This window comes from Nelumbo lutea, chromosome 2 (assembly GCF_056320005.1).
Source record: "Nelumbo lutea isolate HS-2025 chromosome 2, American lotus-T2T, whole genome shotgun sequence".
Taxonomy (NCBI): Eukaryota; Viridiplantae; Streptophyta; class Magnoliopsida; order Proteales; family Nelumbonaceae; genus Nelumbo; species Nelumbo lutea.
Window position 1 is genome coordinate 95,415,354 of NC_142685.1, and position 72,089 is coordinate 95,487,442.

A 72,089-nucleotide genomic window follows, 5' to 3' on the forward strand; every position below is an offset into this window, starting at 1 on the left:
GTACCTCTTTTGGTTTTTCAAAAATCAAAAGCACCTATTCGATGAATCAAAGGAATCAGACCATTAAGAAGCCAATGAATCACAGGTTGCTAAACTAAACATATCAATGATCCGCCAGAAGCCAACTTGTTTATTTGTTGGTGAATCTATCAAGTGTAGCGAATCCTCTTATTTGTTGTTGTTTGGTAATTGGGATGTCTAGGCCATATGTAAAGCATATCCTGATTGATTCATGATTCATGATTCAACCCAAACCTGTCTGCAGAATCCTCATTCACTACTCATCACAAAAAATGACGAACCCAAACCCTCTAGATCTATCGATCTCACGACCCTGTTTTATTTAAGAAAGTAGGTCTCTAAATCGAGTTCAACAACCCTGTTTTGGCTGCAACCCCTTTTCGACATTGAGAATCCAAGCAATAGTGAAGAGGAAACAAAGGAGAGAGGGAGATAAAACAAAAGGGAAGGAGAGAAGTGTATGTGAGAGAGGAGCTGGAGGTGGAGGAGGCTAATGTAGCAGCAGGTTAAGGACCGAACCAGTTCTGTTTTCTGTTGAAAGGAAAAAGATGATACGAGTAAAATTGGGTTTTAAAAAGAATATATACATCACCTGTATATGAATTTAACGGAATATTAATAGATACAAATGGTAAAAGTAGAGCTAGTCAATTGTCAAAAACAATAAGGGAAGGATTAATCAATTTTTAAATAGTAGAGGTACACTAAAAAAATGAAGGGAAAGGTAGAAAAACCTTTACATAGCGTGTATAAATTTCCTTTATCTTTTCCTTCTTTTCCCTCCTTTTTCCTTCAAACCAAACACAGCCATAGTAAAATGTTATTGGCGGAAGGTTTTCTACATCAGATTTTCTTTTTCATCCCTAAATTCACTCAGGTGGAAGGTCGGCCATCTAAAAATTTTATTAACCATTATCAAATGAGGGATAAATCAAAACCCAACAACAAAACACAACCTTACCCTCTCATCCCAACCCAATACAAGGCTCAAGAAACAAACAAACAAGCTTTACGGTTTGATAATTATCTTCTTGTTATCGCTTTAGCTTGAGCTTCTAAGCCTGGTCAAGACCAAAAAATTTCAAAACACCAAAAGAAAAAGGCAAACCTCATTCACACCGTAACTACGTGATCGTCTCCGGCCTGTCAAAGTCATCAACGACATTAGGTTTAAACTTTAAACTATAATTAAATATGTGAAGGACGATCCTTCCATGAAGGATTCAAATTGGAGTCCAGGTCGTTGAGTTGAAATCAAAGGAAGAAGCCCGGCCGACTTATATTCTACTCATATATAGTAATTAACTTAACATAAACAATACACATATGGAAACTCATTCTCACAACTTAACAATGGCTTTGCAGGTTGTGCTTCTCCTTTCCCTGTGCCTAACAACTGCGACAACATCATCATCGTCAGTCATGTCAGAGCCGGCAAAGCCCGGCTGCCCAGATAAATGTGGGAACATCACCGTTCCCTACCCATTCGGCATGGGAGACGACCGCGCTGTTACAGAGAAGAATTTGGCTTCCAACTAATCTGCAACCACACTTTCATCCCTCCTAAATTGTATGCACCAGGTATTTCCATTCGTGAAGACAGAAAAGGGGAGGAAATCGATTATTGGTCTACTGATAAGGTAGTGGAAGTTGAAGAAGTATCATTGCAAGGCCAACTGCGCGTCTATTCATTTATGGGCTACAGTTGCTACAACAATTCCTCAATCGTTAGCCCTAACACGACCTCATTGCCTCATGAATATGAGCGATACGCCCTACACTTATTCCGACACCCGCAATATATTCACAGCCATCGGTTGCGACGCTCGAGCCTACATTGTTTCCGGCATTGCTAGTACCGTCTGGTATCGAGGCCGCCGGTTTCAACCAATCCAGGGATGGGTTATTGCCGGACCACCATCCCCAATACCAGGGGACTAAAGTATTTTGCTTGTACTCTGGAGGCCGTAAACAAGAATTTCTCTTCCTCCGATTTCAATCCATGCTTATACTCGTTCATGGCTGACAAGGAGTGGTACAACTTTTCGGTAGCTGATCTTTTTGGCTTTGATTTCTATACCAAGAACAGAGGAAGGGTTCCAACAGTAATGGACTGGTCAATAGAAAATGAATCTTGCGAAAATGTTACAATGAGAAACGCGACTACTTACGCGTGTGGCAACAACAGCGGATGTCATAAGTCTCCTAACGATCTTGGATATCTATGCAAATGTTTGGATGGATACCAAGGCAACCCTTATCTCCAACATGGATGCCAAGGTACTTGATTTTTAATATTTAATTTCACCTTCCTGAACTCTGACAGAAAAAAAGAGTCTCTCTAAAAATTTGATCTCCATTAGTCCAATTTTTCATAAATTGTTTGCAGATATAAATGAATGCTCGGATCCTACCTTGAATGACTGCTTACCATCAACGATTTGCACAAATACGGCTGGGAGACCATGAGGGCGACGGAAGACGAAATGGGAGTGGTTGCATCCCTATTCCTCCTCCACCACCTTCACAGACAAAATTTCGAGTGATTCAAGTCTGCATAGGTAATAAAATTTTCATTCCCGATAGCACGAAAGTGTTATTTCAATACCGCATCCATTAGAAAACAGAATTTCCACAAAAACCCAAACGATAAAAAGGTTTTGAAAACAAAATCATCCAGGGAGATAAGTAGCAAGGGCAGAACCAACTCAGGCAGCCATGGAGATTTGGAAAACACGACAAAATCATGGTGTTGACTGTTGAAGGCCAATTTTGGTCGTTGAATCTAACGCCCTCCCCTTTTCTTTTACTTTTTTCTACAACAACAATCTGTGTTGTTGCTGCTAAGGATGGGGCCGAGGGGATTTGGCTGGTGTCCGAGGCAGACGGCTCCCACCTGTGAGCAGGAGAAAAATAAGCGTCATAGGCCCTAAGTTTTATGTCAGGGGCGGAGATTCGAACGGTCAAGTTAGCCGAAAGTTCTCATGAAATTCTGAATACAAAACGAGCAAGTGAGAGTAAGATCCTTTTACCTTGAGATGAGCACCCCCTTTATAGCTGACCTTGCCATGGAGTGGTTGGAGGCAATTAGAGATGTGCAACTACGATCCTATCTGGCTGATGCCATGTGGTGTGATATGGGGCCTGTCAAGTACACCTACATCACTTGCCTCCCACTCTCGAGGTCAGGCAGTGCATTAAGCAGAGGCCTCAACCTTAGTTGAAGAGAGTACTATATAGTTGTGTTGAGGCATCGGATGGCGTGTTGAGCAAAGACCTCGGCTTCAGTCGAAGAGAGTATCATGCAATTGTGTGGAGGTGTCGGTCTTGGCTATTGAGGACTCTTCTTGGCGACTATGTGGCGACTATTTTCTTGTTTGCTTCTCGCCTAATTAGAGGATCACGATGGGCCGAGAGCGTAGGATCGTGGCCAACACGGGTGTGAAGGGTCCACGTTCGCTAGCCATGCCACGTACGGGTGTCGTCGTCATCCGGAGCGGATCCATGTGCGGGATGGGTGTCAGTGTCAAACGATTGTGGCCGTGTGCAAGACGACATGAAGGGTCATCTAGTTTGGGTTGCTCCTGACCTGGAGTCAATGGGCGGACCGACTTGTTCCTTCAGCATTGTTTCATCTCCCCGAGGTCGACACAACATGTAACACGTTGGTTCAGGCTATCAGTTCGACAATTCCATGGTCGTTGGATCAAAGCAATCTGAGTCGTGCGTTTTCCTTTAAACAGGGGCGCTGGTTGAGCGAGTCCTCAATATTCGCTCGATCCGTGAGTTCTCGCTTGTGATCCTAAAGACCTCAGCCACCAACCAGAAGTGACGAACATATTGGTCTCTATGACAAATGATTCAAAATTACCTTGTTTCTTGGTCTCCAGACATTGAGGACAATTCCTCTTTCAGTGGCCGGTCTGCTTGCAAAAGTGACAAGCATCTGATGCTTTGTCCTTCTTCTGCCTTTTTGCATTGCTAACTTTCTTTTGAGGTTTTTTCTTTGCCTTCCTCTTCTTCTTGTCCAATTTGCCACCTTCAACAATGGCTATGAGCTCATCCTTCTTTATCAGTTCTTCAGCCCTCTACAACATATTGCTGAGTTCCTGAAGACTAACATTTAGTTTGTTCATATTATAATTCATAATGAGCTGATTGAAGGAAGGAGCTAAGAATTCAGGATGACATCAACTTTGGTGACATAATCTATCACAGATCCAAAAGCCTCTAGTTCATTAATATATCCCATCATCTTAAGATAATGGTCATGAACCAGCTGGTTCTTGGACATTTGTGCGGTCATAAACTGCTTTAGGACCTTTCGACAAGTAGAACGATTATGCTCTTCGTACATGGTCTTTAGACCATCCAAGATATCACTGGACACTTCGATTTGATTGAACTATTGTTGTCTCTATTTGTCTAAGGAGGCTATGATGTAGTACTGGGCAAGAGAGTTTTTCTCCTCCCATTCTTGATATTCCCTCCTGCGGGCCTCAGAAGCCCTATCACCCGGACAATCCAGAGCAGGGTTCTTAGCAACTTTGTCCAATTTCTTGGACGTCAAAACTAGCATAAAGTTACGGAACTAGTTAGCATAATTTGGGCCCTTAAGCTTATTATCGTCCAACAGTTTGGCGAATTTTCTGTTTGCCATTTCTAATAATAGGCAAAGCAAATATTAGTCCACAACCTGATTTGATTCATGTTATCTGCATAGAAATGACTTTTAATCAATATTCCATTTCCATTTGTTCATCTCTAAGATTTCCCTCCTATCTCAGTGACAGAAACTGCGAACTATGTCTCTGGTAATGTGGGAAACCACATACAGTGCATGAAGCCAATTGTTTCAGCTGCATAGCCCCACCACCTTCTATGAAGGATCATATCCACTCATCTTATGAGATGTTCCTCTGGCCTTTATCAAACAAAGTTCATTGCCATTTTAGGTTAAACCTTTTTGTCTAATAAGTTTTTACCCATCATATTCGTGAACGCCAAGGTATTGTGAGAGAGTCTTCCATTTTAGGATAGGCCCCTCCCACATCAGTCTATGATGCCCCTATCATCTAATGAAACAATCCAACAGATCCAACAACAAATGGATAGCCCAATTTTATGGTGCATCTCGTCATTACTAAAGGGCCCATCTTCATGCTAATGATGGAAGGCCTTTAGTGAGTCATCATATGAATCTCCCTATTACATGCATATATATTTCACAAGAGGGAACAAAATATTATGCCCTAGTTCTGATTTAGGTCAAATCAAAGTGGCTCCCACTGACTTTCTCAAAGTTAGATTTAAACGGGCCCTAAACAGTTAGGGTTCCTCACGGTTCCCCTTGGGGAGAAAGCTGATGTAGGGCCCATCAATCAGAGAGATGATCCAATGATCTCATGGACACCATGCCAATGATGTGCATTCAACACATCACACATCCATACATCACATGCATGAAACAAATTGATCCAATCAATTAAAATATCTCTAAAACCCTAAATTAATTAGGTTAAATCAGTATTAGCCCAATAGAGCCCATAACATTATCATATAACATAATCTAGGTACATGGGTTGTATTGCAAAAAGCAATTCGACCCATATAGCTGAATCAGGGCTAGTGCTGTTTTAACATATTAAAACTGTGTTTTACAGGGGGCGAATTAAAACATGAAGTGGGCCATCAACCCTCTGGCCGAAATCAAATTTGGGTCAAAAACACCAACCCCATCGAACCAACAATTTGGTCCAAATAGTTTGGACCAAATCTGGTACAAATCAGCCCAAGTTTTGGTGTCCAGTTCAAGATTTAATTCAAGAATAACGGTTTAAAAAATAAATTAAATCCAGATAATCAAAATTATCAAGAAAATGAAATCAGAGGACTGCATTGTCATTTTCTTGGGCATCCTGCAAACCTACAGAGAAAATTAATCACAAATTGCAGAATTGAAATCTTCAAAATTGCAGATCGTAGAACTTCCTTCTGTGAAATCTTCTTCTCCTCTGTCACGCACTCCAGCAATATGTAGATGAAAATAAATATTTCTATTATTACATCACATCGAATTCCTATACAATTTGTCTAAAAATTAAAAAAAAATTATTTACAGACCAAATTGAATAGAAAAGAAATAGTAGGGTGCGCAAATCTTGGCACCAGAAAGTTTCGATCTCCATCACACGTGTAGCCCAAATATTCCAGAAACATTCACAGAACAATTTCATAAATATAACAGAGCAATAAAGATTTATTTTCCAGATCATTCACCCATAATCTGGGAACCAATTCCCAGAAAAAATGCTAACTGCGCAAATCCGATAGAACGCCTTCCGCCCATTTGCGCAGATCCAGATTTGATCTAATTTGGTTCAAGATAAGCACCTGGCTCTGATACCAATGGAGGGATGGGAGATCCATCATATGGATGGCCGAACCTTGTGGGAAAGTTGGGCAAAATTTTAAAAATTCATTTTCTCCCATCTGGGAATCGCATTCCCAGTTTAGAAAGCTGCATTTTCAAGGTTCGTTCTTGTAACCAAACCGGACCAAATTTGAAACCAAAATTAGAGAGAGGTATACCTGATATGGAATCCACGCAAAAATGCTCCTCCAAACGCAGGTGTTCATGCCCAAAGAGTGTACCAACTCCTCTCTTCAATGAAGATGACAGCTTAGGATGCGGTAGGATCAGCAAGTAGTTCTTCACCAAGAACTTCTAATTCTTCAGTAAGAATCGAGTGGGGTAGTGAACGCAGCTTCAAAATTGTTTCTTCTAACAAGAAACAATATCAAGATCTAATCTTGATTAGTTCCAAGAAAATGGAGATCGAATAGGGTAGGGCGGAAAGAGGAGGGAGAGAAAGAACTAAAGACAGAAGTAGTCAAACTGTGTTTTCTATGATATCAGTTTTCAGGTCCATCTTGCTCTTTATATATAGACTTAAAGAGATGATCTCCTAATCTGATTAGGAGTTTCTTGATCCAAATCTTTATTTGGATCTGAACTCTTTAAGTGATAAGGATAATCCCTTATCGTTTCTACATATCAAGATCAACAACTCCTAATAAAATTAGTAGTTTCTTGATTCAAATCTCTATTTGGATCTGGACACTTTAAGTGAATAAGAGTTATCTTCTTATCCTTATCTGTTGATCCATACCCAGATTTGCCCCTATTTAATTAATCAAATTAGCCCAATTGGAAATGGGCTATAGGCCCATTAAGCTTTTAGGTTCACTTCCTTTTAATGCTAGATAGCTTGTCTCTCTTTGTATGGCATGGGACCCTATCATTGACATACACATCAGCCACATGTGCTCAGTCTAGCCTCTATTACAAGGTTTGGCCGAATTCACTACTGAATACAGTGACCCCCTAAGTCCATCACCATGGGCTCTTAATGGGCCCAATATTTACACTAAATGGTCATTGGGTCCAGCCATCTTATGAAGGCCCAATGACTGTCTCAACATACCTAGGTTTTGACCCCCGCTAAGGATCTCATTGATTGGCATATCAAAGATAGCCCAATCCGACACCTAGTGCAGTACCATAATTGAGTCTAGGAGTGAGGTGTAACATTCTAGTTTTGCCTATGTATCTCCAAGGTCCAGGGCAATACTGGAATTTAGTCCGATTTAGGGTTTCAAGAAAACCCATACTGCATGCACCTCAGGTCTCACCCTAGCAGCTGAGACAAGCCACCCCAACCAATAGCACATTAGTGTCAATCTTGGTAGGATAAATCTCCCTAGATCTATCTAACGACTGTGAAGATTCTAAACTAACACGAGTCTCATATGTGTCCAGTTTAAGGGTATTACCACAATAACATGAATCAAGTATGTACTTTATTCATTTACAATAAATGTCATAATGGACATCAAGCTGATTGGAGCTATACACTATCTAACACTTAGTGCTTGCTCATTTTTACTTTGTTTTTTAGCTGATGGAGATTTTTTCTTTGTGTTTCTGCAAACACCTTCCTACACTGTTGGCCTTTGTGACAAAGTAGAGGTTCTACTGTAGTAGCTCCAGTCCTCGTAAGAGGAGAACAAATAGCTGAAGCGTCAGCTAGCTGAGGAGCAGGCCAGTCGAGAGTCCTTTTTCGAGGTGGCTCGTAGGGAGCATGATCGTTGAAGAAGCTCAAGGCTTAGGTGACAGCAAAGAGGGAGCAGTTGAGGGCTGAAAGGATTTCCTTGGACGAGGCGGGGCAAAAGCTTTAGAAGGCGGATCATAAGCTATAAGTGGCCTCAGTTCAAGCTGTGGAGGAGTATAAGGCCTCTAAGGCCTATAAGGACGAGATGGCCTAGTTCGGTGTTGCTCCATACTTAGAGGGCATCAAGGACTCCAAGGCTTAGGTGCTGGCGCTTCTCCTAGACTTTGATGTTGGCCAGCTAGGGCAGCCTTCAAGCCAACAAGCGGCCAAGGTGACAGGGCCAGCCGAGGGCTAGGAAGGTGATGAACAACCTACTCAACAAGAGGTGGCCGATGACGAGTGTGTTGATGTCGAAGTTCAATGAAGGCATTTATGTAGGGCTGAGGCTTCCACTAGACATCCTTTTGCATCTTTTTTGTCATTCCTTTTGTAAGGGAATCAACCTCCTCGATTAGAGGCCTCTTTTTGAAAAGAGTGGAATGGTCATTGAACATACTTTGAGTTTTTGTCAAATTTGTGCCTTTTCTTTCTTTTTATGCAAGGGGTCAATGCCTCCCCAAAAGAGGCATAATTTGCAAAAAAAAAAAAAAAAAAAAACTCATAACTCCTGGCTTAGCTACTCATGAAGGCATTCCTCCATAAGGTTGTCAAGCCAAGGCCAACTCTCATCGCCGAGGTTTCGGTACCCACTTCCTTCGCGAGAAATAAGGGAGGTGGTTGCCTTAGCCTGCCTGGTGTATTCTTCTTTAAGGGTTTAGAGTTTGGACTCATGTGTGGCGGAGGCCCAACGAATGGTGCTCAGCCGAGGTCGTAGAGTGACTTTGCCTTAGTAAGGTAGCATTGTTCATTTAGTGTGTTTGTGCATCGTGTTTTGTGTTAAGTGGAGGGTCGATGTCAGTTCTTTGGCTTACACAAAGACTCGCTCCTTTGGGGGGTCTTTGAGGCTGAGGCTGTTGTCAAAGCCTGCTCATTAACTTTAGTCGAGGTCCCGCAAGCTTTGGCCTTAGCTAAAGAAGGTGACTAGGCATGTGACCCTCTAAGAGTCGTGTTCCTAGGGCTGACATCTAGTCTAAGCGTATAACCTTGGCTAAGGTTGTGTGCTATGGCCGAGGGGTCCTGGTGATTGGAAGAGACAAGAACGTTAACACTAAAGTGACTCAAGCCAAGGTGAGAGGAACTTGCATACTTTATTCACAAAGTTTCCACTAGTCATATTTACATTATTGACAATACATTTAGTCCTTAGCGTTCTAAGTGCGAAGTACTAGTCTTCCACTCGAGTGCAGAGTGTAGGCGAACCAAGGCTTCTCATCTCCTTTGGTGGCCTGGCTGAAGGCTTGGATGAAGGTGCCTTCGACCAAGGAGTTTGTTGACATTGGTGCTTTCATGGTGGGCTCGACCTGGCTCATGTTGTCTTCTTAGGCTCGACCTTGACTTGTCGGTTCATCCCTAAGGTCGATCCCCTCCTAGCGGTAAGGCTCCTCAATTCTTGCCTTTGAGCGTTGTAGCATAGCACTATCTAGCCACTTGTTGGTCCCCCTGACTACTCCCACGCCATGCTCAGTAGGGAACTTCATGGCTAGGTGATAGGATGAGACGACCGCTTCTCTATTATGGCATTATATGGGGAGCCTATCTTCACGACCAAGAGCTTGGTCATTCGGGTGACCTGTCGAGGCTCGGTCCTTATTGTAACTAGCAGGGTTATCTTCCCCTTGGGTTTGATGACTTCTCTGGAGAACTTGACTAGCGGCGTGTCCATATGCTGCAACCGATCTGGCATCATGTGCATCTTCTCATACATGTTGTAGAACAAGATATCATCCAAGGAGCTGCTATCTAAGAGGACTTTCCTCACCACATAGTTGGCGATGGTGATAGATACTACCAACACGTCGTCGTGGGGCAGTGAGATCCCTTGTAGGTCATTGTCGGTGAAGGAGATGGCATCTTTCGGCCTCAATCTTTTAGGCTCCAGGCTTTGGATGTTAAGTTGTCGAGCATATGACTTTTGGGCCGAGGTCAATGCTCTGCCTTAGTCTGATCCCCTAGCGATGACATCAATAACTCCAGCCAAGGGGTGATGGGCCTGGGGCCCAGCCCGCTGCTAGCGTTGCGAGGACGAGGTGTTGGCATCGTCTTTGACATACTCTTTTAGGTGCCTACGACAGATGAGGGACTCGATCTCATCATGGATTTCATAGCAGTCCTCAGTATTGTAGCCAATGCCAAGTGGTACTTGCAGTACTTCTTGGGGTTGCTTCTTTTGGGATTACTTTTAATCTTGGCTGGCCACTTCATGTACTCCTCATTCCCAACTTGCATTAGTATATGTGTTTACTGGCCACTTCACTACCTTTGTTGGCACGGTCGTGGTCGTGGCCTCCCTTGTCTTTCCTTTTCTTGTACATGGCTCCTCGATTAGACTTGGCCTCTAGTTTTAGAGGCGCTCACTGGCCTTGGCCTTTGTGGCGGCCATGTACTTTTGTGCTTTTTTTAAGAACCTGGCCTTGTTTTTGGACGGAGTCTTGGAAATGGACCATTTGAGGGGTCTGAGTATCTAAGTATTATGTTTGATAAATTAAGAATACATGATGTTATGGTAATATCTATGGAATCGTTTGTAAATTTTCTTTTCTTATCATCTTAGTGTTTTTAAACAAAAAGCCCAGAGGAAACTCTGAGAGACTTGATCATTTAAAGGGTTTTCTTTCCATTTGCATAGATAACGGCATTTATAAAGCAAAATATTTTTTTTCTTGATAAATAATTGGAAAAGTCTTTGTTTTTAAGATCTGGTCATACAATGAAGGGAAGAAGAAGAGAAGAGAAAGGGAAGAGAGGAGAAGAGAAAGAATGTTTCTTTTTTTGAGTGCTAAAATCTGAGAGAGAGAGAGTATTTCCACCAGCAATACTGGTCCAATGACCACTATCCAATGATCTGTAATTGTCCCATTATTAATTGATGACGCATAGATTCACGCATAGACCAATACTAATCTACTTGTAGTTTGTGTTGCTACAATTCATTTTCCTCTATTTATACTACAAAGACAAAAATACAAATAGCTCAAACTGAATTGACCAACTACTCAACTCAAACTGAATTACCGTGAGCTGACTTTGAGAAATTAGCAAACCAAACACAAATAGCTCCCTTTCAAAATAAAAAACTGAAATAAAATTTGTGCATAATTTGCTTACGGAAAGATTGAGTCGAACCAGTCATCATTCTTGATAAAACTGTGGGTAGCAAATCAGGCAATCATCCTTAATTTGTTGGCCCAAGGTGAAATTGGTATCTACTGTGTCAACCTTCTGTCAACATCATCTTACATCGCACACCTTAATTTGACATTGGAACCCACCATCAAGTCGGCCCGAGATGGAATTTGTAAGTGACGAATTGGGATCTGTTACAGTCACATCCCACGATTGCCACGATGTAACGGCAATCTTTAAATTTAAAAATGTTCAATCATCAATTGATGATGTATGCAATTTTTGTCAACTAATTAACAGCGACATAATATTATAAGGGGTGTACTTGTAACTTGTAATAGTATCAAAACCTTCAGCGGAACTAATCCGATCACAGTCCAAGATCAATTTGGACAGATTGGACAGACCAACAAGATATATTGGATTGGACTAATCCGATCCAAAATATTTATTAAAGATTAGATTGGACTTTGTCATTCATAACAAATTTATATTGGATTGGGTTGGATTAAGCCAATATTTGGTGCATTTATAATTTGCTATAAGATAAGAATATATGTGTCAATGAACCGGGTTTGCATTGAAACCAATCTAAATCAAAATGAATTTGAACAGATTGAATGATCTAAATATTGAATTGGACCAATCTAAATTGGTCCAAAACAGTCATTGGATTGGATTGGACCTAATCCATTTATAATGGATTCACATTGGACTGGATCGGATTGGACCAAATCCAGTCGAATTGACACCCCTACCTCTTGCCCTTCCTTTCCCTACCTTAATTTTCCTTAAAACCAAACATAACCTAGGTACCATGCTAACTTGTGAGCCACCTTGAAAACTTAGAAGTCTCCCTTACAATAACGTGGTGAGTGGTGACAGACTATGATGGCACAGATTTTTTCTAAAGCGAGGAAAATATCAATCCGACAATTTTTTTTTTTTAATGTTCGTGAACTGTAATCCCATGGGCAGAGTGCCTTTGATACCCACCGTTTATAGAGCATTCTCTCCATGTTTAAGGGGGCCAAAGTGGAGTAATAATTGGGCCCCACCGGAAGTCTAAGCCCAACTCAGACCCATGCCAAAATATAAGCCTGGGTCCAGGCTTACATGGGCCAAGGTTGGACTGGGCCTGGTTTCAAGCCTACATCAAAGCGTTAGATCGGATCATGATTCTGGTCCAATTTTAATTCAAAACCCAGTTTTTGTGACTTAGTCAACAATTCATTAATTCAGGTAGTTGAACCATTTACTTGCTTTCGGTGGATCATGAATTACAGATAATAAGAATCAATTAAACATCAATGATTCAGTATCATGAAAATATTACTCTTTTAGCTCAGAATCATTGTGTCATGATGTGAATGGAGGGTCAAATCTACTTTCATCATTTATTATTATTATTATTATTATTTATTGTTGTTATTTTGTATATAAAAGAAAAAATATTATTTTATCCCATATGATTGTTTTTAGTTTTTTCTCCACGCATAAGGGGCATGTGAAATTAGATTCCCAATTCTTATCAATTCAAGTGATAATAAGGCCATTTTACTATTGGGTTTGGTGAGCTGACTATATGACAAACTTTTTTAGAATAATTAATTCCTTTCGATAAAGACAGCTGTTGAACTAACTTGTTAATTAAATGGTTGATGTACTTATTACTACATTTCCACTCTATGGGATTCTTAAAACAGAAAGGTTTATAAATGGTTGTTTATATCAATGAATAATATTTCAGTTGATCATGTGTTAATGTTTATGACATAAACTTTGTTGGGAGAAGGATAAGAAAAACACGATTATTGTGGTGAATAAGAATGTGACTGTTTGAAGACAGGTTCGGTTTTGATTCCTTTCTCTTTCATTTTCTTTGGAAAATTATTAACAAGTTTATTAAATAAAATTATTTATTCAACTTAATTAATGGATAAGTAAATGATTAAACAAGAAAATATTGAAGGATATCCTGGTTATTTGCCCAACTTCAAGTTCAGCCTTTAAAAAACTCATAACCTCCTTCAAAACTTATTCAGTAAAAGACAAATTAATAAGTTTTTCAGTTCTGCCAATTCAACTGTTATCAAATGTCTCCTAGAAATTAACCGTTGACTCGACAGCCAAATATTTAGTTGATACACGCATTGCTCAAGTGCCCAATGCTCCCTCGTGGAAGCAATGGACTCATTGGGCCTAAGACTCAAGCCTAAGGTCAAGCCCAAATTGTTCAACATGGACATAATTAAAACTGAAATTTGATGCTCTTGGGTTGGGCTTCGGTTAGTCAATCAGCCCACACTAAAATTTAATGTGAGCATATGCATGTGTATGATTTATCAAAGCGTAAGTGCATATATGTGTTTGTATATACATATATGTATGCACAAAGGTGGGTTATGCTTGGGTTAGAATAAGATAGGGTTGACCTCGGGCTAGCTTTGGGCTACCAAAAAATAAAGAAGCTTGAACTTTTGGACCAGATCTAGCCTTAAGGACCAAAAATCGAAGCCCAGAATGTGTAAAATTGTGGGTTGGGTTGGTCCCACTTAAGTAACACCCCTAGTGGGGTGGCATATAGCTGGTCTACTTTCTCTTTGCCTCCATCTTTTGGGACTTAGTATGTGTTAGGAACCTAAATGGACCCATATACAAAGTCCCTGTAGCCACTTAATTATTGTTTGTTTTACTTATAATTAACACGTTGAAACTGTCTTTTATGTTAGACAGTGTATGCCCTTAGCTCTAATCAGATTGTTGTATACAAACATTTATTAGTAAATAGATAAAGTACATCGTTATTTTATGTTAAATTTGTATACTTCTATGAATTACTCCTTAAATTGAACACTTAAAAGTCTCATGTTAGTTTAAAATGTTCTTAACCATTGGATAGACTTAGGGAGTTTATCCTAACAAGGCTGACATTAGTGTGTTGCTAAACTAATGGAGTAGCTTGTTTCAACTGCTAGGGTTCGACCCTAAGCATAGCCAGTGGATGTTTAAATGAAACACTAAAATGCAGACCAATTTCCAATTATGCCTTAGACCTTGGAGATAGATGGAAAAACTAAAATGTTATGCTTGACCCCAAACTTGATTATGATACTACACTATGTATTGGACTAAGGTACATTTGATGTACCAATTAGTGAGATCCATCAAGACTCAAATATTTGGGCATGTTGAGATAGTTTGGGAAGTTACTTGAGTGAATGATCATAGTGATAAAATTGACCCCTTTGTCAAAGGGTGTGAATGTTAGAGTTTACACTCTCTTTGATAAAAACCTATACAACCGATAATGGACTTCAACTGTATTTGAAATTTGATTCCAAAAATATATTTATATGCTATATTATTATTTTACGAAAATGGTTTGCAAAATGTTTTAATTATAAGATCCATGCGAGAAAAGAGTGTGACAGTGCATTTTGTAGTCATGGAAGAGGTCATTTCCTATAGGCAGTGTTCTAATGATTATGAGTCGAGGTTAGGTGTAAGAGTAAAAACTCATTACATGTTTGATTACCTAACGGGTTTTATCTTATATTAGTCCATTATCCATGGGTTTTAATAGGGTGGCTGAATCCAATGATCATTTATGTGTAAATATCGGGTCCAAACTAAGCCCAAGTTGATTGGGTCAAGGGTTCACTGCCCTGAGCAATGAATTCAGCCTAACCTCTTCCAAAGGTAAGGTCGAACCCTTATAGAATTATGTGAAACCTTTGTGGGTTCCATGCCAAATAATACTTAAGCCCAAAGCGTTCATGCAACACCTTGGGACGTGAACCATTAGAGAAAATCACCCTAAGGTCCATTACTAATATGATTAGTTAAGTTGTCATGTGACTTATGCTGAAAATGGACATGGAACACCTATCATCTTAAGAAGATATTGCTTATCAACTAAAAATAAACTCTTGATCTAAATTTGATTTTGGATCCCCATTCTCTTGGTCTTTCATCTTCTCCCTTGTCTCCTAGAAACCTTAATTAGACCTAGCTTTGATAAGGACCAATTTTCATCAGTCCTCTATTGTGTTTTTGCAAGAAAAACATTAGAGCATATCAGATTCACATACCCACTTTGATCCAAACAAGTTAGAGACTAGTTTTTGCTAAAGCGATGTTGCTGAATCAGCTTCACACACACATTGTGTCATTTTCAGTTCGAGGCTGATTTTGTGACTGATATTGGGCATTAACTACCACTCTAGGAGCTGCACATTGTGGTATTCATACCAGGAATGGTCAATTTTAGTTTGAGTTTCAAATATGGTTTGGTTCAGTGCAAGATCAATCCTGAAATTTCAAATTTTAAAATCAATGGGAAAATCAATTCTCGGGTTGGTTAGAAAATTTTTAAAAATTTGTCCAACCACCAAACTTGGTTCAGCCATGGCAAACCTGATTTCTAACCCTTCCAACATTTTGTTCGTTTAATTTCATTATTTCTTCTTTTCTGTTTTTATTTAACTTATTGTTGTTTTGTGCACCCATTATTATTAAAATGTTGAATTGCTCTATAGACTAAATTAAGCCACAAAGGACAAAATTTGATGGCTTTGGGTGGGATGGCAGGTTGGGTCTAGAGTTGGCACCACTAGCCTCTACAAGAGAATAAGATCATATCACATAATGATAGTTGTGTGATATTACTACTACTACATATTAAGATATTCCCAACTATCACATACTGATTTTAAGCTACATCAATGGAATTTGAGATGGAAATGATGTTGGTTGCATCAAATTCCTCAAGTAGATGGATTTCATGGCTTAGCTCCAAGGAATGGTGCTTTTCTTAACTTAGAAACTTGAGGGATTAAGGGTATCAATTCCACAAAAATTTTGGAATTGATCTCCTAGAAGGGATGTGGTTTCAATTCCACAAGATTCAAGTAAGTAGAACCCTAAGCCAAAAAGTAAACATAGGATTGAAAATCATAGCCAAATACCTAGTAGTCTTTGCCAAAAGTGAACATGTTGTTGCTTGTGCATATTTGTGAACAAGCAGTCATTGGAAGGAAATTTAGGACTAGATCTATTCCAAGTTCTTAAGTACGAGTAGTCTTATATCCAGCTCATTCGTAGAACTATATTGTGTATAGCTTTTTTTTTGGTGTGTTGTGTTTGTGATATGTTGGTGATTCACTATGTTGTTAAACTTTCCATGGGTTGAATTGTGGATTCCACTATGGAAATTCTAACACTGAATTGGCCATGGGAATGCAAATCCATTCCTGTGGTATAGTGGACCTAGAAACCTAGTGGTGAACTGGTGATATCCATAACCCTATTTAAGTTTATATATAAGTAATTGGACTGATTCTATTTCACATAGGTCAATGCTTTATAATGGAACATTTGTTAGTGAATGATGAAAGGTAATATCTACCTAAGACTCTGAACATTGTCCATTCATGTAGTTAAAAAAAAAAGAAAATGTTAATTGGAATGATAAATAAACCCTCCTTCTATCGAGGGCTCAAAATTTAATGGTTTGGGCTAGGGATCTACCGAAATTAAGGTTCCCTTCTTGAAAACATGAATTTGTATATGGATGCTATTGCAAATAGAACTTTAATTATAGTTAACCTTGTAACTAGGGAATATATATAAAACAAGTCTATATTTTTCTTTTGTCTACAATATTTGATAATTAATTTAGTCTTGAATTTATCTTTTGTACTATCTTACTTTAATTTCTTCTTAAATATTCATTTACAATCTAGTATCATAATTCCAAGTGTGATTATTAATCAAAGAATTTATTTCACTTTTATCACTAAAAAAAATGCAGAATTTGCGACGTTTGTTTTACGACGCTTAAATAAAACGTTGCTGAAGAACACTTTTTCGTGACGTGAATAGTAATTGTGGCAAAAAAACATTTATTGCAACGGTTAACAATAACTGTTGCTAAATGACGTTTCTTGCATCATTTCATTTACGTTTTGACGACGTTTACAACAAACCTCACTAAAGTCTTTCCCACAAAAAGCGTAACTTTTAATGACAATTATGTTAAACGCTGTCTACTATCTCTAAAATTATTACCGTTATTATTATTTTTTTAATTTTTATTTAATTTTAAAACTTTTATCAATTAGTTATGAAATGAATTAATTGTAAAGTTAAGTTTTAGTTAATTTAAAAATAATTATACTTTATAAAATATTTATATTGATGAATATTTTAAATGATTAAATATTTAAAATGTTTTTATTAACTAAAACTTTTAATTATTATTAGTTAACTAATTAATTAACCTTGAAGGACTACTATTGTAGTTAGGATGCCATTATAGGCCTAGTTCGGTCTGGGTTTGCCTGAAGGCTTATCGGACTATTTCCAATGTTTTCATGTAACTTGACTCAAACCAACTCAATAACATGCATTTTTTAACCTTACCCAACTCAATATGGCTCAACCTAATTTTGACCCGATCCAATCCACAACCTTTTAATTTTATTTTCTAACATATTTTGAAAACCTAAAAATCATTAATTTAGTCCAAACCCTAAATATTCAAAATGAGTATATTGTGAGAAAGCTGAAAGTCTGAGAGTTAGATTGCTGCAAGAACAAAATTGCGCATGTCCCTTCTAATGTTGGAGGTAAGGCCTTTATATAGGCATTGTTTGGCGTGGGCATCACGCAATGCGTTCGGGTTTTCGGGAAGACGTGCCTAACTGCTCCGAAGTCCTCGGAGGTAGTTGTGCACGTAGGCCAATCTTTGCGACTTACTCGGTTTCCTCCAAAACATTCGGTGTAAGAGTTGACTTTCGAGAGACTCGGGAGTGGTGGGATGCATGCAAAAATTGTCGGCGAGCACATCTCGCAGGTCGCCACTTGGACCTCAATCAGGTCAACAAGCCCTCGAGGTTTCTGGGGTCACCTAGGTTTCCAGGTCACCAGGTCGCCAGGTCGGCAACAGAGGTAGGTCGTCAAGTCGCTAGGTCACCAAGTCGCCAGTTGGGACTCCATCATTTTGCCTAAGGCAAGTTGTCACCTAGGTGGTTCTGGGGTGTCACCCAATTGTTCCGAAATGCCATGTGTCATGATGTCAGTGGAGGGCCAAATCTGCCTTCATCAAATACATTTAAAAACCATGCTCTCCCACCTTCCCCTTGTACACATGTACCTGTTAGCCCCATTGCAAGAACAAGAATAAAAGAAAAGCTCTCTAGAAGAAATGGTATATTGTACCTCTGAGGCTGGGTAATCTTGATCACATTGATCTCCATTGCGTGCTCATCTGCAAATAAGCAATGGTCCAAAAATCCTCTGAAGCTGTATGAGAAGTAGAAGAATGTCATGCTTACATATATAACCTGTTTGGGTTGAGATTTTAAGGTTGTGTTTGGTTTGAAGGAAAAAATAGGGAAAGGAAGGGAAAGATAGGGAAACCTTTGCAAACCTTGTATAAGTTTTCCTACTTTTCTCTTCCTTTCCTTGCCTTTTCCTTCAAACCAAACATAGCCTAAAGGAATCACTCTGTAGAAGAAGTCACATTGAAATGAACTCTGTATCTTGAATCTAAAATCTTTGATCTTAAAGGGGATAACTCTTTGTGATGCTTCACTTCTGATGCCTGTTCTGGGAGGGCAGATTATCTTCTTTTTCAATGGCATCTCTAAAGGCAATTGCGGTGTTGCCTAGGGTTGGAAGGGAATTTCTAGATTTGGAAGGCAGATTTTTTCTGATACTTTGGTCGGCCTATTGTGGATGATGCCACTAAAGACGAAGTTTGGGCCCTCTTAGTGGCTCAAGAATTGCTAAAAGAATGAGATGTACTTCAATCTTTGTTCTTGGAGATTCATCAAATGCCGTCAGATGGGCATGGAAAGTAGGATCCTGTCCTTAGAGACTTGCTACTTTTCTGAATGATATTAGAAATATTAGATATCTAGAACTCCTCTTTTGTTCTTTGAGATGGATCGATCATCAGGGAATAGAACACTATGGCTGATAATTTAGTTAGGAGGGAAGTGGGAAGAATTTGTCCTGTAATTTCTATCACTCCATTATTTTTGAGGATGAATATTTTACATCTTTAAATACTTTGTGTACATCAAATCTTGTACACCTTCCGTTATCTTTCAATAGATATGTTATTTTCTTAAAATAACATATATTATTTCAAAAGTTTGGACATTGTAAATTTGGTGCCTCACTGGTTGAGTTCCACTCCATGAATTCCATTGTATAGCCTAGTCACCAAGATTGTTTACCCAGAAATGGCCATTTGGTAGTGTTGATGAGTACTCCTTGGGTCAGTCTCTTTATGCTTAGTAAAATAAACTTTCATCTGTATTTGTTTCTTTTGTAATACATAGTGCTGAGCATGCAACAGAGTGCAGCACAATTCTTCCATACTTGTTTATATTTTGGATTATTGATGAGTTGTTGATGCCGATAACAAACTTCTTTAGGATACTTGGACTATTGCAGAATGATTCAGATGGTCAAACTGTCTACAACATCCTTTTACAGAATGCAAAAACAATTGACTTAATATCTAGTCTGTTGACTAGATATAGGTGAAGTCCACCAAGTGTTGCACCGGGATGTGGTCCTCTTGATATGAACAATTTCTTTAAGAAATGATTATTTTGTTGGTGTTTGATTGCAAATGGAGATGGAAACTATTTTGTTTATTTTCTGAGAAATTAGAGAAATAATTTATTCCTTATTGAGTATTATTTTCTGATGAAAACATTTTGTTTCCCTTCATTATTTTAGTTGCAACCAAAATATTTTCTAGGAATAACATTTTGTGAGGAGAACATTTAATTTGAACTGGATTGGGTTCAATCCAGTCCATTTGCATTTCAATTAGACTGGACTGGATCCGGTTTGAATGGGTTTGGCCGGATTTGGTCCAGTCCATTTGTAAATGGACCAATATTGGCAGCCCTACTCAGAAGCATAGCCTCTTAAAACGAAAGAGGTTGTTCGTGAAGAGACAAATGGGAATGGGTCCAGTGGGATCACATGAGAGCTGAGACTTCTGACCTAGAGAACTGGCACAAAAGAACAGCCAATGAAAAGAAAAATAAACAAAGGAAGACGACAATAAAAGCTTGAGGTGACTAAAAGAAGAACTACATAAAAATAGAAATGAAAGAAAAAGTAACCCTGAGGTAGCCATCGATCTCCTTGTGAAAGGGTACTGGTAAATGATTTAAATATGGACCAGTGCGATATATAACCATAAAGCAGCAGGCACTATAAATCAATAAGGATATATGAGCAAGAACGACTACATAATCCATTTACATACAATACAGAAGCATAACACGGCAACATAACAATTAAAAATGAACTACTTTCAAATATTCATATATCCGGATGCAAAAAAGGGTCAAAAGTAGTAATGATCTTTGGAAAGTTTCAAGGTCTTTTTATTCATTTTCTGACCTGTTTGTGACATCGGAGCTGTTATTTTATGGTCCACACAATCTATCTAGGAAACCCTCAACACCAATCCTATTTATATCAATATCTTATTTAAGATGAACGAGAGGCTGGATTAGGCAATAGTGGTTGTTCATCTACTTGCAATGTAACATAGCTCTCCAAATTTTTACCTCCAGTTGATGTTGAACCTGTATCCCATAAACCTATTGGTTCATCTGTTACGAATTCCTCTTGAATGGTCTTTTGAATGGAAGATCTTTTGTATCTCTTCAATCCCTCAAGTTCCAATGCAACTTCTTTCATTGTTGGCCTTTCCTTCCCATTTAACCTCAAATATCTTGTTGCAAGGTTACCAACCTCTTGTAGCTCCTCTTTCCTACCCTCTTTTATGACTTCAGCATCAAGAATCTCAAAAAACCGGTTCTTATTTATTGAAGAAACAAAATATATGATTAAGCTTCTTTCCTCTACTGGTCTAGTAGATGAAACTGGTTTCTCCCCTGTTAAGAGCTCCACTAGAACAACACCAAAACTATAAACATCACTTTTCTCGGTGAACTGGCTTGATTGAAAATACTCAGGGTCTAGGTATCCTAAAGTCCCTTGCACCAATGTAGTTATGTGGGTTTTATCAATTGCAATTGACCTTGAAATCCCAAAATCTGATATTTTAGCTCTACGTTTATCATCCAAGAGAATGTTTGAAGATTTTATGTCTCTATGATAGATTGGCATGGAAGCTGCTAAGTAAGCAATTGCTCCTGCAGCTTCTGTAGCAATTCTTAAGCGGTCATCCCATGACAATGGAAAATCTTCATTTTCATGATGATATTATGGTGAAGTGTTCCACCAGAGATGAACTCATAAATTAATAGAGGAATTTCTGTCTCTAAACAACAGCCCAATAGTTTAACCACATTACTATGATTGATTTGGGAAAGTATGACAACCTCATTAATGAATGGTTCAAGTTGATTTTCCTTCCATCTGATAACATGCCTTCATAAACTGTACCTTGTCCCCCTTGACCAAGAATTCTATTCTCATTATATTGATCAGTAGCCTTTGCTAACTCTTCTGCAGTAAAAACTTTTATTTTCTCCACAATACTTTCTTTTGATGAGACTTGTTGTAATAACAAACCACCATTTCTTTTGAAGAATTTTTCTTTGCGCATTTTGATTTGTCTTTTCTTCCAAATTTGATACAACCAATAACTAGCAAAAAGCAACACCATACCTAAAGCTATACCTGCATAGTAACAAAACTTTAGTCTGAGTTAAAACAGAAAAATAAAAATAAATGCAAATGATAAATAGTAAATAAATAAAAGCTATATATTTAATCTTTTTAACTTTCTAATGATACAACCAATAACTAGCAAAAAGTAACACCATACCTAAAGCTATACCTGCATAGTAATGGAACTTTAGTCTGAGTAAAAACAGAAAAATAAAAATAAATGCAAATGGTAAATACTAAATAAATAAAAAGCTACATAAGTTTTGATTTTTTAAATCTTGCATTTTGTATTAATTTGTATGTATTTATTCTGTACATAATTGTATTTGTACTCTTTCCAAACTAAGACTTGATAATAAATCAAATCTAATTTTATTCTCTAAATGAAAAATTCATTAAATTAAAACATTATATGGGTGTGGATATAGGTCCTTTTTTTTCAAATAAAGTAAATTATTTATTTACATATTAAACCAAATTTAATTATTTAGAAGGGAGAATGAAACTTATCATTTGAGGTTTGTGGACCACCTCAAGATTTCCACCAGAGTCATTCCAGCTGTTCTTGTGATGGGTTGGTGGGGGAGCATTGAAGAGTTCAGAGATGGAACAAGAGCCTGTACAACCAGCACTTTGACTTTGAAGTTCATCCTACTAGGTTGGTCATTTGATGGGTTTTGTAGCCTCTTTCTTGGCTGAGAAATATTTGATTGTGGTTAGTCAATTTGGTGATAACTTCAACAAGTTTCAAGTTTGAGAACTTATACTGTCATTACCTGAGCTTGCATCCCTTTCATGGTGTTAGAATCTGATCGCCACCACAGCAAACCCAAGATAGTTGCAGTAGCAAGAACTTGAGTAATTCTCAACCAACTCAAATAATCATGGTGCCTTTCTTGGCTGAGAAATATTTGATTGTGGTTAGTCAATTTGGTGAGAACTTCAACAAGTTTCAAGTTTGAGAACTTATATTGTCAAGTGGCTGAGCACTTTGACTTTTTATAGTTTTATTTTTTATGCCTAGGGGTTAATTTCAGTTAGGGTGGGGCCTGGCCCAATTTTTTTCTTTGTTTTAGCCAAACTTCTGTGTTTTTGGTGATTAGAAGAGCAATATCAAGTGCACCATACTAGTTTCTTTCTAGAACTTGTCTGTTGCTTGCATCATGAAATGTTCTGATGAGCAAATAAGTTCTTGTGACATAGCTTTTGTGGAGGAGATCAAATAAGTTCTGCATATAATTGATGTAGGCCCAACTAAAGCCCCCAAGCCTAGATGGGCTCCCAGCTATATTCTTCTAAAGTAGTTGGGATATTCTTATTCCTGAACTTAAGGCATTTTCATTGACCCTATAAATATTATATCCATCAACGCCATTAAACGAGGTCAATAGATGGGAGACACACTCGAAAAATGCAAAACTTTTTAATTGATGCATGGTTTTGGGTTTTCTAGTAATTTTATATCTAAGCCCTATATGTATAATTTTTGCTGTAATCTTGTTATGTTTGGAGGAGCAAGGATTGGGGCTGCAAGTTAGGTCGGGTTGGATTCGGAGTTATTAAGTATTCAATGCGCCCAAATCCTAACTCCGGTCTGATGTGGTTGAAATTCTTCAAATCAGGCAATCTGATTTGCAGCCCTAACAAACACCACACTCAAAGCGTTTTATTGTCTAATAATCAATCATAAGTATTTTATTTGGGTCTTTGACATCCACTATATATCCAAGCGGTCCAGTCTTTAAGTATTCAGTTTTTAAGTATTCATTTAAATGATTAAATTAAGTTTAATTTGTAATTAAGGCTGTGTTTGGTTGCAGTGAAAATTTATTTGTATTAGTATAAATACATGAGAGTGTAAATATAAAAAATGTAAATTCTTGTTTAATTTTGTTTTGGGTTTTACTTCATTCTGCTTCATCTCTTAATTTACTTCATTTGTACTGCAATCAAACAAAATAGGCTAAAATTTAAAACAAAAATAAGCCAGAATTTACACTCAAATCATATGCACTACCATGGTTTTGTATCAGTGCAAATTTATTTGTATTGTAATCAAATACAGCCTAAATAATTTACTTCATTTGAAATTTGAAATTTGAATGAATAAAGCCTATAAGCACACTAATAAAATGCTTTAATTCACTGGATTTTTCATTTAAAAAGAAATAAAATTTGACTTAATTTTATGCTAAGCAGGTTATGTTTGTTTACTGCAAAACCACTCGTATTCGCTATAAAATTTACACGTTGGGGCTGTATCATATCTTTCCATTTCCTTAGTAATACTTCCAGTTTTAGTTAAATTCCAGCTTCTAGCTTCACTTTTTTCGCATTCTCAGTCTTGATATATTTGTGCTGGTTAAATGAATTTACATCACAAAGGAACATAACGTTTTTAACAAATCAAATCTCATTTTATTTTTTTATTTTTTGGAAATGAAAAATCTAGCAAATTAAAACATTATATGGGTGCGGATACAGGTCGTATTTTCTCAAATAAAGTAAATTATTTATTTACAAATTAAATCTAATTTAATCATTTAAATAAGATAGAAAACTGAACCTGAATACTTGAAGACACGATTTTCAAACGGTCATTGACCTGTGTGATGGAAGAGCATCCAGGCAACTGGTTCCGTTTTACTCCTATCTGATCTTTTGCCAAAAGCTGTTGATTTGTCAATGACCAACTGATTCAAGCGATTAATCATTGACCTGTCTGGTCCAAACAATGGTTTTGACCATTTTTATTTTAATTATTTATTTAAATCGCAACTAACATCATTCATTCAAATCAAACAGTTGAACCACTGATCAAAAAATTAATGATCAAAGTGGTTCCGACTCTAGATCAATTTTTAAAACATTACTTTAGACTACACTGCTTGAATAATGGATCTCCAATACCCTATCAAAATACCTACAGTTGATTACACACAATATAATGCTTAAGGGGGCATTCTTTTTTTCAGATTTATGTGGGGACCAGGAAAAACATACCCATTTCTTAGGTGGATAAATAACTTTTTCACCTAGCGAAAAGTTACCAACACTTGAATGGGACAAAAATACCCCTTTTAATAATTGAAATTTCTGACTAAAATGATCATTGCCTTACAATGAAACCTAAATGTCATTCTCTATATGGCTGAGATTACTTTTCAACTACGACCCATTAGTATTTGTTCCCATTTAATAAAATCCCAATCCAACCCGTTGCAGCTTCTTCACAGCATCGCCACGCCACTTGTAGAAGTCCACATGGTTGTACTGCATATAAATAGCTTGTTTTGCTTGTCATTTATCCCGTGTACTGCTTGTCCAATACCACTTTGAGATATAAACAAAATGTAACTTTAATGCAAAATATTAAAATTTTGCATTTTTCGAGGGTCTTTTCCTATCTATTGACCTCGGCTTATGGATTTTCTTTTATAATAATTAAAGTACCTCGACTGGGGGACGTAAGCCTTGTTTTCTATTTTTTATTAAGGATAAGATATGATTTATTAAAACCTTGTTCTCTATTGGTCAGAAGGTCACTTTGACCCATTGCAAGGAGAGTCCTTAATTAACATTGATAAATAGTGAATTAGTGATGTGGGGTGATTCAACCCAGCCAATTTAACGTTAGGAGGCCTAGCCCATGAACACCAGATTAGGGAATGAGATCTACTAAAGCAAGGGTTATCTTGCTCTCATCGTACGGAGCCAACTGTGATGGGTTCACATGACCCTACCTAAGCTGTTGCAAGCCCTTGTACGATTCTCATCTCAGGCGTTCATCACCACCTACTTCCAGGTAGTTCAAGTATAAATAGGGGTACCCCTCTCCAGGTAAGGGGTGACAAAAAAACTCAAGACCAATAGTTATTGTCATAAAGGTACTATTGCAATAGCTGCTGCGGTGACTTTATTCTAGAACTACCTACCAGGATTCTTTCCCGGTACTCTTCCTTCGTATCCAGAACTAACTCGACCATCGGAGACTCTGCCTCGGGTTCCCACCCGGGGCATCTGATGAGTTTCTGCCTTGCAGCACTTCAGCCACCTACCCTCAGCTTCTACCATACTCAGAGTCCACCCCGCCTCGACCTATACACCTTGGCCTCAACAGCAACCTCTCCAAATCTTCAAAGCATTCGGTCCCATCTCAGGGACCCGCTTAACAGCGCTGGACCTCCCACTGGGGGCAGAAGATATGGTCAGACCATTGGGCGAGCTCCCCCATTGACATGGGAGCAGAGAACGACCCAATCCGCTCCATGTGGGACCCCCTCGAGGCATCACTAGTAGAGCTCCTGGTGTGGGCCACCTTCTACTATGGTGACCCCCCACGGCCCCCTCGCCCAATCTCTTCTTACCTGCCTCGACCTCGTCGATAGGTCCTCTCGGCACCTCGGCCGGTTGCTACAACGCCTTCTCGTCGCACCCCGACTAGCCCTCCTCGACAGGCCCCTTTCCCTTTGCGAGGATGTGTAGAGTGGCTCCCTTCGGGGGAGTTGTCGAAGAGGTCCATTTGGCAGGGACCTGTGCCTTCGTCTCCTTGGCAGGGACCTGGTGGGAAGACCCCCCCCTTTGCAGGGGTCGAGACCTTCTCGGCCTTCTCCTTCTGCCCATCAGAAGGCCTCTGAGGTGTCTTGGCCCATCCCTTCTGCATGGCATGAGCACGTTCCAAAACAGCCTACGGGCATCCATAGGCACCACTACAAACAAAGTAAAGCCATTAGTAAGGCAGCAAAAAAAAAAAAAAAAAAAGAAGAGAGAGAGAAGAGGAGAAGAGAGAAGAAAAAGGACATGTTAAATGACTGCAGGGTCTCTTCTACCGAGGGGGAGACCTCCTCCTCTACCAAGGGCTGGGCTCGGACTATCCCCAGGTCGAGCAACTGCGCAAGGTCATCGTTCTCCTCACTCGTGAGCACGGGGACACTCTTCTCCACAGCCTGGCTAGCTTCTCCCCACCTCGGCTTGAAGGACCAACCCTCGGGGCATGATAGAAAGAAGAATTTTTCCTTCTAGTTATGCACGGAAGAAGGGTTGTCTATCGGCTTGGTCTTACGGGGTTGGAGGTAGTACATGTCGTCCTCGGAGGAATGCCTCCTTGGCACAAACAACGCTCAGAAGAGCCTTAAAGTCAGCTCCACCCCCAGGAATCGAGCCACCACTAGCATGGCCACTATGGTCTTAACGGCGTTGGGCACAAGTTGGCTGAGAGTAATCCCATACATCCTCAACAGTTTGGGAATCAACGGATGAAGGGGAAACTGGAGAGTTCTCGAAACCCAAGCGGAGGACATCAGTCTTAGCTATTACTTGGGCAGCCCTCATCCCAGGAAAATGGTCAAGGATTCCCTCCCCATTGGTTGGGCAGGCCCCTTCGACCTCCCTCGGTGTCACAGAAGCGGCACTCTCACAGGGAGGGTCCTCGCCTCGATGGCTGCTTTCGGCACCCTCAGGGGCTACCCTTCCCCGGAGCACCATGACCTCCTACCGGAGGGGGGCAAGAGTAGAAGAACTCAAGGGGGAAAGGGGAGAAGGGGTACAACAAGAGCTCCCTTCCGACTCATGTGGAAGTTCATAGCACTCAGGTCCAGAATCTGAGAAAGACATTGTTTAAAGTTACTTAAGAAATGTGGAGGAAGAAAGAGTGAGAGTAGAGTGTTGAAGGTTGGAAAGTCAGGAAGCTGAGTTCACTCAAAGGCAAAGGCCCTTAGAGGCAAACGACGGGAATGCTACTCCTAAGGGCCCTATTTGAAGAGGAACGAACAACCCAAAATTCTCAAGATCCAACGGCTAAGAAGCCACCGCCTCCACTACCCAATTATGGCGTGATGCGTGACGCTCAACCTCAGAAGGTGAAACGATGCTCTAGCAATGGCTTGGATTGTCCTTGATCCAACGGACGTGGAATGCCTCCGCACCTACAACCCAGCTACGCGACATCCCTAAACCCTCACTCTCGGAAGGCGAAACGATGCTCACCCTCGGAAGGCGAAATGACGCTCACCCTTGGAAGGCATAACGATGCTTCGGGTGAACTGACGTGTCCACCCATTCTGGACCACCAGCCTACGCAACCCGACCGCACGAAGGCATGCACCGGTCAGACCGGAAAGCCGTCCCATGCACGGGTCCTTGGGCTTCACAGGTCTTCGGCCTAAAATAGCCTTCGGATTCACAAGTCTTTGGCCTAAACAGCCTTCGCGAATTTTCCTCTTCGGCTTCGGGAGTGGGGGGCAAGTGATGTGGGGTGATCCGCTAGGAGGTCCAGGCCACGAGCGCCAAATCAGGGAACATGATCCGCTACAGCAGGGGTTATCCTACCCTCATTGTATAGAGCCAACCGCGATGGGTTCACATGACCCTACCTAAGCTACTGCAGGCCCTCGTACGGCTCCCATCTCAAGCGTTCATCTCCAACTACCTCCAGGCAGCTCAAGTATAAATAGGGGTACCCCGCTCCAGGTAAGGGGTGACAAAAAAACTCAAGACCAACAGCTATTGTCATAAAAGGGCTATTGCAATAGCTGCTGTGGTGACTTTATTCTGGAACTACCTACCAGGATCCTTTCTTGGTACTCTTCCTTCGTACCCAGTACTAACTTGACCGTAAGACTCTACCTCGGATTCTCACCCGGGGCCTCTAACAAGTTTTTGCCTTGCAGCACTTCGGCCACATATCCTCGGCTTCTACCATACTCGGAGTCCACCTTGCCGGAATAAGTGGACATAGGTTCTCGTGAGCCTTGACAACCCATCCATGTAATTAAGAACCCCATACAGTAATGGTGGGTAGTATCTATACACACGCAATCAATTAACATACAATTGAATATTTTTTTATATTTATTATTCTTTATTGTTGTTATTTTGTATATAAAAGAAAAAGTTTATTTTACCCCAAATGGTTGCTTTTTCTTTTTTTCCCCACGCATAAGGGGCACGTGAAATTGGATTCGAACTCTTATCAAGTCAGCTGATAAGGCCATTTTACTATTGGGTTCAGTGAGCTGATGAGTATATGACAAACTTTTTTTCGAATAGTTAATTCCTTTCAATAAAGACAACTGTTGAACTAACTTGTTAAATGGGGTAAAACTTGTTACTACACTTCCACTAGAAAAACTTGTTAAAGCAGAAACGTTTATTATCAAAGTAGTTGTTTATATCAATGAATAATCTTTCAATTGATCATGTGCTAATGTTTAATGTTTATGTCTAAAACATTGATGGGAAGAGGAACCGCGATTATCATGGTGAATAATAAGAATGCGATTGTTTGAAAGACACTCGGATTTGATTCCTTTCTCTTTCATTTTATCTGGAAAATCATGAACAAGTTTATTAAATAGAATTATCTATTGAACTTATTTAAGGTATAAGTAAATGATTAAACAAGAAAATATTCAAGGGTGTGGTTATTTGTCCAACTTCAAGTTCAGCCATTAAGGATCCGTTCGCTTGTCGGTAAGTTATTTATCCAGCTAAATGCAGTTATTTGGGTAAATTTTTTCTAGGAAACACTTACCTGGGTAAGTGTACTTACCCATGTTCTTTTATTTCTCATGTAAATAAGGCAATGACCATTTTAGCCATAAAAATCCATTATTAAAAGGGAATTTTTGTCCAATTCAAGTATTGACAACTTTCCCCATAGGTGGGAAAGTTAATTTACCCACCTAAGAAGTGATACCTAAGAAAATAAACTTTCCCTGGTCCCCACATAAATTTGAGAAAAGAACATGGGATTTTTTATCAATGGGAACCAAAATCCCATTGACCAACATTCCCCCCTCTCAAAATCCGAAAAAAGAATGCCCCCTAAGAAACTCATAAGCACCTCCTTCAAAACTTATTCAGTAAAGGACAAATTAATAAGTTTTTCAGTTCCCCCAGGTCAACTGTTATCAAATGTCTCCTATAAACTAACCGTTCAGCTGATTGCTGAATAATGCATTTGACAGACCCATTGCTTCAGTGGCCAATGCTCCCTCATGGAACCAATTGAGCCTTACTAGGTGAAATCCCCTAAATTCATGCTAAGGTGGGGTGTAGGGGTGCAAGTCAAGCAAGTTGGGCTGGTTTTATGCTCAACCTAGGCCTAATCCTAAGAATTGGGCCTAAGGCCCGAGCTTGAGGTCAATCCAAACTGTTCAACCTGGGCCTGACTCAAACTAAAATTTGATGTCCTTGGGTTGGGTTCGAGCCTAGGCTCGGCTCGGGTTGGTCAATCATCCCATACTAAAATTTAATGTGAATGTAAGCATATGTGTATGACTTATCAAAAATCAAATGCATATATGTATGCACATAGGTGGTCATGCTTTGGTTAGAATAAGATAGGATCAAGCTCAAGCTAGGTTTGGGCTACCCAAAAAATAAAAAATGGTTGAACTTTGGGGTTTGGCCCAGCCTAAGGACAAAAAATCCAATCCCAAACTAAGTAAAATTGTGGATTGGATCAATTCAAGCTTGGGTTGGTCCTACTTAAGTTCCACCCCTAGAGGGGTGGCATGTAGTTGGTCTAATGTCTCTTTCCCTCCATTTTTTGGGACTTCGTGTGTGCTCGGGTGTGAACATTGGGAAAATATCTTCACTAGCTCTTCACTCCATGGTTGATGCTATGGAGTCACCACCCATCAGAAAATAGCTAACAAGGAGTGATGGGGCTCCCTGATTTGCTTTTAGTAAAAAATAATCTCAGAATAAATAGTGACTCCATACCACTTTGCTAAGGCAAGGCTCATTTGAGTAAGTTGAGAGGGAGAGAGGGAAGGGGTTAGGCACCCCTCTCTCCTATCAATGTGAATACTGAAATCCCTTCTTTGTAATTAAAATTTTTATTTGATTTTGCTTCTAAAACAAAGAAATACAACAGGTCAGAGAATTGGGAATCGGTATTTTCTAGAAAATTGGAAGGGTGTTATTGAATCCGCATTTTTGGGTAGTCTGAGGTGATTGGTAAGGTTAGATTGATCCAATTGGGCCCAGCTCGGGTAGATTTGTAATCCGGTCAATCTAGGACCTTGAAATGGAATCTTGGTGCGACGAAGGTATTTTGGGTTGAGATTTCACAGGTGGGTGTTTTGGTAGGTATTGGGTCTGATGGTTGTGTCCAATCCAATGATTGAGGTGAAGTGGAGGTCGATTTGGGCCATCGAATAGGTATCAGGTAGGTTTAATGGCGGACCTGAGGGATTTCAGGGTGAAAGTTGGGTTCTTAGGGTTTTTGGGTGTTTCAGAGGGATCGAAAGGGTCTGATTTGGTGTTTGGGGTATCTTGGAGGTTCAAGCGGTAGACTGTGCAAAAATTGGGTGCTGACATGGGGACCTAAATTGACCCATATATGACATAAAGTCTCCATAGCCACTTAATTATTGTTTGCTTTAATTCCAACGAACACAATGAAACCGTCTTTTGCTTTAGATAGTGTATGCCCTTAGGTCTGGAAGTTAGCTCCCATACCGATCGTTTAGGAGTTAAATGAATAAGGCATGAAAGCCTAGTCCCTGTTCAAAACAACCTCTGAGGACTTTGGATCGGTAAGTCACATCCTCCTAGGGATTTTTGACACAGTGCGTGATGCTCATGCCAACTGATGCCTATATAAAGGCGGCCCCATTTTCTAAGAAGGATACACGTGATTTAGCTCTCATAGTTCACTAGCTCTCTAGTTCTCTCACTTTTGACTCTCTCAAAACTCTTCGCTGACTTAAGCATCGGAGTGCATCCACTAGCAAATAGACAAGCTAAGGTGATAAACAAGATGATTCTCTATGGACTAAAAGCTTGGCTAGCACGAGCAAAGGGTTTGTGGGTTGCCGTGATGCCCAGTGTCCTATGGGCCTACCGGATTACCATCAAGACCGCGATAGATGAGACCCCATTCAATTTGACCTATAGTACGAAGGTTGTCATCCAACTGAGATTGAAGTACCAACCTTATGACTAGAGAAATAGGATGAGGAGGCCAATGATGATGAGTTGTGGACCAACCTTGACCTGATCGAAGAAGTACGTGACCTGACCTACATTCGGACTGTGGCTTATTAGCAACGAGTAGCTCGGTATGACTGCAAATTTAGGAAGCTAAATATAGTTAACAATCACCGGTGATGAGTGTTGGTTTCCGCCGGTCGGAGAGGAAGAGAGAGTGAAAAAGGTTTGGGTCAGTGTGGGCATGTGATGAGAGAGAGGAGCGGGAAGTAGAATAGTGCGTGCATGAACTCTTGCCCAGATAGAAGCCGGACTCAAGTGCTGCCCACTTTAACTTGTTGGCGTTGACAGTGCTGTGGTGGGTCTCTTTGTTGAAAGTCAAACCATTATGATGAGGCTCTAAAAGCAAAGCAACAACAGGTCGTTGTGGAAGATCTCACGTGGAAATCTACTCGCACGAGTATTCCATGTATATATAAAAGATATCTTCCAAGTTCTAAGTGGCTGTATCCATTCCTCAATGAAATGAACCAATTATTCAGTTTTGCTGTGCTTCTTCCGTTGACTTCACTCAACGACTTGGACTTCAATTTGGCTCTTCGTCCATCCTAGAATTCATTTTAAACCTAATGTCTTATGGTTCTTAGGGTCTGAATTACTTTGCCAACTGGCACTCACTTTCAAAACTAAAATCTTATTTAACTTTTTGAATGCCATAACCGTAACACCTACGCGATCGTGATAGATAGAAGAAAGGGGAACAAATAATAGACACAATTAAGTATGATGCTTTAAAATTGGATTATGTAGTTCGGGTCTACCTTGACCCGGCATAGACGTAACGGAAGCTTCGGTAGCCACTATATGCCTCTAGTCAAGAGAAAACAGGAAGACAATTATCAAACAGCTAACGAAGCTTGTCTTTATTCTTTCATCGACATGAAACTTGTGAGTGAAGTTGAGGAGGTCAAGGCAAAGGAAAAGGATGGGAGCCATTGAACATCAAAATGGCTACGTGTATAAGAGGCAATTAATGAGAATTCATGTACATCAGTCATGACGTCTGAGTACCATGTTTCCACTATGATATAGAAAATACATAATATCGAAAAATCAACTGACAAATAAACTCTAATCACTAGCAAATAAGATGTTATTTATCAAAACTCTTTTTATATCAAATCTGACAATGTTTTCTTTGGGTCCAGTAAACTTGCTATCCTTCTTCCTTTTTACTATTATACTAGTGGGGACCCGTCTAATGTACGGGAAAATCTAAAAGATTTAATAATTTTATTTTTCATTTAATGTTAATTGAAAATAAATAATTTTTTTTAATAAATTTAGTTTTATTAATAATTTGTAGTAATTTTAATAATTTTTATTATTTTTAAATAAAATTTTGATTAATTTTAAATAAATAAAAATAATTACAAAAACTAACATTTTTATTAATTCCACTAATAATTAACAATTATATAGGAGTGATAACGGGGTGGGTTCAAGGCAGGGCACTCCATCCCTTTCCCTGCCCCATAGTCAAGACATTCTACCCCATTCCCACCCGATCCCCAGGTAACCACTCTTCAATGTTGGGCGAGTTCAAGGGCAATGCACTCCACTCCTCATCAAGGATGGAGGATCCTTGAACTTCCCGGCCTCGTTCCTAGTATTGGGCAGGTTCAAGTAGAGGTGTAAATTGGGTCATGCTGGGTCAGCATAACACGACTCATATGTGGCTTGCACAAAGTGCAAGTCATACTGTGCTGACCCACGAGGCATCATAGGCCATGCCTCACTCCTCTAGGATAATTTGGGGGGTCAATTTGGCACGGCCCATGACTCAAGCCAGCACGGGCCATGCCGTGCCAAGGGTTGGGCTACTCCATGGGCCGAACCTTGGGCCAAGCCATGCCTCACACCAAGCCAAGCTTAAGGAAAGGCACCCACTCCCTATCCAAAGTTTTTAAAATTGGAACCGGATAGGGAACCGTTCTGGGGTCGAACGGTCTATCTGTTTAGTTTAAATGGATGACCCGCTTTGACAAAACAAATAAAAAATTAGAAAAACAAACAAAAGGCTAAAAATTATTGCCTGGTTTGACGATTCGACCGTCTAGGTTAGCGGTTCGCTAAACAAATAAACGGTTTTTGAAGAAAAAGCGGTTTTGAGGTGAAACGGTGTCCAATTCCCAATTTTTCAAGTCTAACCATCTGGTTTGATCCAATTTTGAAAACATTGTCCCCGTCAACCCAATATTCAATTTGATGATAGAAATGATCAAAATGATATATTGAGTATTAACCACATGGTAAATTTCTAAATGTACACTAAATTGTCTTTAATACTAAAAAATCTAACTTTATGAAAATTTTGGAAAATTTATTGTACTTGTGTAATTTTGAAATTTATTAAATTTTTTATTAAATAATGTATTTTCTTTTTATATGGTTTACTTATAGAATTATACTAATTTATCTTATAATTTCTAATATAAACTAACCAATAATTTCCCTTTTCCAATATTATACTAATTTATCATAATAATTTGTGTAATTATTTGTTCATATTATAGTTTTCCACGTCACATAGTCATTTATCTTTAATAATTTTCAATAATTTGTAATGAAAATTACATAATTTTTTAATGGTTTTCCAAAATCTGTCATATGTAATAAATTTTCCTAAAATTTCCAAAATACTCTAATAAATTTCAATAATTATTTAATGCATTTTAATTAAACTTTCAAATACTTTATATCTTTTAATTTCAAATATGTTAGTTTACGAAAATGTAGTTTTATGGAAATTTTTGAAAATTTTATTACATTTTTGTAACTATGGGGATTTATCAAATTATTTAAATTGTTATTAAATATATTTTTTATTTGGCAGTTTACTAACAAAAATACACTAATTTATCTTTTATTTTTCAATATAAATTAATGAATAATTTCATTTTCTAACATTATAATATTTTGTTCCCCCATTTGTATTTGGTTATTAATTATAATAATAACAATAACTAAAATTTTGTCATGTTAAATATCTAAATTAGTTAATTTTGTCATGTGAAATATTTTGTTATTTAAATAATTAAATAGTATTTAAAATATTTAAAAAAAAATTATTTGAATTTTATTTATTTTAATGTTATTATGTAATATTAAACCTTTTGTTATATTATTTATCTATTTTTAATATTTTTTATTTGAGATTTTTAGGTATTGAAATATTTAAATAATGTTTTAGTTTTTAATGTTAAATTGTTATTATTTGAATAATGTTTAAATTGAATAGTTCATAAAATTATAACTTATATTGTTACTACATAATTTCATGATGAATTTTGTAAAAATATAGAATTATCAATAATATGAATATTATTTAAATAGTTCTGAATTTTTTAATTGAAACTTTCTTTAGATAGATATAGATAAACAGTGAGGGAGATGATAAATCGGAATTAGAGATAGTTTAGGAGAGAATCTCTACTAAATTAGAGATAATTTATGAGATAAATAGGAGTTAGAGATAATTTAGGAGATAAATAGGAATTAGAGACAATTTAAGGGGAAGTGGTGCCACTTAGCTAAACATTAGAAACACAAATCCCTCTTTCTTTATGGTTATTAGAAATAGTTAAGCATATGTGATTTCCTTATTGGTTTAATGGATAATTATGTGGAACTAAGAAAGTAAAAAATTCAAAAAAACATAAAACTAGAAAGGGGGGTTTGAAGCAATGAGAAGGCTCTTGACATGGCAGGACCAATTTATATATATAGATTGTACACAAATAGGGAATCAGGGGTTTACATGTGATCCGCCTAGCCATACCACAAATAGGTTGCAGTTCCATGGTTTGGATCCAAAGTCTCTGTATTTGGAGTGGTGTAAAATGATCAGAGAGAGATCTACTTCCTCCGTTTTCTTTTCACATATAACCCCCTAATTCATCTTATTCCTTCTATGACCCCCCTAAAGTTTATTTGTCAAATTACACATACCAAGTGAATAATATATTAGGAAAAGAATGCTAATAGTCAACTTTAACCAACTAGAAATCCATTAGCTTGGATGTGCGAATTAATTGCTAAAAGATTATTCTTTTAAGAAACTATTCATATCTCAAATATATCAAGAGTAAAATATAGATCATACAACTAAATGGTATAAAACACACCTATGGTGAAACAATAAGGACATATGGGTATAGATAAGTAGAGAGAGGACATACAACACAAATGCAATACTCTTTAGAATACAACAACCGAAGTTGAATATCTTTAATATCTATATATTAGTAAAGATGACTATAGGGATGGATTATGCAGTAGTGGTTGCTCATCAACTTGTGTTTTGAAACTGTTCTCCATACTTTTGCATCCTGTTGAAGTTGAACTTGTATCCCAAAGGCCTATTGGTTTATCTATGATGCATTCCACCCCATGAATGTTTCGTTCAACATGAGAATATCCTTCGAACCTCCTTAATCCCTCGAGCTCCAATGCAACTTCTTTCATTGTTGGCCTTTCCTTTCCATTTAAGCTCAAGCATCTTTTTGCAATGTTGGCAACCTTTTGGAGTTCATACTCTCTACCATCTTTTAAGACTTGAGCATCAAGAATTTCAAAAAGATGGTTCTCCATTATTGCAGAAATAAAATAAGTCACAATGTTTCTCCCTTCTAATGGTCTAGTAAAAGATATTGGCTTCTCCCCTGTTAGGAGCTCCACAAGAACAACCCCAAAGCTATAAACATCACTTTTGTCCGTGAGTTGACTTGACTGAAAATATTCAGGATCCAAATATCCAAAGGTCCCTTGTACCATAGTGGTTAAGTGAGTCTTATCAATTGCAATTGATCTTGAAGTCCCAAAATCAGACACCTTAGCCCTACCTTTGTCATCTAAGAGGATGTTTGAAGATTTTATGTCTCTGTGGTAAATTGGTATTGAAGTTGCTGAATGTAAGTAAGCAATTGCTCCTGAAACTTCCATGGCAATTCTTAAGCGATTGTCCCATGTTAATAAGAAATCCTCATTTTGATAATGAATATTGTAGAAAAGAGTTCCACCAATGATGAATTCATAAACTAATAGAGGAATTTCTGTCTCTAAACAACAACCCAACAATTTAACCACATTCCTATGGTTGATTTGAGAAAGTATGACAACCTCATTAATGAATTGTTCAAGTTGACCTTCATCCTCCATCTTGGATTTCTTGATTGCCACAATTCTTCCATCTGATAGCATACCTTTATAAACTGTACCTTGTCCCCCTTGACCAAGAATTCGATTTTCATTATATTGATTAGTTGCCTTTGCTAATTCATCTGCTGTAAAAGCTTTTATTTTCTCGACATTGCCTTCTTTTGATGAAATTTGTTGTTCTAATAGCAAACCACCATTTTTTTTATAAAAATTTTCTTTTCGTTTCTTTATTTGTCTTTTCTTCAAAACATGGTACAACCAATAACTGGATAGAAGTAACACCATACCTAAACATACACCTGCATGATCCATGGAAGATAATTGGTTAAGAGTAACATAATAAATAAGAGGAAACCAACAAATAGAAGATTTTAATGCAGCAAATCCCATGTGTTAACTTTGTTCAAAAGTCTTTGATCAGGCACGCGTCATGTATGTGTGCAGATATAGAGTGGTGAGCTAAGAATCTTGTTTATTAATGCTTAAGTGGTTTTATAATTTATAAAGGTAATATCAAGAGGCAACTTTTTCTTGAAGACCCTTGCTACATAAAGCCTAAAAAGCAAATTTCATTTATAAATGCTTATATTACAATTAGATCATTAAAAAGAAATAGTAAGAAAAGTGCTGATACAACATCATAGATTAGAGTAGTCCTGCTAAGAAAAAGAGGTAATCAAGAGAATTGGGAGAAAACAACTTAAAAATCCTTTGTAAATGGTGCAAAAGTCATAAGATTCCAAAAGGAAGGCATCTACCTCCAACAAAAAGCATTTTAACAAGTGCAACACCCTCATTACACATCAACTATTTAGATAGGGATATTATTCACTAGATCAATCATAGAATATTTGTTGTTTATATTTCTATTGCATGTGGGTAGTTTATACTTGCTTCTTGTTTCATAAGAAAGGCATGTAAAAACAATTAATTATATTCTCTACATCCTAACACTCTTTCACATTTAAAATAATAACAGAAAAGTATAGTGTTATCTACCTAGGGCATTTTTTGTTTTACTGACTAAATTTGTTTCCTACCTTTTTGTTGAATGAGATGAAATAAACTCAAAATGACTTTATTTAGCAGTTTTTGGAAGGAGGAAGGATTAACTGAATGTGATGGTTGTTCAATGAGCTATTGATGATAATTTTCCACGCCAATAATAAAATGCATGAGTCCTGCACCTCTCACAGTGGGGCCTATGAATTTATTTATTAGCATGGAATATTATCATTGGTTCCACAGCCAACAACGCAGCCATCGCAATTCAACTAACCTGAGTTACTTTGGAAGGGTGCCTATGTTATTCACATTCACTTATTGAGAAGGTCATTTACTTCACACCCCATAGTTACAATGTGATAGAGAGAATTAGGTCCTCGTAAATGAGGTTTATATCAACTATAAGCCATTGAATCTTGCTTCCACTATGGTTAGAAAATGCGTTTGCATTACTATTTGGCAGAAATGGTTAGGCCATCCTAGCCATCATATGGCATCTTTTGTGCTTTCTAAGAAATAGCTACTAGTTTCAAATAATTTCTCTATTTGTAGTTCAAGCCCTCTTGGCATGAGTCATAGCTTTCCATTCTCTTTTACTTGTCCACTTGGGATATTGTACTTCAATGTTTAGGGACCCTCTTCTTTATGTCACCTTTGAAGGTTAGAGATATTACATTCTTTTTGTGGATATTTTTACTAAGGTTCAGTTTGGAAGGAGTACAAATACAAATATGTACAGTACAAATATATACAAAATAATTCAAAATACAAGGTTTTGCACTGCACATATTTGTAATTGTACTCTTTCCAAACTGACCCTAGGAGTACAAATGCAAATGTATAGAGTGCAAAACCTTATATTTTTATTATTTTTTATGTATTTGCATTGTACAAATATATATAGTACAAATCTATACAAAATAATACAAAATATAAGGTTTTGCGCTCTACATATTTGCATTTGTACTCTTTCCAAATCGAGCCCAAGTTCATTTGGATTTTTCCCAATGAAAAGCAAATCTTAAATGCTTAATCTATTTATTCAATTTAAAAAATCAAGTTGAAAAATTGTTAAACTAATGGTAGTACAAAGCGTCAACCTTTACTTGGGCCCTTTCATTCAACTAGTATATTACTCATTGTAAATCCTATCTTCATACTAACCAACAAAATGGCTTTGCTGAATGAATTGAAACATTGTTGAGATAGGTTTGGCAATGATGGCTAGAGCATCTATTCTGCAAAACTGCTTGTATGATGCCTTTGAATCTGTTGTTTTTACCCTCAATTGCTTGCCTAGCTAAACCTATTCTCAACATGAAACCTTCATGGCAACAACTTTTGAGTCACCAGTAGACTATTCTTTTCTTTGTGGGTTTGGTTGTGCATGTTATCTGCACTTATGACCCTGAATCACTCTCATCTTGAGTATTTTTTGTTCTACAAAATGTGTTCATATAGTTTTATTACTTGAAAAGCCATTTCCAAGGAATCAAGCAAACGACAACGCTAAATAAAATATAAAATGGACCATCTTTTGTAGTGTTAAAGTTATATGCATCAACCTTGAAATTGGAAATTTCAAGTGGATGAGAGAATAGCTCAAATATTACTGTGCCTTGATGCATTTGAAAAGAAAGAAAAAATATATGAGGAATAGAGGGGTAAAGAAGTCCCACTAACCCACAAGACCACAAACATAAACCAACATCAATAAAATGATTCAATCATTCAAGTGAAGTACGAAACCTCAAGATAGAATTTCTTTTCCTTCCCGACTACTTCCTGTACAATAGAATAGATGCCCAAACAATGCAAAAAATGGTGGCTTTTCATTTTTATAGGCAAAATGAAGCTACAGATTAAAAAATGGTGGCTTCCTGTAATCTCCACCATTAAAAAATGGTGGCTTCTTGTACTTTTTATAAAAGTACTTTTATATTTGTAAAAGTACTTTTATAAATTATTTTTGTATAGGTACTTTCGTAAAAGTACTTTGTGTAAATAATTTTTGTAAAAGTGCTTTTATGCTTTCATAAAAGTTTTTCAAAAAGTACTTTTATAAAAGTGCTTTTGTGTAAAACTATTTTCATAAAAGTATTTTTATAAAAGTGCTTTTGTGTAAAACTATTTTCATAAAAGTACTTTTATAAAAATGCTTTCATAAGTCTTTTTCATAAAATTGCTTTTGTGAAATTGCTTTTGTATAAAATTGCATGTGAACTCGAAAGTTAATAAAATCTATTTTATTTTACCTTTAATCTCAAAATGAAATGTGGCATAGTGGTTTGGAAGTTTAATGAGATGTTGCCACTATAGGAGGCATGAGTTTGAATCACTACAACTTTTTGTTTTTGAGATTTGGCAAGTATAGTTGACTTTGACCCAACCCATCTTGACCCTAATGGGTACTCTCGACCCAACCCACCCTAACCCTTTTCTACTGGCCCTAATGGGTCACTCGACCCATATTGAACCACCAATAGATTGGGTGGGTTCCAAGGTGGGTGGGTCAAATGGGTTAGGGTCAAGATTATCAGCCCTAGTCTCACCATCCACTCCCAACCCATTATAGCACAATGTTTTCCTCTCTCTTTCTTACCTCCCTTACTAGTATATGTTCCTCTCTTGCTCAAGTAAACCCAACCAAATCCAATCTTTTTGAAACACCACCACCTAATCTTATATTATTCTTGTTTTCTCTATTTTTCTTAGGATATTAGTGGTATTAATGTGGTGTTTGATCCTTCTCCCTTTTTCTGTGAATGGGCTCCATCTAAAAATGGTTTTTATTTTATTTTCAATTTATCTATAACGACAGATACATTTCTTTTCTAATGCAGATAATTTGAATAGACTTGTAGAAATTGGACACATTTTTTTTAATGTTTTGTCTACTATTCTCTTTTCCAAATTAGGTTTCATTTTAAAAATCACATCAGCTAAATAGGTTCAGCTTGGTATATTTGTTTTAGGGGTTCGTGCTTGATTTTACTAAACTATCAACTAATTAAATCCAAGCAATGCCTGGGATTTTGTAGAAATTTGGTTAGGTTCTGATTTTAGGACAGGGGTGATCACTTTTTACTCCAATCGGGATTAGGCTCTGATTTCAGGAATGTGGTATTCAGGGACCATTGAAAATTTATCAAATTCCCTACCCAAGTTGCACCCCTATTTGGGTTTTGTACTTTGACATCACGTTGAATCTTGGCTAAGGTCTATTTTAGGTTTGGTTTTGGTTTGGCCTTTAACTTAATTCAATCAATTAATTTTAAATCCCTACTATATTAGAGAAAGCCTAAGGCTCAGTTTGGAAGGAGTATAAATGTAAATTTGTAGAGTGCAAATACATACAAAATAATAAAAAAAATAAGGTTTTACACTCTACAAATTTGCATTTGTACTCCTTCCAAACTGAGAATAAAGGATAAGAGAGTCAAAGAAATTTAATAGAAAATTAGGATAATAGTGAAGGGAAAATGTTACAAGCATTGACTATTGGGGGGGACGAATATATATGTATATATATATATATAGAGAGAGAGAGAGAGTAATAATGGATTTTATTAAAAACAACTATGACATGAAAAGTAATAATGAATTTTATTAGAAACAATTAATGCTTGAGAGGGCTTTATTTGAGTAATGATGGATTTTATTAAGGGATAATTAAAACCTGAGATGGTATTAATTTGGGTAAAAGATTTAAACATACCCTAAGTTTTCCTAAATTAACTTAAACATAACAATGTGTTTTTTAAATAGGCTTAAATAAATATACTTGGGAATATAAAAAAGGGCATTTTTACTCTTCATCATACCTTAAATTTTCAAAAAAAAAAAAAACCAAAACAAACCCACATATTATTTATCGCATTGTCTCTCATTTCTCATACATAGAGTTTATAAGACTATGGCTAGGTGAAGGAAACATGTAGAGTTTATGAATTGTACCTGTAGAGAACACTGATGTGGGCCCCACAGCTATGGTCCCACTATGTTCGTAGGGTAGAATGTGTTACAATCATCCTAGGGTTAGCAGGTGGTCAAACTATTATTTCAGTTGTTATTTATTTCAGCTTTATTTTGTTCTATTTGTTATGTAAATACTAAGGGAAGATCTGTCCTTTCCATGTAATTAGCATAACCTATAAATACTAAATAGAAGTGGTGGCAGCAAAACATTAAGATTTTGTCCCTCCTTTCAACCCTTGTGTTCTACTACTCTCTCTTCTCTTCCTCCTCTCTTCTCTATACTTTTTCTTCTATTTTTGAACCTGAAATCTATTAGGGTTCAAGGCTGATAGCAGTCTTGAATGTCTACTTGGTATCAGAGCAAGGTTAGGGTTTCTCATGTGAGTCTATTCCAGCCGACCACATGAGAACCATCTAAGCATGGAAGTTGAGAAAGTAGAGTTCGTTGACTGATCCTTGGATATCGCCAGAGGGTTTAGCAACTGTTGAAGACTTGCCACGGTTGCAAAGTATTGGTGATCAAGAAGAATTAGAGAAGGCTAGGGTTCAGGTAACCTTGGAAGGCAACGAACAACATTCTCTTGTAAGTTATTTTATTTTCTAAGAGAAGTACTATCAGAGAAGATAGGTTGGACCTATCCAGAAAGGGTGGCTGAATCATTCTAGGGTTTTCTTCTCTTTATTCTCTAGGGTTTTGTCTTAACCCTGCGGCAAACCCTATTGTTGGGCCAAACTGCCTTAGGGTTCTTTTCTTCTACTCTAGGGCTTGATATTGATCTTGCTGCAAACCCTAATAATCTTGCGGTAAACCCTAATGCTGGGCCGAGCCTTGTGATCTACCTGTGAAGCTCTTCTTAAGTTTTCTCCTCAGCATTGATCAGTTTTAGGGTTTCATATTAACCCTACCACAAGTCTAATCTGTACGGTACTGCCAAGAATGTGCGGTTGAGGATTTTTTTTAAGGACTGATTAAAATACTGATTCAGCATCCTCGTCTGGCACAAGAGGCACATTCTTAGAGACCTTAGCTGTAGTTCGGGCTGCCCTTATACAGGTGGAAAAGGAACTTGGGAACTCAGCTCAGCCACCGCAGTCACCATTAGCCCCTGCCACATCTGCTTTCGCACATTCAGGTACTCGAGCCTCAGCCTACCATGCCTCAGCTCGAGGTATTACTGAACCCTATTGGGTAATAGATTCAGGTGTATCTGACCATATGACTAGCTTGCCTTCATTGTTTACCACTTATCATTTATCTTCTGGTAGGGATAAAGTATCTATTGCTGATGGCTCTCTTGTCCCCATTTCTAGAAAGGGTGACGTCAAGCTATCGGATACCATCTCCTTGTCTTCTGTCTTACAAGAACTGCTCAGTAACTTTCTTCCCTGACCGGTGTGTTTTTCAGGACCTGGAGACGAAGAGGGTGATTGGGAATGGTCGTGAGACGAATGAGACCTATCTGCTCGGGGAGAGTTCTCGTCGGGAAGAGTCAGTGGATGAGAAGTCACTTGTTTCCCAGAGTGTGAGTTCGGTTATGCTTTGGCATAACTGATTGGGTCATTTGTCTTTTCGGTCCTTAAAGAGTTTGTTTCCTTCTTTGTTTGAGTCTGTTGATTTGTCCCAGTTGCAATGTGAAAGCTGTGAGTTTGCTAAACATTGTAGAAACTCTTATCCATTGAGTAATAAAAGGAGTAATCGTCCTTTTGATCTTGTGCATACGGATGTTTGGGGGCCATATCACATCCCTTCTATGGGTGGGTACAGATATTTTTTGTTATTTGTTGATGACCATACCCGGTTTTCTTGGGTTTATCTTATGCGTTCACGAGATGAGGTTCCCGCCCTGACCCAAAACTTTCACCAAATGATCCTAACCTAGTTTGATGCCAAGATCAAAGTTCTTAGATCTGATAGTGCAAAGGAATACTTTGCTAAGTCATTGGTATCTTACCTTCTTAATCATGGGGTTATCCACCAGAGCACTTGCCCTCATACACCTCATCTTGGAGGTGGCTAGAAGTATTATGTTTACCTCCAATGTCCCTATTCGCTTCTGGGGTGATTCTATCCTCACGGCGGTATATCTTATTAATCGGGTTCCTTCCCGGGTTCTTGATATGTCATCTCCTTTTTCCCTTCTATACCTAGATGAGGAGTTGTTCATTGTTCCCCTTAAAACATTTGGTTGTACCTGTTTTGTTCAGCTTCTCGGACCCCATCACTCCAAGTTCGAACCAAACGCCTCCAAATGCAATTTTCTTGGTTATGCGCAAAATCAAAAGGGTTATTGCTGCTATTATCCTGTCTCAAGGAAAAGATTTGTCTCCATGGATGTCACTTTCTTTGAGGAGACACCCTATTATTCTCGGGTTTCTCCTCAGGGGGAGAGCAGTGCGAGTCGAGATTTGGGTCACTTTCTTCAGGGGGAGCGCAGAGAGGGTAGGGTTCATACTTTTGGGGTTGTTCCCTTACCTATTCCATTGAGTGATGAGGGCTACCATAGTGACGGTGGTCAGAGGGACAAGGAGTTGAGGGTCTATCACAGGCGATGCAGGCAGGTTGATCCTGGTCATCAGTAGTCCAGGCCAACTCCAATCTCTTCTACGGCTCTAAGTCTAGGTATTATAGTCCCATGGCCCACAGAGACTTCTTCCATTGTTGCCACTTCACCTCCTGCAGATGACCTTGACCTTCCCATTGTCGTCCGTAAGGGGAAACGGCATTGTACCACATCTACAGCCCACTGTATTTCCCAGTTTTTATCCTATGATCGCTTATCTCCCACCTACAGGTCCTATCTTACTTCCGTTGTCAATGTCCCTATTCCAAGAACAGTGCAAGAAGACCTATCCGTCCCGAAGTGGAAAGATGCAATGCAGGCTGAAATGGATGCCCTGTTAAAAAATAACACCTGGGAGCTAGTTGATCTGCCCAAAGGAAAGAAACCAGTTGGTTGCAGATGTGTATTTACTGTGAAGCACAATGCGGATGGCTCCATTGAGAGGTATAAAGCTCGGCTAGTTGCAAAAGGGTTCACCCAGACTTATGGTATAAATTACTTGGAGACCTTTGCCCCGGTAGCCAAGATGAACACCATTCGAGTTCTATTATCTCGTGCAGCAAGCCACATTTGGCCTTTGTACAAAATGGACGTTAAAAATGCTTTTCTGAATGGAGACCTACAGGAAAAGGCTTACATATGGTGCCTCCTGGATTCTATGATACAGAGACAGGTAAGAAGGTCTGCCGACTCAATAAGGCATTGTATGGTTTGAAACAGTCACCTAGAGCTTGGTTCGATAGATTCAGACTAGCCCTTGGGAAGTTCGGTTATGTACAGGCCCAGTTAGATCATACCCTATTCATCAAGAGGGTGGAGTCTTCTCTGACACTACTTGCAGTATATGTTGATGATATTGTGGTGACAGGAAATGATAGCCATGAGATTGAGTCCCTCAAACAGATCCTTCATCAAGAGTTTGAGGTGAAAGATCTTGGTGCACTTCGGTATTTTTTGGATATTGAGGTTGCTAGATATAAACAAGAGATATTTGTCTCTCAGAGGAAATATGTCCTAGATTTGTTGGCGGAAACTGGAAAGTTAGGAGTCAAGCTGCGGATTCACCCATTCAATAGAACCACAGGATTAGTGCAGAGAGTGGGGAGCCTCTTGAAGACAAGGTTATGTTCCAGCAATTAGTGGGAAAGGTTCTGCTCACTCGTCCAGATATCGGTTATGCATTTAGTGTTGTTAGCTAGTACATGCTTTATCCTAGGACCACACATCTTCTTGCAGTAGAAAGAATATTAGCATACTTGAAAAGATGCCCGGGTAGAGGTATACTGTTCAAGAACAATAATCACATGAAAGTGGAGGTCTACCTCTGGATATTGTGCCATTGTGGGAGGTAACCTTGTCTCTTGGAGGAGTAAAAAACAAAGTGTTGTCTCCCAATCCAATGCTGAAACTGAATATAGGTCAATGGCTAACGGAGTGGCTGAAATCCTATGGCTGAGATCACTACTTGAGGAGTTGGGTATTGAGTATAAGAAGCCCTTGATGTTGTATTGTGATAATCAAGCGGCTATTAATATAGCACACAACCCGGTGCAGCATGACAGAACTAAACATATTGAAGTTGATCAACATTTGTACTCGAGAGGGTCTCATCACAATAAGTGTGTCTCCCGTACATCACATCCAACATGCAGCTCGCAGATATCCTCACCAAAACTGTACCAAGGTAGAAGTTAGAGGCGGACCTATCCAAGTTGGGAATGATAACCATTTATTCCCAACTTGAGGGGGATTGTAGAGAACAATGATGTGGGCCCTACAGCTATGGTCCCACTGTGTTCGTAGAGTAGAATGTTTTCTAGTCATCCTAGGGTTAGCTGGTGGTCAATCTGTTATTTCAGTTGTTATTTATTTCAGCTTTATTTTGTTCTATTTGTTAAGTAAATACTAAGGGCATATCTGTCCTTTCCATGTAATTAACATAACCTATAAATACTAAATAGAAGTGGTGACGGCAGAACATTAAGATTCTATCCCTCCTTTCAACCCTTGTGTTCTACTGCTCTCTCTTCTCTTCCTCCTCTCTTCTCTATACTTTTTCTTCTATTTTTGAACCTGAAATCTATTAGGGTTCAAGGCTGATAGCAGTCTTGAATGTCTACTTGGTATCAAAGCAAGGTTAGGGTTTCTCATGTGAGTCTAGTCCAGCCGACCACATGAGAACCATCTAGGGCTGGAAGTTGAGAAAGTAGAGTTCGTTGACTGATCCTTGGAGATCGCCAGAGGGTTTAGCAACTGTTGAAGACTTGCCACGGTTGGAGAGTGTTGGTGAACAGGAAGAATCAGAGAAGGCTATGGTTCAGGTAACCTTAGAAGGCAGCGAACAACATTCTCTTGTAAGTTATTTTATTTTCTAAGAGAAGTACTATCAGAGAAGATAGGTTGGACCTATCTAGAAAGGGTGACCGAATCATTCTAGGGTTTTCTTCTCTCTGTTCTCTAGGGTTTTGTCTTAACCCTACGGCAAACCCAACTATTGGGCTGAACTGCCTTAGGGTTCTTTTCTTCTACTCTAGGGCTTGATATTGATCTTGCTGCAAACCCTAATAATCTTGCGACAAACCCTAATGCTGGGCCGAGCCTTGTGATCTACCTGTGAAGCTCTTCTTAAGTTTTCACCTCAGCACTGATCAATTTTAGGGTTTCATATTAACCCTACCACAACTCTAATATGTACGGTACTGCCTAAAATGTGCGGTTGAGGATTTTTTTAAGGACTGATTGAAACCCTAATTCTGCTTCAGCATATCAGATTATTCTCCAAGTTGTTTTCAGATTTTTTTGTGGTTTCAAACTCTTTTTAAGGGGTGAAAACTGTACGGAATGTTGCTGTTGTGTTTGCTAATTGGTTTCAGATCAGACTTATACCTGTTTCATGCACATATACCGTGAATACTGATTTTTGGTTGTGATTGATAGTCCCAGTGCTGTTCTTTGACTGTAGTAACCCTAATTTTGAGACTACTGGTTCTTGACCGAAATGGAGTCTAAAAATCAGACCAAAGGCGGTTTTGGGGATTGCAGTTATATGGTATGTGAGCATTGTAAGAAACTCAAACACACAAAAGAAACATGTTGGAAACTGCATCCTCATTTGGTCTCGACAAAGTTGAGAAGCAAGATGGGTAATGCTCATGTGGCCGTGAATACTGATTCAGCATCCTTGTCTGGCACAAGAGGCACATTCTTAGATACCTTAGCTGCAGTTCGGGCTGCCCTTATATAGGTGGAAAAGGAAGTTGGGAACTCAACTCAGCCACCGCAGTCACCATTAGCCCCTGCCACATCTGCTTTCGCACATTCAGGTACTCGAGCCTCAGCCTATCATGCCTCAGCTCCAGGTACTACTGAACCCTGTTGGGTAATAGATTCAAGTGCATCCAATCATATGACTAGCTTGCCTTCATTGTTTACCACTTATCATTTATCTTCTGGTAGGGATAAAGTATCTATTGCTGATGGCTCTCTTGTCCCCATTTCTAGAAAGGGTGACGTCAAGCTATCGGATACCATCTCCTTGTCTTCTGTCTTACATCAACTTCTCAATAACTTTCTTCCCTGACCGGTGTGTTTTTCAGGACCTGGAGACGAAGATGGTGATTGGGATTGGTCGTGAGACGAATGATATCTATTTACTTGGGGAGAGTTCTCGTCGGGAAGAGTCAGTGGATAAGAAGTCACTTGTTTCCTAGAGTGTGAGTTCGGTTATGCTTTGGCATAACTGATTGGGTCATTTGTCTTTTCGGTCCTTAAAGAGTTTGTTTCCTACTTTGTTTAAGTTTGTTGAGTTGTCCCAGTTGCAATGTGAAAGTTGTGAGTTTGCTAAACATTGTAGAGACTCTTATTCATTGAGTAATAAAAGGAGTAATCGTCCTTTTGATCTTGTGCATACGAATGTTTGGGGGACATATCACATCCCTTCTATGGGTGGGTACAGATATTTTTTGTTATTTGTTGATGACCATACCCGGTTTTCTTGGGTTTATCTTATGCGTTCACGAGATGAGGTTCCCGCCCTGACCCAAAACTTTCACCAAATGATCCTAACCCAGTTTGATGCCAAGATCAAAGTTCTTAGATCTGATAATGCAAAGGAGTACTTTGCTAAGCCATTGGCATCTTACCTTCTTAATCATGGGGTTATCCACCAGAGCACTTGCCCTCATACACCTCATCAGAATGGGGTTGTAGAAAGGAAGAATAGGCACATCTTGGAGGTGGCTAGAAGTATTATGTTTACCTCCAATGTCCCTATTCGATTCTGGGGTGATGCTATCCTCACGGTGGTATATCTTATTAATTGGGTTCCTTCCCGGGTTCTTGATATGTCATCTCCTTTTTCCCTTTTATACCTAGATGAGGAGTTGTTCACTGTTCCCCTTAAAACATTTGGTTGTACTTGTTTTGTTCAGCATCTCGGACCCCATCACTCCAAATTCAAACCAAAAACCTTCAAATGCAATTTTCTTGGTTATGCGCAAAATCAAAAGGGCTATTGCTGCTATGATCCTGTCGCAGGGAAAAGATTTGTCTCCATGGATGTCACTTTCTTTGAGGAGACACCCTATTATTCTCGGGTTTCTCCTCAGGGGGAGAGCAGTGCGAGTCGGGATTTGGGTCACTTTCTTCAGGGGGAGCGCAGTAAGGGTAGGGTTCATACTTTTGGGGTTGTTCCCTTACCTATTCCATTGGGTGATGAGGGCTACCATAATGAGGGTGGTCAAAGGGACAAGGAGTTGAGGGTCTATCACAGGTGATGCAGGCAGGTTGATCCTGGTCATCAGTAGTCCAGGCCAACTCCAATCTCTTCTGCGGCTCTAAGTCTATGTATTATAGTCCCATGGCCCATAGAGACTTCTTCCATTGTTGCCACTTCACCTCCTGCAGATGACCTTGACCTTCCCATTGTCGTTCGTAAGGGGAAACAGCATTGTACCACATCTACAGCCCACTGTATTTCCCAGTTTTTATCCTATGATCGCTTATCTCCCACCTACAGGTCCTATCTTACTTCCGTTGCCAATGTCCCTATTCCAAGAACAGTGCAAAAAGCCCTATCTGTCCCAAAGTGGAAAGATGCAATGCAGGCTGAAATGGATGCCCTGTTAAAAAATAACACCTGGGAGCTAGTTGATCTGCCCAAAGGAAAGAAACCAGTTGGTTGCAGATGGGTATTTACTGTGAAGCACAATGCGGACGGCTCGATTGAGAGGTATAAAGCTCGGCTAGTTGCAAAAGGGTTCACCTAGACTTATGGTATAAATTACTTGGAGACATTTTCCCCGGTAGCCAAGATGACCACCATTCGAGTTCTATTATCTCTTGCAACAAGCCACACTTGGCCTTTGTACAAAATGGACGTTAAAAATTCTTTTCTGAATGGAGACCTACAGGAAGAGGTTTACATACGGTGCCTCCTGGATTCTATGATACAGAGACAGGTAAGAAGGTCTGCCGACTCAATAAGGCATTGTATGGTTTGAAACAGTCACCTAGAGCTTGGTTCGATAGATTCAGACTAGCCCTTGGGAAGTTCGGTTATGTACAGGCCCAATCAGATCAAACCCTATTCATCAAGAGGGTGGAGTCTTCTCTGACACTACTTGCAGTATACGTTGATGATATTGTGGTGACAGGAAATGATAGCCATGAGATTGAGTCCCTCAAACAGCTCCTTCATCAAGAGTTTGAGGTGAAAGATCTTGGTGCACTTCGGTATTTTTTGGGTATTGAGGTTGCTAGATCTAAACAAGGGATATTTGTCTCTCAAAGGAAATATGTCCTAGATTTGTTGGCGGAAACTGGAAAGTTAGGAGTCAAGCCTGTAGATACACCCATTGAACAGAACCACAGGATTAGTGCAGAGAGTGGGGAGCCTCTTGAAGACAAGGTTATGTTCCAGCGATTAGTGGGAAAGCTTCTATATCTCTGCCTCACTCGGCCAGATATCAGTTATGCATTTAGTGTTGTCAGCCAGTACATGCATTCTCCTAAGACCACACATCTTCTTGTAGCAGAAAGAATATTGACATACTTGAAGAGATGCTTGGGTAGAGGTATACTGTTCAAGAACAATAATCACATGAAGGTGGAGGTCTATACAGATGCCGAATGGGCTGGGAGTGTTGATGACAGAAGGTCTACCTCTGAATATTGTGCCCTTGTGGGAGGTAACCTTGTCTCTTGGAGGAATATAAAACAGAGTGTTGTCTCCCGATCCAGTGCTGAAGCTGAATACAGGTCAATGGCTAACGGAGTGGCTGAAATCCTATGGCTGAGATCACTACTTGAGGAGTTGGGTATTGAGTATGAGAAGCCTCTGATGCTGCATTGTGATAATCAAGCGGCTATTAATATAGCACACAACCTGGTGCAACATGACAGAATTAAACATATTTAAGTTGATCGACATTTTGTACTCGAGAGGGTCTCATCACAAGAAGTGTGTCTCCCGTACATCACATCCAACATGCAGCTCACAGATATCCTCACCAAAGCTGTACCAAGGAAGAAGTTAGAGGCGGATCTATCAAAGTTGGGAATGATAAACATTTATTCCCAACTTGAGGGGGATTGTAGAGAACACTGATGTGGGCCCCATACCTATGGTCCCACTGTGTTCATAGGGTAGAATGTGTTCTAGTCGTCCTAGGGTTAGCTGGTGGTCAATCTGTTATTTCAGTTGTTATTTATTTCAGCTTTATTTTGTTTTATTTGTTATGTAAATACTAAGGGCAGATCTGTCCTTTCCATGTAATTAGCATAACCTATAAATACTAAATAGAAGTGGTGGCGGCAGAACATTAAGATTCTGTCCATCCTTTCAACCCTTGTGTTCTACTGCTCTCTCTTCTCTTCCTCCTCTCTTCTCTATACTTTTTCTTCTATTTTCGAACCTGAAATCTATTAGGGTTCAAGGATAATAGCAGTCTTGAACGTCTACTATACCACTGTACAATTAATAATAGGAGATTAACAAATGAAATTGAAGGTATTCTAGTGTGGCACTGTGTCCATGTATTGGATTCTTGATGATTTCCTCTTCTCTCTCTCTCTCTCTCTCTCTCTCTCTCTCTCTTTCTCCCGCTATTTCTCTCACCTTCTCTTCTTCTCCTTTTTCCTTTTCCCTCCTTTAGCTTCTCTTTTGTTTACAACCTACAACCCACAACCATCACTGAACTTCATTTTTATTGATACCCTCAAACGCTGGTCCCCTATTTTAATCCACCTCCCCCTTTCTACTAGCTTATCTATCCGCTAGCTTATTTTAATCTAAATTTATCCGCCTTTTATTCCCCTGTTACACCATGGATCAATCATTGACAACCAGCCACTTAGATTCAGCTTGAGCATGTTAGATCCTGTTTGGTTTGTAGGAATAGGAATTTGAATGGACTATTCCGAGTACAACTACTTGATTGGACAGAATTGGAATCTCATTCCCATTCCTACTAGAGGAATGCTGATGAAAAATTATTTTATAGTGAATAAGGAATGGAACCAGGAAACCATTGAATGACAAATGTTAGTACAAAGTGGGGCACGCTTTGGATTCCTCGACCTTCACGCTACTGTTAGAAGAGAAGGGCAATCAATAAATGGTAGGAGCTTCATAGTGGGATCTTACTGTAAAATTATTCAAAATTGTTATTGGTTATGGAAGCTGAAAGTGAAAGCTTGAAATTGGTGATGAATATGCAATACATTCTCCCTCTCAACTACTAATAAATGGTAGGAGCTTCATAAGCTGAAGCTTCTTCACATTATACAATACTGCTATCAAAGTTTTAGATCTGAGAGCAGAGACTATGGTGGAGGCTGTTGTCAGATTTTGTCTCAATAAGGTTGATTCTCTCCTCAGAGAACAAGTGAAGCAACCCAAAGGAGTGAAAGAAGATATTAGAGAACTCAGGAATGAATTAGACAGTATACGTGCCTTTCTAAAGGAAGCCGATTCAAGGCAAGAGAGTGACAAAGGAGTGTAAGCCTGGATGGAACAAGTGTGTGACGTAGCTTTTGACATTGAAGACATTCTTGATGAATTTGTGCTTGAAGTAAAATAATCTACGAAAATTCAGGATATATTTAAATAATTTATGAAAACTCAGGGCATGTTTAAGTCTTTACCCTTTTAAATTTTGAAAAATTAAAGGTCTTGTAAGCTCTGTGGTGAGAGGATCCCTCAGCTCTCCTCTTTCCTCTTTGTATCATAGATATATAAAGGTTAGCGTTTGGTTAATTCATATAAAGCACATAAGCATATCACTTGTTCACTGATTATAGATGTGTGTTTGGTTTTTTTCTCATTGTTTGGAAAGGTTTTCTAGGTTTTCTATGTACAATCTGTGTTCAAAGAACAAAAGCCCTATTTGTGAAAGAAAAAGAAGAAGATAGCTGGTTGTCGATCTAAGGGAACCAACATTAAGAGGCAATCTCTGCTAATTTGGGGCCCATTTGGCACGTCATTTTGGGAAGATCTTCTGGTAGCTCTCACATGCAAAAATGCATTGAGTTTTTGCATGAAGATCTGAGCAGCCCGAAGCACGTTTGGCAGACGTGCATCTTTTCAGCCAAAATTAAAATGCGAAAGACGCGAGAAGCTTCATTTGGAGCTTCCCGAAATCAGTTCAAAATTGGTTTCTCGCATCTTTTCGACATCCCGTCTTTTGGCGGCTAGATCTTTCTAATGCCAATTGGAAATAGACCGAAAATCAGTCTTCCTGACTTATAAACAACTAAAAGACTGCATGGAAAGACATGCCAAACAGACCCTTGGTCTTCAAGCTTCTTAAACTAACATTGCTAGACGGGATTGGAGGGTCCACACTTGTTGTGGACCAAGTGGTTCATAGGACTCGTGGCAACGGTATTGGAGGTGGTACTTGATAGGGGTGATTGTGGGTTGGTCCAGGCCAGGCTTTGCACATATGGTAAGAGATATAGCCTAGGCCTGGGCCCATAAAGGGATATAGCCTAGGCCCAGGCCCAGGCTAGGCTGGGCTGGAGCAAGGCCGAAACTTGACATCAAAGTTTGCAGGCATGATCCAGGCCCAGGCTCGGGCTGGGCTGAAATGACGTAGGTTGTCAATGGAATCAAACTTAGATACCTGATTCGATTCCAAATCCAATAATCTTAGATTTGGATGTTGGAAGCTAGTAATAATTGGATGGATGTAGATTTACTCCATTCAAAATCTGACATGATAATCAGATGCACATGAAGACGTATGCGTATGGTAGTTGAGATTGGACACATAATGGAATTGACAACCGAATTTGGAGAACTGGTGCATCCGCTATTCCCGAGTTGAAAGACAATATTTGTTAACTATGTGAAGATTTTAAATCAAGTATTAAGCTATTACCTGTGGAGATGCAACCAATCCCATTTCGTCTTCCGTCGCCCACTGTACCAGATGGGCAAGAGCAATTGTAACTCCCAGCCGTATTTTTGCAAATCAGAGATGGTAAGCAGTCATTCATGGTTGGATCCGAACATTCATTGATATCTGAAACTCGTTTATAACAAAAATCTTGTGTTGGATTCAACAATAACAATCAAAATTGTAGAAATAGTCATGGTAAAGAGGTAGTTGAGTTGACTTCAATATATTACATACCTTGACATCCGTCTTGAAGATAAGGGTTGCCTTGGTAGCCTTCCAAACATTCGCAGAGATATCCAAGACCGTTGTGAGAGTCATGACATCCGCTGTTGTTGCCACACGCGTAAGTGGTGGTGTTTCTCATTGTAATGTTTTTGCACGAGTCGTTCTCTATTGCCCAGTCTAATATTGTTGGAACCATGCCTCTGTTTCTTGTGTAGAAATCAAAGCCAGAGAGGTGGTCTATGGAAAAGTTGTACCACTTGTAGTCGGCCACGAAAGAGTATGCGCAGGGACTGAAACTTCTATAAAACTGGTATACGCCAGTCAGAATCCCATCAAAATACTTTAGCCCCTTAGTAGTGATGGTGGTCTGGCAGTAACCCATCCGTGGATAAGTCCCATTGAGCATCCCGTTTTTATCTTTACAACGACTGTAGCATCCGTTTCCGGAATCAACGCCGGCAAGAATTCCACAACCGATGCCCGTTAATATGTTGCCGGTATCGGAAAGAGCAAAGGGCGTACCCCTCATATCCACACTGATCAAAGACGTGTTAAGGGCCTTATGGCTAACAACAAACGAATCGTCGTAACAACGATAATTCATGAAGGAATAGACCCGCAACTGACCTTGTAACGATATTTCTTCAACTTCCACTAGTTTATCAATTCTGTGGCCATACCATTCAACTCCTTCTCTGTCTGTGTCTTCCCAAATGGAAATATTTTGCAAAAACAATTTGGGAGGGGTGAAGGTGTGGTTGCAGAGTAGTTGAAAACCTTCTCTATAACAGCTTGGATCCGTCCCCAATCCGAATGGGTAGGGAACGGTGATGTTGCCACATTTGTCTGGGCAGTCGGGCTTTGCCATGATTGGTGATGAGGTCGCAGTTGCCATGAAGAATGACAGCAAGAACAGGAGTAGGAGCTGATGAAATATAGATAAATAGTGGGAGAGAGGATAAACCGGAATTAGAGATAGTTTAGGAGAGAATCTCTCTACTAAATTAGAGATAATTTATGAGATAAATAGGAATTAGAAACAATTTAGGGGGAAGTGGTGCCACTTAGCTAAACATTAGAAAAACAAATCCCTCTTTCTTTATAGTTATTAGAAATAGTTAAGCATATGTGATTTCCTTATTGGTTTAATGGATAATTATATAGAACTAAAAAAATAAAAAATTCAAAAAAAACATAAAACTAGAAAGGGGGGTTTGAAGCAATGATAGGGCTCTTGACATGGCAAGACCATTTTATATATATAGATTGTACACATGAATGGGGAATCAGGGGTTTACATGTGGTCCGGTGGCCACACTACAAATAGGTTGCAGTTCCATGGTTTGGATCCAAAGTCTCTGTATTTGGAGTGGTGCAAAATGATCAGAAAGAGATCTACTTCCTCCGTTTTCTTTTCACATATATCCCCCTAATTCATCTTATTCCTTCTATGACCCCCTAAAGTTTATTTGTCAAATTACACATACCAAGTGAATAATTTATTAGGAAAAGAATGCTAATAGTCAACTTTAACCAACTAGAAATCCATTAGCTTGGATGTGCGAATTAATTGCTAAAAGATTATTCTTTTAAGAAATTATTCATATCTCAAATATATCAAGAGTAAAATATGGATCATACAACTAAATGGTATAAAATACACCTATGGTGAAACAATAAGGACATATGGGTATTGATAAGTAGAGAGAGGACATACAACACAAATGCAATACGCTTTGGAATACAACAACTAAAGTTGAATATCTTTAATATCTATATCTTAGTAAAGATGACTACAGGGATGGACTATGCAGTAGTGGTTGCTCATCAACTTGTGTTTTGAAACTGTTCTCCATACTTTTGCATCCTGTTGAAGTTGAACCTGTATCCCAAAGGCCTATTGGTTTATCTATGATGCATTCCACCTCATGAATGTTTCGTTCAACATGAGAATATCCTTCGGACCTTCTCAATCCCTCGAGCTCCAATGCAACTTCTTTCATTGTTGGCCTTTCCTTTCCATTTAAACTTAAGCATCTTTTTGCAATGTTGGCAACCGCTTGGAGTTCATACTCTCTACCATCTTTTAAGACTTGACCATCAAGAATTTCAAAAAGATGGTTCTCCATTATTGCAGAAATAAAATAAGTCACAATGTTTCTCCCTTCTAATGGTCTAGTAAAAGAAATTGGCTTCTCCCCTGTTAGGAGCTCCACAAGAACAACCCCAAAGCTATAAACATCACTTTTATCCGTGAGTTGACTTGATTGAAAATATTCAGGATCCAAATATCCAAATGTCCCTTGTACCACAGTGGTTAAGTGAGTCTTATCAATTGCAATTGATCTTGAAGTCCCAAAATCAGAAACCTTAGCCCTACCTTTGTCATCTAAGAGAATGTTTGAAGATTTTATGTCTCTGTGGTAAATTGGTATTGATGTTGCTGAATGTAAGTAAGCAATTGCTCCTGCAACTTCTGTGGCAATTCTTAAGCGATCGTCCCATGTTAATAAGAAATCCTCATTTTGATAATGAATGTTGTAGAAAAGAGTTCCACCAGAGATGAATTCATAAACTAATAGAGGAATTTCTGTCTCTAAACAACAACCCAACAATTTAACCACATTCCTATGGTTGATTTGAGAAAGTATGACAACCTCATTGATGAATTGTTCAAGTTGACTTTCATCCTCTATCTTGGATTTTTTGATTGCCACAATTCTACCATCTGATAGCATACCTTTATAAACTGTACCTTGTCCCCCTTGACCAAGAATTCGATTTTGATTATATTGGTCAGTTGCCTTTGCTAATTCATCTGCTGTAAAAACTTTTATTTTCTCAACATTGCCTTCTTTCGATGAAATTTGTTGTTCCAATAGAAAACCACCATTTCTTTTATAGAAATTTTCTTTTTGTTTCTTTATTTGTCTTTTCTTCAAAACATGGTACAACCAATAACTGGATAGAAGTAGCACCATACCTAAACATACACCTGCATGATCCATGGAAGATAATTGGTTAAGAATAACATAATAAATAAGAGGAAACCAATAAATAGAAGATTTTAATGCAGAAAATCCCATGTGTTAACTTTGTTTAAAAGTCTTTAATCACGCATGCGTCATGCCCTCTTGGCATGAGTCATAGCTTTCCATTCTCTTTTATTTGTCCACTTGGGATATTGTACTTCAATGTTTAGGGACCCTCTTCTTTATGTCACTATTGAAGGTTAGAGATATTACATTTTTTTTGTGGATTTTTTTACTAAGGTTCAGTTTGGAAGGAGTACAAATACAAATATGTACAGTACAAATATATACAAAATAATTCAAAATACAAGGTTTTGCACTGTACATATTTGTGTTTGTACTCCTTCCAAACTGAGCCTAGGAGTACAAATGCAAATGCATAGAGTGCAAAACCTTACATTTTTATTATTTTTTATGTATTTGCATTGTACAAATATATATAGTACAAATCTATACAAAATAATACAAAATAGGTTTTGCACTCTACATATTTGCATTTGTACTCTTTCCAAATTCAGCCCAAGTTCATTTGGATTTTTCCCAATGAAAAGCAAATCTTAAATGCTTATTCTATTTATTCAATTTAAAAAATCAAGTTGAAAATTTGTTAAAATAATGGTGGTACAAAGCGTCAACCTTTGCTTGGGCCCTTTCATTCAACTAGTATATTAATCATTGTAAATCCTATCTTCATACTAACCAACAAAATGGCTTTGCTGAATGAATTGAAACATTGTTGAGATAGGTTTGGCAATGATGGCTAGAGCATCTATTCTGCAAAACTGCTTGTATGATGCCTTTGAGTCTATTGTTTTTACCCTCAATTGCTTGCCTAGCTAAACCTATTCTCAACATGAAACCTTCATGGCAACAACTCTTGAGTCACCACTAGACTATTCTTTTCTTTGTGGGTTTGGTTGTGCATGTTATTTGCACTTATGACCCTGAATCACTCTTATCTTGAGTATTCTTTGTTCTACAAAATGTATTCATATAATTTTATTACTTGGAAAGCCATTTCCAAGGAATCAAGCAAACCGCAAGCTAAATAAAATATAAAATGGACCATTTTTTGTAGTGTTAAAGTTACATGCATCAACCTTGAAATTGGAAATTTCAAGTGGATGAGAGAATAGATCAAATATTACTGTGCCTAGATGCACATATGATAAGGGATATAGCCTACGCCTGGGCCCATAGAGGGATATAGCCTAGGCCCAGGCCCAGGCTAGGCTGGGCTGGAGCTGGGTTTGAAATATTAGAGTCCGAAGGCCGAAACTTGACATCAAAGTTTGCAGGCATGATCCAGGCCCAGGCTCGGGATGGGCTGAAATGACGTAGGTTGTCAATGGAATCAAACTTAGATACCTGATCCGATTCCAAATCCAATAATCTTAGGTTTGGATGTCGGAAGTTAGGTCCTAGTAATAATTGGATGGATGCAAATGATAATCGGATGCACATGAAAACGTATGGTAGTTGAGATTGGACACATAATGGAATTGACAGCCGAATTTGGAGAACTGGTGCATCCGCTATTCCCGAGTTGAAAGACAATATTTCTTAACTATGTGAAGATTTTAAATCAAGTATTAAGCTATTACCTGTGGAGACTTGAATCACCCGAAGTTTTGTCTGTGAAGGTGGTGGAGGAGGAATAGGGATGCAACCAATCCCATTTCGTCTTCCGTCGCCCACTGTACCAGATGGGCAAGAGCAACTGTAACTCCCAGCCGTATTTTTGCAAATCCCAGATGGAGATGGTAAGCAGTCATTCATGGTTGGACCCGAACATTCATTGATATCTGAAACGCATTTATAACAAAAATCTTGGGTTGGATTCAACAATAACAATCAAAATTGTAGAAATAGTCATGGTAAAGAGGTAGTTGACTTCAATATATTACATACCTTGACATCCGTCTTGAAGATAAGGGTTGCCTTGGTAGCCTTCCAAACATTTGCAGAGATATCCAAGACCGTTGTGAGAGTCATGACATCCGCTGTTCTTGCCACACGCGTAAGTGGTTGTGTTTCTCATTGTAATGTTTTTGCACGAATCGTTCTCTATTGCCCAGTCTAATATTGTTGGAACCATGCCTCTGTTTTTTGTGTAGAAACCAAAGTCAGAGAGGTGGTCTATGGAAAAGTTGTACCACTTGTAGTCGGCCACGAAAGAGTATGCGCAGCGACTGAAATTTTTATAAAACTGGTATTCGTCATTCAGAATCCCAGTAAAATACTTTAGCCCCTTAGTGATGGTGGTCTGGCAGTGACCCATCCCTGGATAAGTCCCATTGAGCGTCCTGTTTTTATCTTCACAATAACTGTAGCATCCGTATCGAAACCGAAAGCCTCGATACCACACGGTACTGCCATTTGCGGAAGCAACGTCGGCTTGGATATCACAACCGATGGCCGTTAATATGTTGCCGGTATCGGAAAGAGCAAAGGGCGTATCCGTCATATCCATATAGATCAAAGACGTGTTAGGGCTAACAACAACTAACGAATCGTTGTGACAACGGTAATTCATGAAGGAATAGACGCGCAACTGGCCTTGTAATGATATTTCTTCAACTTCCACTACTTTATCAGTTGAGTAATACCGTTCAACTCCTTCTGTGTCTTCAAAAATGCCAGCATTTGGCAAAACCAATTTGGGAGGGGTGAAGGTGTGGTTGCAGAGTAGTTGAAAACCTTCTCTATAACAGCTTGGATCCGTCCCCAATCCGAATGGGTAGGGAACGGGGATGTTGCCACATTTGTCTGGGCAGTCGGGCTTTGGCATGATTGGTGATGAGGTCGCAGTTGCCATGAAGAGACTCAATAATAACAGCAAGAACAGGAGTAGGAGCTGATGAAACAGCAGCATAACCCCAGCTACAGCCATTATGGTTAAGTTTCTATACTTCACCGAGGGATGTACCTTTGCCCCTCCTTCACTCGTTTATTCGTATTTGTAGCCTCTCTTTTTTTCCTTGTTTGGAGTGACGTTAAAAAAAAAAAAAAGGAAAAAGTTTGCATGACTTTGTTGTCTATTATTTATAAAAGTACCAGCAGGACCATGGGACCATTGGATTTATTAAAGCTTAAATACATACAAAATAATGCAAAATATAAAGTTTTCACTCTGCATATTTGCATTTGTATTCCTTCCAAACTCAGCTTAAGTAAAAGTTAAAATTAATTAATAGAACCATGTAAGAATAGATAATTGTTTTATATTTTTTATTTTTTAAATAATTAATAATTATTGATATACTAATTTTAGTAATTTTTTTTTACCACACAAGAATAATAATTAGTTTCAGCTATAATTGTTCATCAAACTAATGAAACCATTTACAATATTATGTGAAAATATTAAATTATTATTAGTTTCAATATTATGTTATAATTATTTTCCTACTTTTGAGATTTTTTAATTTTATTACATAATTTCTTTATTTCAACTATTCAAAATCTAGTTATGTTAAATGTTTTGTTATTTAAAATATTTAGTTATTTAAATACTTAAATAATAGAAACTATTTAAAATTTAAAATATTAATTATTTATTGAATTTAATTATCCATAAAATCATAATTTATACTATTATTACATAATTTCATATTAATTTTATAATATATTAAATTATTATTAATTTCAATATTATGTTATAACTATTTTTCTACTTTGAAGAATTTTTTTTAAATTTATTACGTAATTCTGTTATTTTAACTATTTAAAATCTAGTTATGATAAATATTTAAATAATCTATAAAATATTTAATTTTTTGTTATTTGAATATTATTTATCTAAAGCTATTACATATTATAAATATTTGAAAAACATTTAAATTGATAACCTAGAAAAATATAATTCAAATTGTTAGTACATAATTTCGTGATATATTTTGTAAAAATATAAAATTAATTTTTGTGTTTTTAATTAATATTTTAATTTTATTCTATAATTTTGTTAGAATACTTAAATAATTCTAATATTTTTTAATCCAAACTTTATTTAGATAGATATAGATAAAAAGTAGGGGAGAGAATAATTAGGAATTAGTGATAATTTTGGAGAATGTGGGGGAGTTAGTTTAGGACAAATTTTAGGAGAAAAGATTATTTAGGTTTTTGGAAAGTGCATTTCATTGGTTGTTTAATCTAATCAAGATAAGGAATGATTATTGTTTTATATTTTTAAAATAAAAGAAAATAAAAGAATATAAAAAATGATAAAAATAGTTAAATAACTTTTCTCAAAGGAGAGATATACTGACAGGGATGGACCAGTTTTAATATATATATATATATATATAGATAGAGAGATATATAGATAGATAGATAGATTGATAGATAAATAGATAGATAGATAGATAGATAGATATTCACTATGTTTAAAAAAAAAACAAAAGAGCAAAAATCAGTATTTAGTATTTACACTCTCGAAGGGATGGTAAAGGATAGGGTTTAAACCAACCAAACAGAATCGAATATGCCTGACCCAAACCAAAATCTGAATGGACGAAAATAGAAATGAGAAGCTAAATCCAATCTTGTTGTCTCAGAATTAGTAAATTTATACCAATTAAGAATATATGTGCAAATACTTCGACCCTACAATTTTATTGTATCAAATTTGCTTCAACCCATAACCACCCACCGGGACCTAATGGGATAGGATTAATGTGAAACTAGTCACAATCTATTTGATGCGTGAGCCTTGTTAAGCAAAATTAAAGTTAGAAAAACCTTATGACATTTCTAAATGAGCCAAGTAAATTCAATCCAACTTAAATATTATATTTGTGAGATATGTTTAGTTGATCTAACCACTTTGAAACAGAAACCCTAGTGAGAGTGTCTAATCTTGTATAAGATGCCAATGAGTCAAGTTAAATAGTAAATTGGACTTGATTCACCCCTGCATTGTTAGGTTAGGGTTAGGCCTATTAGGGTGTAGGTTCATATTAGAGTTTTGATTATTTAATCCAAATTAGGTGCATGTTTAGTTAACTTGGCCCATCAACCATAATGTCCTTATCCATATAAAGGGTATTCTTGTAATTTGGTTTAACTTCTATGCCCTAACCTTATGTTTGTTTTTAACCCAAACCGGGTGTAGGGTGGGTTAGGTTTTGATTATTTAACCCAAACCGCATTAAATTTTGGGTAAACTAGCCCATCAGGTCATAATACCTCTACACATATAAAGGATATTCTTGTAATTTGATCTAACTACTTTTAACCCCTAACCTTAAGGTATATGATTTATTTCACTATTTGTTTTTGTTTCTTTGTGATACAGGTATTTTTCCAAGTTATTTCCTCAGATAAAGGTATTTTTCCAAGTTATTGAATCCCTTAGAATCAGCACTATTAATCTCCTTCAACCTCTTCACACAGCGAATTAGTGGTGGAAATTTGGTTTCTCCTCGGTACAATCTCTTCTCTCATTCTTTCTTTCTTTCTCTTTCTCACTCTTTCTTTCTCTTCTTCCCCTTCTTCCCTTTCTTCACCTTCCCGGTACCTCCTCCTCTATTTTTCCTGATCACCGGTGCAACTCTTAAAGTGGCGATCTACTCCCTCCTTCATCCCTTTCTCTTCTCCTTTCTTTCTTTCTTTTCTCTATTTTCCTCTTCCTCTTATCCTCTCTTTCTCACTCATCTAAACTAATGAGGGGTGATTTGGCTCGACCTGCCCATAAGCGGACATGTGGATGCTATCTTCTAATTGGATATCTACTTGGCACTTTGTGCCACCTCAGTAGGCCAGGTCACCTCAGGCACCTTGGCCAAGACTGAGGACCGAGTAGCTTGTGGTAACCCGACTTGCCGAGGTGACACGTAACCTCCACTCCATCAAAACAATCCAAACCAGAATTAGACTCAAAACCAGTAGAGCTTCTGCCCCCGGGGTGCAGGGCCTTCTCGGGTCCCAACTACTCCTCGTGGCCAGACCATACCTCGGGACCCAATAGTAGGTTTGTGCACACCACCACCTCAACCAGAGGTAGATTAGAGAAATCAGCCCCAACGCAACCGGCAAAGCAAGACCGATCAGCAGTAGCTATTGATCGCATCACAACAACTAGGAACCTTAGGTTAGTAACCAATAGCGGGCAAGAGGCCAGGACCCAGTTCAGGACCCCTCTATCCCCCATAACAACCAGGATCCAGTCTGTGTTCATGAGAACATTAGTAATAGAGACCCACTCCCTCCTTCATTCATCTTTAGTTCAAGCATGGTTTCCAAAACTGGACCGGACCATATGGTCGGATTGGAAAACTGGTAACTGGTCAACCCTCGGGTCCAATTATACTGTAAATCATTATTTATTAAATAACCATTGAAAAGGTCAAAAAATCATTGATCCGGGCGATTCATTTTCGTTCGATTTAAAATAAAACAAAACAAAAAAATGCCATCATGTCCCTCGATTCCAGCCATACGAGTTAGGGTTAGAATAAAGTTCATTTTTGTTCTAACCATTCCAAGTTCCAGCCTTCCTTCCACTCAAACCTCATACTCCGACAGCGCGACCGATGACTTGCGGCAGCCATGACCGACGGTGAATCACGATGATCGATGGCTACGATGGATTTCCTTCCTCAAAAGAGCTTCATCTATGACAGTCAGCAACAAGGAGCAGCCGCAGATTTCCTTCCTCTTGTAATCAGCAGCAACAAGGAGCAACAAGGAGCAACGGTAGTCAATTATTTTGCAGCAGTGGCCGACAATTTTGCAGCGGTGGGTTTCCTTTTGTAATCAGCAGCAACAAGGAGCAGCTGCGACAAACAGTGAGCTTTGATTTTTTTGCTTATCAATATGATAAAAATTTTCATATGCAAATTATCATATTGGTTTTCATATGATAAACCAACACCATATTGATTTCCATATGCAGATTATCATGATTCATGAAAATTGCTTAATTTTTATTGGAAAACTCAATATGATAAAACAACACCATCATGATTGATTTTCATATGCAGACTATCATGATTCATAAAAATTCCTTAATTTTTATTTGAAAACTCAATACAATAAAAATTTTCATACGTAGATTATCATATTGGTTTTCATACGATAAACCAACACCATATTGGTTTTCATATGCTGCACTTGGTTTGTTATCTTTTTATTACTTGTAATTGTGATCTTTTTATTTTTGAGTATCTAAGTATTATGTTTGATGAATTAAGAATACATGATGTTATGGTAATATCTATGGAATCGTTTGTAAATTTTCTTTTCTTGTCTTCTTAGTGCTTTTAAACAAAAAGTCCAGAGAAAACTCTGAGAGACTTGACCATTTAAAGGGGTTCCTTTCCATTTGTATAGATAAGGGCATTTATAAAGCAATTCGTTTATAAAGCAATCCATTTGTATAGACAGCCGAGTATTAGGCTGTTCGCTTGAGTTCAAGTTTGATCTCAACTCAAAAGTACAATTCGAAACTCAACTCGAGTTTTATGTATTTAGCTTGAATTTGATTTGAGTTGATACTCACGGACTACTTGAGATTAACTCGGCTTGAGATGATTATAAATAATTTAATATTAAAAATTATAAATAAATCAATATTAATGAAATTAAAAATATTAAAAATAAAAATATGTTAAACAATTATAGATAAATTAATATTAAAAAAATATAAATAAAAATATATTATAAAAATCATTTATAAATGTATTTATTTATATTATTTTAATGTGTATTTGTATTTATAAAACAGTATTTTATTATGAGCTCCATTATTCTCGCGAGCCACTTGAGTCTGGTATTGCCATTGCCAAACTCAAACTTGAATTGACCAACTACTCAACTCAAACTGAATTACTGTAAGCTGACTTTGAGAAATTAGCAATCCAAACACAAATAGCTCTCTTTCAAAATAAAAATTAAAATAAAATAAATATTTTATTTAAAAAACTAAAAACAAATGAAAGCTCTGCTCTCGCTTCTATTGACCGCGTCAACGCCATACTCCTTGGGGCACTGTATCGTATATGATCGAGATCGAATTAAATGAAATAATTATAAAAATTCATCGACAATTAATTTTTATTTGACATTATTTAATCTCATAACATGTGCAGGAAAAATGATCACTGATTGGACCCATGTGCTATACATATTGAATGGGTTTAAATTCAGATATGAGCTTAATTCTATTTTATGGTTCTGTCATCAGTGTAGAGATAAGCTTTTAAAAGGGTTAAAACGAGGAATAAATTGGCAATTTGGCAAGTCCATCAGCTATGAAGAAATCCATACAACAATGGTGAAGTTTGTCCCTACGTACATATTGAATCTTATTTATATATTCTATATATGAAAGAAGATTTATTTTAACCCATGTGGTTGTTTTTGATTTCTGTGTAGGGTCATATGAAATTATATTATCAAGTCAACTAATAAGGCCATTTTTCTTGACCTATAGGGTAAAACGAGACATCCCACAGTATCTATAGAATAGTTAATAAAAGATATATATATTGGTTTTGATATGCCACACTTGGTTTGTAATCTTTTTATTACTTGTGATTGTGATCTTTTTATTTTTAAGTATCTAAGTATTATGTTTGATGAATTAAGAATACATGATGTTATGGTAATATCTATGGAATCGTTTATAAATTTTCTTTTCTTGTCTTCTTAGTATTTTTAAACAAAAATTCCAAAGGAAACTTTGAAAGACTTGACCATTTAAAGGGGTTCCTTTCCATTTGTATAGATAAGGGCATTTATAAAGTAAGTCATTTTTTTTCTTGATAAATAATTGGAAAAGTCTTTGTTTCAAAGATCTGGTCATACAATGAAGGGAAGAAGAGAAGAAAAAGGAAAGAGAGAAAAAGAGAAAGAATGTTTTTCTTTTTTGGAGTGCCAAAATCTGGGCTGGCGGCCCCGAGTCAGCTTACTATAGCTGATTTCACAACTTCTTGCTATATATATATATATATATATAGAGAGAGAGAGAGAGAGAGAGAGAGAGAGAGAGTATTTCCACCAGCAATACTGGTCCAATGACCACTATACAAAGCTGGTGTGGTATTAGTGTATCCAGATCTGTAATTGTCCTATTATTAATTGATGACGCATAGACCAATACTAATCTACTTGTAGTTTGTGTTGCTACAATTCGTTTTCCTCTATTTATACTACAAATACAAATACAAATGCAAATTAAGAAAAATTAAGGGTGTATGATCTATATTATTTTTATGTGTATTTTTATTATTTTTATGTGTATTTGTATTTATAAAACAGTATTTTATTATGAGCTCCATTATTATCGCGAGCCACTTGATTCTGGTATTGCCAATAGAGCTGTTCACGGGTCGGGTTGGGTCAGGTTATTGGGGTTTTCCCAACCGACCCGACCTGGTCGGGTTACCTGAGGTGGAAACCAAAACCGACCCACTGATAGACAAAATTGACCTGGTCGGTTTGAGTCGGGTTGGATCGGTTTGGGTCGGTTTCGGTTTTTCTCCTGTACAAAAAGGACAGAAAAGCGTAGAACTAGAAGGAAATTTATTTGACCATCATTTCATCCAGTCCAAGATAAAACTTCATGTAAATCTGAATTAGTTTTTGTTCAAGAATCCAAGATAAATCTAAATTCAATTCAGGTAAAGAATAAAATCAATAAATTCTTCATGTAAAAACAAGTATCAAGTAAGACAAAAGTTATCAATAAAATAGAAAGTCAAACTGTTTTATAGAAAGAAGGCTGAAATATTTATATTTCAAGAAACTTTCTAAATTCTAATCTAAGTAAAAAATGACACCTAATTCTAATTGTAATTGCCTAATTAGTTGCCTATTTGGTGTAAAAGACTATAGAAATTATGATAGATACAATTTAGTTAAGTAGGAACTAGAACTCTAGAAGACTAGTTAAGTAAGAACTAACTAGAAGACTAATTGGTTCGGTTCGGTTCGGGTCAGTTTTGGTTTTCATACAAGAAAACCGAAACCGACTAGTGCTAATGAAAACCTGGCCGACTCGGATTGGGTCAGTCCAGGTTGGTCGGTTTGGTCGGGTTGGACCTTCTTATAAACAGCCCTAATTGCCAAACTCAAACTTGAATTGACCAACTACTCAACTCAAACTGAATTACTGTGAACTGACTTTGAGAAATTAGCAAGCCAAACACAAATAGCTCCCTTTTAAAATAAAAAACTAAATTGGCATAAGCCCGCGTGAACCTTGGTGGGTGATATTTGGCAATTTGGCAAGTCCATCAGCTATAAAGAAATCCATACAACAATGGTGAAGTTTGTCCCTACGTACATATTGAATCCTATTTATATTCATTATTATTGTTATTCTATATATGAAAGAAGATTTATTTTAACCCACGTGGTTGTTTTTGATTTCTGTGTAGGGTCATATGAAATTATATTACCAAGTCAACTAATAAGGCCATTTTTCTTGGGTTAAACTTTTTTGGAATAATTCCTTTGTATAGCTGTTGAGCTAACTTGTTAAATGGTTGACTATAGGGTAAAACGAGACGTCTCACAGTGTCTATAGAATAGTTAATAAAAAATACATATGAGTTCATATTACTGTTTGTTTACGGTAAGGGGTTGTCATGAATCAAGTTTTTCACGAGTTATTTGAGTTTGGCTTATAAAAAATTTGGCTTAAATCGGTTTCAATTGAACTTCGAGTCTAATTCAAGCCTAATAAAGCTCAACTCATGAGGCTTGTAAATCGAGATTGAATAGTTATATACATATAATAATAATAATAATAATAATAATAATAATAAAAAAAGTATAGAAAATAATATATATAAAATAAAAAATATTATATAATATTTTTATTTTTATATATAATAATAGCTAATTATTTAATTCCTAATTTTTAAATATCAAATACATTTTTTTATATATAATTTTTTTATTTTTATAAAACATTTTTCTCAAGTCGAGTTTGAGCTGAACCAAGCTCGAACTTACAAACTTTTGACTCGACCTCAAGGTTCTAGCTCGAACCGAGGTCGAACTTGAACACGAACCTCATGCTGCCTTGGCAAGTCGAGCTCGAATATCTAGCTATTCAGCTCGACTCTGTTCAAATCCACCCCTATCCATGGCCATGAAAGGTGGAGAAATAAGGAGAGACCTATAGAAGAAAAGGGGGAAGAAAGCGAGAGGTGGGGGTGGGGGGGGGAGGGGGGAGGGAGGGTGGGGCCCAAATTTCAGGAAAAAGTTTTATAATTAGGACCTGTTAGAAGTTAATATAATATTATATTAACCTATTGCTGGGATAGATGGGTCTCTAAGTGGACTTGGTCCAGTTGAATTAAAGTATTATTTTTTGAGTTAGGTCTAATTGGCCCAACTGCAATCCAAGTTGCTACTCCAGTGAGAATGATCCATTTAATTTTGTGCTCTATTCTTTGTAATAAAAGCACAGAAAGTTGTTTTAGTAGGCTTCGCGTTCCAAGGTCACCATAACTTGATACGTATTGAAAAAATGAAGAGATAGATGGGAAATGTACAGAAATATACAATTTCAAACCCCAAACATAAACAACTTGTAGCATAAATTGGTTTTAATTTTAGTTTCGTTATTTTAAAAACAAATTTATTAATAAAATTATTTTTTAGTAGTATTTTATTATTTATAAATATAATTAATTTTTATATTTTTAATGATTTTATTAGTTAAATAAAAAATTATTCATTTTACTAATTTTATTAAAGTTTCACTATTTTTACTAATTTTTGTTAATATTTATAATTTTTAAATGAAATTTAAATGGATTTAAGTTGCAGACTAAAGCTAGAATCTTTTCTGAAACCATAGGCGCGCAGTATGGGATGGTGTGGGAAGGGTGTACCCAACCATGAGAACTTACTTGCATGTCAAAGTACTTGTGATATCCAATCAGATAATTTAGCTTTAAAATTCTCAATTAGAAAGTCACATTCCTTGCTAAAACAGATGCGAGATTTGGCATGATTTGAGTATTAAAAGGGCAGCCCTATTGAATGCCCCTTCGATGATAAAAAGATCTACTTGGCTGGTTCACCCCAAAGGACACGGTAGGAGTAGATTAAATTTATTACTATTATATTTAATTAATTTTTAAAAGAAATTCTTTCATATTTTTATTGATTAATTTAATAGTTTTTTGTTAAATAATTAATAATTTATTAATATGAAATAATTAAAATTTTAATTATATAATTAGTTGCTTAATATTTTATAAAAAACTTGTTTAATATATTTCAATTATCTTTTATATTTATTTAATGATTTAATTAATTATTTTTCTCTAATTTAAGTATTTACTCCATTTTTAATCTTTTAAATACATTTCATAGGGTCTATTTAAGTAGCTCTAGAAACTAAAGTGTTAGTTTAGTCAAAACACAGGGTCTATTTAAGTAGTTAACCCTTTTTTTAAATAGGTAAAGGTCAACACTCTCTGGTCTTTCTTTATTGTGTTTGAAAACTAAGTTAAAATGGTGTAAACCTTTATACATCTGTGCAAGTCATAAAACTTAAATCAAAAGTGTCATATATATAAAATAGGGTTAAGTTGGCTTAATTGATACGACCGAATACCGACCCATCCCCATGCAAAGAGTAAAATGGCCTTGTGCATCGCCCTTGAGATGAATATGGTGCAATTTCAATTCAGTAACGAATGAAATACCATAAAAGAAAGCATAACTTTCACTTTGAAGGGAAGAGCATTTTGGCATTGGAATTGCATAAGAAAAAAATGTGATGGCCACAATAAATGGTTTTGGAAGTGCATAAGAAAAAAATGGATTGGGGCTGCAAGTTTGGTCGGGTTGGATTCGGAGTTATTAAATATTCAATGCGCCCACATCCTAACTCCGGTCTGATGTGGTTGAAAATTTTCAAATCAGGCAATCTGATTTGCAGCCCTAACAAATACCACACTCAAAGCGTTTTATTGTCTAATAATCAATCATAAGTATTTTATTTGGGTCTTTGACATCCACTATATATCCAAGCGGTCCAGTCTTTAAGTATTCAGTTTAAGTTTTTTATTTCATTTAAATGATTAAATTAAGTTTAATCTGTAATTAAGGCTGTGTTTGTTTGTAGTGCAAATTTATTTATACTAGTATAAATGCTTGAGAGTGTAAATGTAAAAAATGTAAATTCTTTTTTAATTTTGTTTTGGATTTTACTTTATTCTATTTCATCTCTTATTTACTTCATTTGTACTGCAATCCAACAAAATAGGCTAAAATTTGAAACAAAAATAAGTCAAAATTTACACTCAAATCATTTACACGTTGGGACTGTATCATATCTTTCCATTTCCTTAGTAATACTTCAAGTTTTACTTAACATCCAGCTTCTAGCTTCACTTGTTTCGCATTCTCAGTCCTGATATATTTGTGCTGGTTTAAATGAATTTACATCACAAAGGAACATAACGCATTCTCAGTCTTGATATAATTTACATCATGAGGTCGAAGAGTCATATAGTTCAATCATATAAATAAAATGGATCAGCTTCTGACAGAGTAGGTTAAAAAATAAAAATATGAAAATAGATAAAATCCAAAACATGATATTATAAAAATGGATGTAACATTAATATCATGTATCCACCAAAATAAATAAAAATACATCTAATACAAGAAAACTATAATTATTGATTATGTCAATAGCTAAAAATACAAAAAAAATAGAATAATAAATTAAGGTCAATCCTGTGACCTGTTGACCGGATCAAATGTCTCAAGTAGCCTAAACCTATATATAATTACTTACAATATGTATATGTAGACTAAACACAAAGTCATGCATAAACATGTATAAATACACAAATTATGCATGTTATTTATATTAAAGCATCCTACTCTAATTATATATGCCTTTATCGATGACATTTGGGCAGGCTTTAATTAATTCTAAATTGGGTTACCAAACCCACACGGGCTACTCACATTTTCTATCCAATTGAGAGATGTGTGGCTGCAATCCACGGTGAGTAGAGAGTGGGTAGGAAAAATGAGTAGGAAATCTAGGTTCAACAAACCAATAAATGTGTAAAACACATAAAAAAAAAAGACTTTTAAAACTGACCAACCATCCAAGTTGGACAAATCAGCCCAAGTCCATCTCAGAGATGTATTGATTTACTCTTAAGGTTGACTTTAATTGCTATAGTTGAACTTCTCCTTAACCCAAAGCTCAAATCTTTAAGGTTGAGCTTAGGTTGAATCAATGTGCTTCATTTGCATAATTACATCTTTACATCTATCTATCTATCTATCTATCTATCTATCTTTCTATATATATATATATATATATATATATATGGATTTTTCAAGACCTCTTATTTTAATGCATGTTATTATTACATATAAGAGAGAGAGAAAGAGATTATTGAAAATTAATAGTATTTTATTATTAAAAAATACCAAACAATTATGAAAAAATACCCAAGCTAGAATTAATAGTAATTGTAATTTAAGCTATAAATAGCATAAAATTACATTTAATTACCAAAAAGTTATATTTAATTACTAGAAAATTACATTTAATTAGTGTTATCCAAGAAAATTACTGTATTTTAATAATTAATAGTATTTTAATAAATTTAATTTTTATTAAAAACAGTA

The 72,089-nt window shown here is 37.4% G+C and overlaps 2 protein-coding genes and 1 pseudogene across 2 annotated transcripts; all 3 read right to left on the bottom strand.

Annotated features, from left to right (window-relative positions):
• Positions 1 to 20,945: 20,945 nt before the first annotated feature.
• Positions 20,946 to 26,760, bottom strand: LOC148872156 (wall-associated receptor kinase-like 2). The gene is made up of 4 exons (XM_088970089.1): positions 26,631 to 26,760; positions 22,255 to 22,266; positions 21,870 to 22,106; positions 20,946 to 21,667 (listed from the first exon to the last, which is right to left on the bottom strand). The coding sequence occupies exons 1-4, from the start codon at positions 26,758 to 26,760 to the stop codon at positions 20,946 to 20,948; spliced, it is 1,101 nt and encodes a 366-aa protein (XP_088826215.1).
• Positions 26,761 to 36,353: 9,593 nt separating this feature from the next.
• On the bottom strand, positions 36,354 to 55,914 carry LOC148872157 (wall-associated receptor kinase 5-like). Its single transcript, XM_088970090.1, has 4 exons — positions 55,911 to 55,914; positions 54,439 to 55,428; positions 54,184 to 54,327; positions 36,354 to 37,555 (listed from the first exon to the last, which is right to left on the bottom strand). Exons 1-4 carry the CDS (start codon positions 55,912 to 55,914, stop codon positions 36,354 to 36,356), a joined length of 2,340 nt encoding a protein of 779 aa, XP_088826216.1.
• A 308-nt stretch (positions 55,915 to 56,222) lies between these two features.
• LOC148872158 (wall-associated receptor kinase 5 pseudogene) lies at positions 56,223 to 60,354 on the bottom strand (annotated as a pseudogene).
• Positions 60,355 to 72,089: the final 11,735 nt, after the last annotated feature.

Excerpts from the sequence above, each read along its gene's own strand:
- LOC148872156 (XM_088970089.1), bottom strand. The coding sequence starts at position 26,760 with ATGCAGAAGGGATGGGCCAAGACACCTCAGAGGCCTTCTGATGGGCAG. Across the intron at positions 21,668-21,869 it reads TCTTGGTCAAGGGGGACAAG|ATTTTCCATTGTCATGGGAT; the intron begins GTACAGTTTATG and ends ATGAAAATGAAG.
- LOC148872157 (XM_088970090.1), bottom strand. Across the intron at positions 54,328-54,438 it reads TCTTCAAGACGGATGTCAAG|ATATCAATGAATGTTCGGAT; the intron begins GTATGTAATATA and ends AACGAGTTTCAG. Across the intron at positions 37,556-54,183 it reads GATTGGTTGCATCTCCACAG|GTGTATGTTTAGGTATGGTG; the intron begins GTAATAGCTTAA and ends TGGATCATGCAG.